The sequence below is a fragment of the Nicotiana sylvestris genome, chromosome 2, assembly GCF_000393655.2.
Source record: "Nicotiana sylvestris chromosome 2, ASM39365v2, whole genome shotgun sequence".
Lineage (NCBI taxonomy): Eukaryota > Viridiplantae > Streptophyta > Magnoliopsida > Solanales > Solanaceae > Nicotiana > Nicotiana sylvestris.
In genome coordinates, this window is record NC_091058.1 from 142,717,915 (window position 1) to 142,790,003 (window position 72,089).

The following is a 72,089-nucleotide window of genomic DNA, read 5'->3' on the forward strand; positions in this document are numbered from 1 at the left end:
AATTTCGCCTAAGTATTCTCTACCGATCATGAGCACTCTTATTACCGTAAATCTCTCCCGAGTAATCACGACAATTTACTAGACGCACTCTCCCGAGCTACGCTAGCTGGCTTTTGATACAGCTCACTTCAGATCGCACCCAAGGCTTCGTTATCCCTAATCCCGCCTTTAAACCCTCGGTTATTGATCCCTCATATACTCTGGGAGTGGTGTTGTTCAACAATTACCTAAATATGCACTCTCTCCCGAGTTATGCACACTAAATAGGCACAGCTAATTGAAAGCTCTTCAATTAACTACAATAAGAACGTAGTTGAACAAATAGAGATTATATTACGGCTCAATTATATAAAAACATAACAAGAATTTATCCTACAAAAGGTTCTATCAAAACTCTAGATAACAAATTAGCTATTCATAATACTAAAAGTCATAACTAACAATGAAAAACAGGAAGAGGAAGGAAAAAACTCGTGGAAGAATTCCCAAGCCTTGCTCCTATTGTGTCTCTGCCTCCTTAGGTCAAATTTATGTCAAAAATATGTCCTCTCCTATTCTTGGTCGGCTTCCTTGGTTTAATATAGGGTTTAGGGCTTAAAATCCCGTGTTTTGCACTTTGGTCCCTGAAATTTACGCATCCTTCCGCGGTTCCACCGCGGTCGCGCCGGAATCGCGGCCAAACACCCTCTCAGATTCTTCAGTTGTCCGCGACTGCCCTCTGCCGCGGTTCTGCCGCGATCGCGGTTTTTGACCCTGTTCCGTTTGGAATTTGGAAAAACGTAAAACATGAAAGTTGTAGCCCTTTGAATTATATTTCCAACCATATATTGTGGAGCTCAAATGGAATTCTGATTAAAAAGTTATGTCTATTTTACTAGACAGTGCGCAATATGCCTCTTCGAGTTTTCGTTTTGTTGTTTTATCATCCGTTGATCTCCGAACACGATCCCGGCTTAATTCTTTGAGCTCTTACTCAGACTTCAAAGCTCCAAACCACTTAAATTCATTCCATAATATCTATATAGCTCGAAATCACACCTACAAGGCATAAAATACACAATTAGTGCAAAACACTAGCGATTAAAGCGCAAACTCAACTAAAGTGCAGTAAATTAGAGTGTAATAATCGACTAAAATACGTAATTATAGCCTATCATCAAACACAAAAAATGAAGAAGATTTTAGAAGAAATAGTAGTACATTACATTTTATACACAGGTACTCCTTTTAGAAAAAGTGTGAATTCTTTTATACAATGCTACAACTCATGTTCATGGTACAATTTTCAAATTCTGCATGGATGAGTATGAAACGACAGAATGAAATTACACATACTGTACACAAGCATTACAATTTTCAAACATTTCGTCATTTGCTAGATCTGGCATGGACGAGTTTGAAATAGCAAACGACTTTATAAATATTACTACAAGTTTAATAATAATAGGTATATTGGCAAGGTTTTTCTATGGATGTGCACAAGATTGTGAAAGCGGATCTCAAATTTCCTGCCAAACCAATTATATTGTCTCAGCAGCTGCCAAGGACCTCATTAGTTTGATTTTTCTCTAATCCATTGAGATACTTTAAAATACAGCAGCACGTAATCTCGGGGCTAATTTTTTCTTTTTTATTCATGTTTGTGTGATTTAGATGCTTGTAAGGTTCTACTCTGTGTCTGCCCCTGAAAAATGTACTTGAGAATCCTTGGATTGTGCAGAATGCATATCCTTCAGGTGTTCACTTATTCCTTCTTTGTTTCATTTTGTAAGATAGTTTGTTATTGGCAAGTTGGAAGTGGGATTCTTCCCACATCGGAAGAAAAAAGTTCTGTGCCTGTCATGTGAAACACTTTCGGGACAGACCTTACTCGTACCGTGCTTGTTAGCCTCAGAACTGATCATTATGAAATAACACACAACAGGCACGAGATTGACTCAACAGGCACGAGATTGTCTCAACAGGCACGAGATTGTCTCAACAGGCACGAGACTGACTCAACAGGCACGAGACTGACTCAACAGGCACGAGATCCTAGAGTTAATTATTTTTAACAGAAAAATCAAATTTATTTGAATTTTAAATTCAAAATTCGAATAAATAGTCGTGTCTGTTTGTGAAACAAGACATCTTTTCTGAAAGGGTCTGTTGGTTGCCTATAAATACACAAGAATTCCAACGAAGTGGATATAGAAAATCACAAGTGTTATTGCAGGCTTTGTTGTATCCTGAAGAGAATCGTTTTGTATTTTCCCTAAATTAGTATACAGGCGATAACTCTTTAAGGACAGTCGATTTTCACGCCTCAAAGCCAATTTTGATTATTATTTTCTAACAATCTTAAAGAGTTATACTGCTATGGAGAAATTGATGTCTGTTGTTGAGAATCCGAAGGAGTTCATCAAACTTGATCGCTTTGATGGAACGAACTTTACCCGTTGGAGAGACAAGATGATATTCTTGTTGTCCGCTCTCAATATCTACTATGTTCTTGATTCTGCCTTGCCTCCGATGCCTGAGCCCACAGCAGAAGATTCTGACGTAGTCAAGGAAGAAAGGAAGAAACGAGAACATGATGAACTGTTGTGTCGCGGCCATATTCTGAATACTTTGACAGATCGACTCTATGATCTTTACTGCAATCTGAAGTCGCCAAGAGAGATTTGGACTGCTCTACAAACTGCATACCAGAATGAAAAACGAGGTATTGACAAATTCCTGGCTCTGCAGTACTTTGAATTTAAAATATTTGATACTAGGCCTATAATGGATCAGATTCATGAACTGCAAATCTTAGTATCAAAACTAAGTGATCTTGAAGTTAAAATTCCTGATGCACTTCAAATAGGTGTTATTCTTTCGAAATTGCCTTCCTCTTGGAATGACTATAGAAAGAAAATCCTACATTCTATGGATAAAATGACTGTGGAACAATTTCGTACTCACATTCAAATTGAAAGTGAGACTCGTGCTCGTGATGTTATTAGTCAGCCTTCGAGTTCTGCAGTCAATTTTGTCAGTCAAAATGGTTCAGAAAGTGGGAACAAACATCTGAAAGTTTCCAAAAAGTCTTCTTTCAAAAAGAGAAAGAACTTTAGTTGTCATCATTGTGGAAAGAAAGGCCATATGATTCGGGACTGCAGATATAGAAAGGCAGGAATAAATTTCAATGCAGGCAATACCGAAAAGTCTGGAAAGATTAAAAAAATTGGAAATTCTGAAAAGGCAAATATAGTGGAAAATTCTGCCCAAGGACTGGTTGCCATGGTTTCCGCAATGCAAATTGGTATGGTCACAGAGTTGAATGTGGCTACCGCTGCTACAAATACTCAAGACTGGTGGCTAGATTCGGGTGCTACTATTCATGTCTGTTATGACAAGAAGATGTTCAAGACATATGCAGAAGTGCAGGATTCTGAACAAGTCTTGATGGGAAACCATGTTGCGGCAGATGTTGCTGGAAAAGGAAGTATTGAGATTAACTTCACATCTGGCCAGAAGTTGACGTTACTGAATGTGTATCATGTTCCTGATATGAAGAAAAACTTAATGTCCGCTGCTTTGCTATCAAAGAAAGGCTTCAAGATAGTTATTGAGTCTGATCATGTAATAGTGTCTAAGAATGGTGTTTTTGTTGGAAAAGGCTATAACTGTAACGGCATGTTCAAATTGAGTATTAATGAAATAAATTATGTTTCTGCTTACATCGTTGAGTCTGATTCTTGTTTATGGCATGCTAGACTAGGACATTTAAATTTTGGCTCCTTGAATTATATGTCCAAAAATGGTTATATCTCATGTAAAACTCAACATATAAAATGTGAAATTTGCATACAAGCAAAGATGACTAAGAAACCATTTTGTAAAGTTGAAAGATCCACAGAACTATTAGATTTAATACATTCAGACTTGTGTGAATTAAATGGAGAATTAACTAGAGGAGGCAAAAGATATTTTATTACTTTTATAGACGACTTCTCTAGATTTACATATGTTTACCTACTTAGAACTAAGGACGAAGCTTTTCAAAAGTTTAAAGAATACAAGTCTGTTGTGGAAAATCAAAGGAGTAGGAAAATTAAAATTATTCGAAGTGATAGAGGCGGAGAATATTTTCCTAACGAATTTAATAAGTTCTGTGAAGAGCATGGCCTAATACATCAAATGAGTGCCCCTTATACTCCTCAACAAAATGGGTTAGCGGAAAGAAAAAATAGAACTTTGGTGGATATGGTTAATGCTATGTTACTTAATGCACATTTGCCACATAATTTATGGGGTGAAGCACTACTAACTGCATGTTATATTTTAAATAGAGTGCCTTCAAAGAGTATGCATATTTCGCCTTATGAGCTTTGGAATGGTAGAAAACCAAATTTAAATTATTTTAAAGTGTGGGGGTGTATATCCTATTATAGAGTACTTGACCATCAAAGAACAAAATTGGGTCCTAGAGGAATTAAAAGTATTTTTGTAGGATATGCACAACACTCCAAAGCTTATAGACTGCTAGATCTAGAATCTAATGTCATTATAGAATCTATACATGTTGAATTTATTGAAAATAGATTTATAAATGACAATGTTGATGAAATGACTGAAATAAATGGAAAACGTATCGATGCTAATAAATTGTCGCTTTCTGAAATTATTAAAACTAAGGAAAGAAGTGATGATATGCAGATAGAACCAAGGAAAAGCCAAAGAATAAGAAAAGAAAAACATCTTGGTTCTGATTTTATTTCTTCACAATCTATAGTATTTCTTGTTGAAGGAGATAGGACAAACGGTTTGTAATCAAATTCCTATTGTATTAAATGTTGAAGAAGACCCAAAGACGTTTCAAGAAGCAATGTCTTCTAGAGACGCTGCCTTTTGGAAAGAGGCCATTAATGATGAAATGGACTCAATTATATCCAACAACACTTGGGTTTTGGTTGATCTTCCTCTTGGATCAAAACCTATAGGTTGTAAGTGGGTCTTTAGGAGAAAGTACAATACAGATGGTTCTGTCCAAACCTTCAAAGCAAGATTAGTTGCAAAAGGTTTCACTCAAAAGGAAGGCATAGACTATTTTGATACATATGCTCCTGTTGCAAGAATAACATCCATTAGAGTCCTTTTATCCTTGGCCTCTATCTATGATCTTTACGTACATCAAATGGATGTTAAAACAGCCTTTTTAAATGGGAACCTTAGTGAAGAAATATATATGCAACAACCTGAAGGATTTGTTCTTCCGGGAAACGAGAAGAAAGTTTGTAAATTGATAAAGTCTCTTTATGGTCTTAAACAAGCGCCTAAACAGTGGCATGAAAGATTTGATAGTGTAATACTATCAACCGGATTCGTACATAATAATGCAGACAAGTGCATTTACTCTAAATTTACAAAAGAATATGGAGTAATAATTTGTTTATATGTCGATGACATGCTGATTTTTGGTACGAATCTACAAGGAATTACCGAGACCAAGAAGTATCTAACCTCAGTTTTTAAAATGAAGGATTTAAATGAAGTTGATACTATTTTGGGAATCAAGGTCAAAAGAGATAACAAGCAAGTGACTTTGTCACAAGCACATTATATAGATAAAATCCTTACTAAATTCAGTCATTTAGGAATAAAGGGGTATAATACTCCTTATGATTCTAGTGTTAAGCTAACTGCAAATACTGGAAGAGCAGTAGCACAGTTGGAGTATGCAAGTGCGATAGGTAGTATGATGTATGCAATGCATTGCACTAGACCCGACATTGCATTTGTTGTTTGTAAACTTTCAAGGTTTACCAGTAATCCAGGTAATGATCATTGGAAAGCAATAAGTAGAGTACTTGGATATTTAAAATATACAAAGCACTTAGGCATTTGCTATAATGGTTTTCCTAATGTATTAGAGGGATATTCTGATGCAAGTTGGATTACAAGTGTTAATGATAATAAATCCACATCAGGATGGATATTTACTCTAGGCGGTGGAGCCATTAGTTGGGCATCCAAGAAACAAACATGTATTTCCCATTCTACTATGGAATCTGAATTTATTGCATTAGCAGCTGCTGGAAAAGAAGCAGAATGGCTGAGGAATATGTTACTTGATATAAAGTTGTGGCCACAACCTATGCCAGCCATTTCCATATTCTGTGATAGTGAGACTACAATGTGTGTTGCTCACAATAAAATATATAATGGGAAATCGAGACATATAAGCTGGAGACATGCTTATATAAGAGAATTAATTACAAATGGAGCTATAGCTATAATATATGTGAGATCAAATAAGAATTTGGCTGATCCACTTACGAAGCCATTAGGTAGAGATGTAGTACAACAAACTTGTGGAGGGATGGGGCTGAGACCCTTAAATTAAATACAAGGAATAGGAACCCCACTTTGAGTTAGTATACACTCTAACAATATAAGTTCAATGGGTAATAACAAGTTACTTGTATTGTTTAAGCACTGATCTCCTCTTTAGGAGCCCTAATTCTATTGTACTACTTACTGTTATATGAGGAGTTAAGGAGTTGTTAAATGCTTGTTATAACAGGGGCATAAAGACAAACTCCAAAGTGCATACTGTTACATGAAGAGGTTGATTAATCTTAATGGAATTATTAATGTCTGGAGTAACAGGGACATAGTAACTAATTCCACCTATATGAATATTGAAGTGGTGTCGCTTCTAGCAAGATTTAAAGGGTTGATCTTGTAAATATTCATGAATTCAGGAGGAGCACATGACCGTAAACGTGCTAAAGCGAATACTGGATTTTCTAAACTACTAGATAACGTTGTGTGTGTGGTATTTTCAGTTTTGGCTCAAGGATTTGCGGTTCAAATCTTAAGATACCATTATTATCCTGTTGTGGGAACTGGAAAGAAGGATTAAGATCAGAATATGCTGGATTTGTTGTTTCCAAACTTTCACTTCCATTAGTTTACCATAAATTGCATAGAGTAAGGAAGGTTTAATTAGATTATCAAGATTCGAACTTGCACATATATAGTTGAATTATGGTTTTTGTATCATTAAACTTTCTCTTAACAATTGTTGCTTCCATTGACATAAGTAATTGGCAACACTGTTGTGGTCAACATATAGGTATCAAAAGTTGATCGAATTGCATGTATATATACTGGGCTTCTATTATGGTTTGCTTCAAGATTGTTGCTCTTTGTAAAGTAGCAGTATGTACCTACTTTGAGATGATTATTTTGTAGGTATCAAGTGGAAATTTGGGTTGGAAAGCAAAAAATGATGGACTACGTGGTGTGACAATTTACTTTTGGGAGAATGAAATTCTTCTATGTCCTCCATTTTTTCAAAAGTTTTTTCCTCTTTTCTTGTTTTGATTCTTGTATCTTATTTGATAAGTTTAATTACTCAAATTGAAATAAACATTCTGGACTAAGCCTTGACTTGCAGCAGATTACATGCTAATTTGACAGTCATTTCCTAATTTTCATATAATGTTATCTCAATAACACATTAGATATTGACAATTTTCTTTAGGATACATTTCCCATGCTTATGTGTTTTCAGTAATATCGGAACTTTACTATGAACTCAGCTTCTTTTCTTTTCTTTTTTTGTTTTCAGCAGGCCACATCACTACTTGAATCTTGAGAGTACTGCTCCAGAATTCAACAAGTGTTTGAAACATCAGACAATATGGGAACCATAGTCATTCTGCATTAACTTTTGTATATCTTGTCTATTATGTGATAATTTTTAAGTGGTCTTGGTGTTTCGATTTGGCTAAGTTAACGTTGTGTGTTTGAAAATAGAGATTTTTACATACATATACGCTATTGGAAACTTTATTACCCTCCCTACTCAAGTTTTACTTTAATTACCTCCTATATACAAAATTACCAATTATGTACATTTTTAGGATTTAAGGATAATTAATCAATTCCTACAATCACTCCCACTCCCCCACGTTTCTCTCTTTATATTCCACTCCCCCCCACGTTTCTCTCTCCATATCACCCCCCCCCCTCCCACATGTATCTTGCACAAGAGAGCAGCAATTCTACCATTAATAGCCATTAAAAAGCTTTGAAGCTTTGAATTCGAATTTGGGTTTTCAAAAAATATTACTTGTTTGAATTGGGTGTTGTTGCAAACAATTGAGAATTCTCTCTACGTCTCTCAATCCCGAATTCCAGTAATGTAAAGCAAAGAAAAAGAGAGCAGCAATTCTACCATTGACAGCCATTAAAAAACTTTGAAACTTTGAATTCGAATTTGGGTTTTCAAAAATCATTATTTATTTGGATTCGGTGTTGTTGCAAACAATTGGGAATATGGTTTGAAGTTTATGTCTCAATTTTGAGGGTGTTTTGGTAAAGAGTAGACTTAATTTTGGCTAAATTTCATATTGAAACTCGAAGAAGAAGAAGACATGACATACATTATTCTGCAGAAATTGTAGGAAAATTGTAGAAAAATTGTGTGTGTGTGTGTGTGTGTGTATATATATATTTAATTTAAGTATTGTATGAAAGTTGAACAATATTGTATAAAAATTGTATTTAAGTTGTATGATATTGTAGTTGTATATAATTGAAAGTTGTAGATAATTTATAGATAAGTTGTATAATATATAATTAGTTGTATGAAATTTATTTTTACTATGTATAAATCAGATACAAAATATACAAAAGACATATTGTATAAAAATTGTATTTAAGTTGTATGATATTTTAAATGTCTTTTAATGAGGAAAAACAATGTATGAAAGTTGTAGATAAATTGTAAATAAGTTGTATACTATATAATTAATTGTATAAAATTTATTTTTAGTTTATATATATATTATTATAAATATAAAACTTTATCAAATTTGTATCCTATCGGCTCCGATGGCTTTCCCCTCAAGTGGAGCATGGTGCATTCACTTCTGAAGAGGATGAAACCATCATAACTCTACTCTTAGACGTAAGTGTTGTTCCTTTGAAAAGATTGTCTAGTGTAGGTCCTAGTACCAACTTTTCTTCTGGTATGAATTCGAGTAGTCCATCCGGATCCGACTTGAGAGATTCGAGTCTTTTCCATTTTTTCCTAACCTCTTGTTTATGGCAATGGACCTATCCCCCGAATCAGCGGGATTTTCCCTCTTCCTCCTCCAATTCAACATATCAAAAATTGCTCCATTTGTACCTGACCCACCCACCCACTTCTCTTTGCCTTTTGCTACCTCGGATCTGGAACCCATGAAACCTCGACTCATACTGCACAACCAATCCAGCAAACTCAGCCCCCTCAGTCGCCGCTATTAAATTTCAGACACTAATAATGGATTGTATATAATTTGTAAGTAATTTTTGTTTATGGCTAGTAATATATAAAACTAGGACAATTTTGATAAATAAGTTTCAAATATTGTATATGAATGAAAAAATCCTTTGAAAATATATCAGCTATATATATATTACAAAAATAGTGTTAATGCTAAAGAATGCAATACACACTTTGTAGTTGCTCCATTTGTTGATTAAATTTCACACTCATATATAATATTCAAGGAATTATCAGTTGGTGAACGTGTAACAAAATAATATAATTTTATTTATGTTGGGCTCAATTACTGAATTCTTATAAAATAATGGAATTTGTACACAAATAATCTGTCATATTTACTGTTTATTTTTTGGTAGCTATATATATATATATATATACAATTAGATTTCCACCAGTTATTTTTAGTTTAACCAGTTGGGGCTGCTATATTACTGAATCTTTATAATTATAGAGAATTTTTCAGAAACCACTATGTTGTAGTGATTATTAGCTTGCTATAGCTACCATTTACTAAATTACTTCCTATAGCTATGTTTTAACTTGTTATAGAGTATATTCGATGTATTTAAGCTAATGTATTAATGAATACAATAGGAAAAGTCGGCGGAAAAAAAGGAATTACAGCTAACGTATAGACTGTATTCATATGTATTTGCAAGTTGTATTCGTGAATACAGTAACGGAATTTGCGGGAAAAAAAAAGGTCTTCAGTTGTTTAAAAACGGTAAGTGAATCAATTAACGTGATAGACTCCTAATATAACTCAACAAACTCAATTATAACACACAAAATTTGTATTTCCAGCTATAGAAAAGATTCTCAACCGAAAAACACCCCAAAAATAGAGCAATCTTCAGAGATTCAATCCATCCTTTCTTTTTTTAGTGGTATCTTTACAAATAGATAATATATTGAAATTATATAATTACATTGAATACAGTTAACTACATAAAAATACATTGAATACATGAAGCATAGCAGGTTATCTATAGTGCAAAAACATATAAATACATACTGCGGATACGTTTGGATACATATATACATCTGAATACATAAATTATATTAATTAAAAAAAATGAATACATTTTACAATACATTGAATATATATTGCTGAATATATACAACTGGACAAAACAGTGAAACAACGTGAAGCTTTGAAATTATATAATTACATTGAATACAATTAAATATAGTGAATATATTGAAAAAGTAGAAAAAACTAAAGACATTGAATACAATAAAATACATGAAATACAGCGTGATACATTGAAATACAATGAAAAAAAAGGTAACTGACTCTTCAAGTTCCTTGGCCCCAAACTCCGTCCCCAATCCACCGATATTCAGCCCGCCTCATGTGGGGCGTCGCCGCCGGTACCGGCGCCCTCTGAGTCGTCCAGGTAGTGAATCTCTCATTTTTGCTTGGAAAATTTTGAGATCTGCACTTGTATTTCTCCACATCTTTGTTTCTCCTTTATTATTTTTTTCCCCGGATCTTTGTTTCTACTTACCACAACTCTTTGGAGCAAAAAAAAGTTGAAAATTGAGAGAGACAATGGAGATGAATCAATGAAGAATCATTGATAGAGAGAATGGCGTGACGTAGAGAAATTGGAGACAGATCCTGGAGAGAGAAGTTTACTTCCTATACGGTAATTTTGTGAGAGGAAAAAAAAAGGAGAGAGAAAAATAATACACAACGTATTTAATGGCTTAAAGGTAGGAAGTAGCTATAAATAGATATTTTGCTATAAGAATTAAAAGGTAGCTATAGGAAATAATTTTTTAAAAGGGTATTTATTTATAATAAATAAGGTATCAACATTTGCTATAATAAGTAAAATTTCCAATAATATAACTTTATTCATGTTGGACCGGGCTTTCTACTAGTAGGAAAAGAAGGTGGGTGGGGAGAGGGGTAGCAAAAAAAAGAGTTAGCGTGGGCCCTGGGGCATGGGATTCATTCTAAAGTAATAAAATAAAGAGAAATTTTCATAAAGCACTATCTTTTGGTAGTAATTAGCCATCTATAGATACCATTTGCTATATTACGGAATATAGATACCTTTTATGTGGTTATAAGATGTATTTGATGTATTTAAGCTATTGTATTCATGAATACAGTAGCAAAAATAAGCGTGAATCAGGGAAGTTCAGCTAATCAGTTGTTGTATTCGACTGTATTCATGGAGTAAAATATGAGATTACAGCTGGACAAATTATTGTATTCGACTGTATTCACGGCGTGAAATAGGGGATTACATTGTTTTTAAAACGGAAAGTGAATCAATTAACATAATAGACTCCTAATATAACTCAACAAACTCAATTATAACAAATTTTGTATTTTTTAGTTATAAAAAAGATTCTCAACCGCAAAATACCCCAAAAACATAGCAATCTTCAGAGAAATTATATAATACATCTGAATACATAAATTATATTAATTAAAAAAACATATGAATACATTCATGGCATATAGCGAGACAATGAATACAATGAAATAGATAGAATACAGAGGGATACATTGAAATACAATGAGAAAAAATGACACTGAATACAATGAAATACATGGAATACAACGAGATACATTGAATTACAATGAAAAAAAAAATAGTGAATACAATGAAATACATAAAAATACAGCGAAATACATTGAAATGTTCTACTCAACAGAGCAAAATCATAACAAATCTTATTGAACGTTGTAGCTAATTGTCAATACATTATTGACCCAAAAATTTCAGAAAGCATCAGAAGAATTAGCCAATCTCTGTTGCCAAAGCTATATCATCGTTAATTGTTAAAACATTATATTGACCCTATTTTTTCACAAAAAAAAAAAAAAAAAAAAAAATCATAAGAATTAGCCTATGTAGTATGCCCATGTTCCAGGGCCAACAGTGAGAAGATATCGAACTGCTACTCATCTTGCATCAATAAATCAAATTCAAAATCAACATCAGCAGGATTATTTTTGTTCCCAAATAGCCCATTGGAGCAAGGCTGTTCAATTGGACAAAGTTCAAGTTGTTGCAGTCGTCAGATGCGGGAGCCGGAGTAATTTCTGAAGTGGGCTTTGCACAAATCCGGTGGAAGGAGGAGGAGATCGGAAATTTTAATGGGATTGGGGAAGAGAATGGGATGTATCAAAGTAGAGAGAGAAAGAAAATAGTGAAACTGATTAGCGTATTTAGTGGCTTAGGGCTAGGAGGTAACCAAAATTAAAATTTTGCTATAAACCTTAAAAGGTATCTATAGAATATACTTTTTTTAAATGGTATTTATTTAAAATAAATAAGGTGTTAATCTTTGCTATAGGAGGTAAAAATTCCTAAAATAAATCAAAGTGAAATAATAAAAGGAATTTTGATCATTAAAAATGTAAATTTCTTATATTTAATTTTATGAAACTTTTAAGGAGAATAAACCCTTTTTGGGGTCAGTTGTGAAAATATTAGATTTGACTTCTGCTTACTCAATGTTACTACAACATTTTCCTTCTTTATGAAAGTAGTAAAAAAAAACTATTTGAAGTATTAAAATTTTAATACAATTTCAAATCACTTCAAATGAAAAATGTTTACAAGGTTGATAAAACTTACTTATAAATATAAATATCCATTAGAAAATGCATTCATCAGAAATGTTTAATTGTGACAAGTACAGAATTAATTGTGAAAAGTACAGATTATGTATACAATATACCAATTACTAACGCAATACGCAATATTTTTGTTTCCGTACAATGTCCCTAAATTTGTTACTATCTTTTTAGAAGTTTAAGAAATTTATTTAAGACAAAAACAATTTCTAATTTTAAAATTTACACTTTCCTCTAAGTTTACAAATTCTCTGGAGTATTCACCTTGTTTTGATTTTTCTATGATGAAAAGCTTAAAATAAATGGCAAAAATCACGCAATGTCCTTGTCTCTCCCGTGATTGTCACCATTTTATTGACGTCAAAACCTATAATTTGTTGCTAGGTATTTCTTCTCAAACTGTATAGAACTTTAGTATTGTGACCATTAGCAATTTAAAAACTTCAAAAAAACAAAGACAAAAACAGTATAATGGTTTGCCCATTTGGGAGTTCAGAGAGTGCTGAAATTAAATGAAACTATGTACTAATCACCAATGGCTCATGTCATATGACAGATGAGTTCACCAGGGTGAAACAGTGACATCATTGTAAATGGCAATTATAGCCATCTCACATCTGTAATTGCAAGTAAAGCCACAAGATACCTACAATGCAAAATGCCCCATTCTATCATCCAGTTGTTACATTCAACGAAAATAAGTAGTCAGTTTCAGTGCCTTGTACAAGTCAATAAGGTTACACTAGCTGAAACTAATAAGAATGTAGACACACCACAGTACATACGTTACAAGAAGGAATCACTACCTAAGTTGAAAATGTATAGCATTTTACAACAAGTCTGGACACCTAAGATCTCCACTCACTAGAATTTTACATTTATGGTCATAGCCATTGGTACCACCTTCTCTGCCTAGCGGTTGTTTCTTTCTTTGGAGCTAGAGTAATCCTATCTGCGTGAGCAACGGCCCATTTGCTAAAATCTGGGGAAGAAACAAGCTCTTCCATAGCCTTCTTTGTGGTGTCTCTAGTTAACTTATTCCACTCATCTTTTGAAAGTTTCTTCCGTTCAGGAGTGTTGTGGAATGTGGAATAGAATGTATCTGTTTCTGATAACAAGCTTGAAGGCTTGATAGGAGAACCTGCAGGAAAAACACGTAAGAGAAGCTCCACCTTTAACTTTTCAGTTCATCTACTAATAAGTAATAGCTAATTTAGGCTAACCTCGGGTGATTGTGTCATTCCGATTTCTCTGGGAAATCCTGGAACCATATGACCCTTTTATTGGTGATGTGTATGAATCCTGAGATTCCCAGAGATAACTCGTGTCTATTTGTGATAAATTCCTGCTTTTCATGAAAACCGGAATGTGAAAATATGAAGAAACTGCAGAAGAATTGGGTGAAAGAATGCATAAGAAATGGAAAAAAGAAACTGGGAAGACTCACTTGCAAAAGCGTAGAACGTATTTGGGCCGGATTAATTTTCTCAAGATTCGGGAAATCAACACTCCACATATCCATGCCTCCGCAGCCAATAAAGGATCCAGAGAACTCTGAAGAAAAAGTAAAGCTATGTAACTGTCCAATTAAACTCCAGTAAGGGCTATAGACCAAAAAGTGTGAGAACTTTGGAGGACCCACTGGATCTGTAGTAATAAAAAAAAAGGACCTGAAGAATCAAGGCAGAAGCAAAAACTCGAATGGACCAACCGACAAACTGAGATACTCCGATGTCAATGGATCCGTCTTCTGCAAGTACAAGTTTGTGAACAACCCAAAACCCCAACCAAGCTCCAGCAATTACGAGGAAAAGCAGCAGAAATATTGCCAACTGCAACAAAAGATCAGTCCATGACATCCAAAGCAGAATTCTCAGTGCAGAAACCAAAAGCAGATTGCACTAATGAAAAGTCAAATATTTTATCGTGAAACAACAGTAGGAGTTTGCAACATATGCTTTTCTGACATTAATTTCGGACATTTAACTAATAGACGCACTCAATATCAAGTGATGTGAGGATTTTCATGGGCATGAGAACCCTTAGCAAAAGGTTTTCCTAAAAGGTACCCAATATTGAACAAAATGAGGGGACAAACCCTAACATTCCAAAGAGTAAGTCAACTAATAGAACCAACAATAAGAACTTACATACAGGGTTGTACATGTCTTCACCAATACCAATCTCGTTAAGTATTGAACGCAACAATTGAGGCACATAGCGTAGAAAGAAAGATCCTACACCAAGCTGAACAAAGAAAATAGCAACATTTAATTATAAAATTTAAAAAGAATCGTATAAAGAATAAATGTTAAGAGTATACTTATACTAGGGAAAGATACCCACAATGGATGAATACAGGAATATTGCTAGTGAGCTCTTCCTACCAGTCGGAAGAAGCTTCATCCCCTGTCATCAGAAGTACCAAACTGTCAATCAGAAAATTTAAACATAGAACCATGATATGCACCTAGGTGCATACATCTACACATGTTCATACATGGTATATAGCTGCTATGCACATCGCTCAAATAAAAAATATTGAACATGTACTTTTAATTTATTATGATTAGTTAACATTGCTGAGGATGACATACATCATTTGATTCATTTGTTAGTTGGAATAATGTTTCTACTGGTAGTGTTCAAAATTGTGAATCGGGCACCCTCAATTTCTTGACTCGCTCCAAGATCGAAACATTTTAAAAAAAATATGCTAAACAAATTTAAGACATGAAACTCTCTGAGCGGACTTTCCTTTGTAAGGTGATATCATGAAATTTGCTAAAATTAGCACTTTTGCTAGCTTTCTTCTTCTTCTTTAAGTTTTCCAGCCAACATTTGGGTGGACTTTTGCAAGTTCTAGATCCATCTTCTATTCACACATGATTAATTGTATGAGCATTACTGTGAAACTTCTATGGTGCTACTCTGCAATTTTTCGTTGCAAAACATTTCTCATCAAGAAAACTAACAAAGTAGTTTAGATTCTGAAATCAACTATAACAGTTTGCTTTGTAGATTTGAACTACATGTCAAGATTTGAAACTGAAGTAACAATTCCAACAAGACCTTCAATGCTTCTTTAATATAAAAAACAGAGAGAAGCAGCAACCTAGCGCAGGGCTACTCTTTGCAAACTCAGAAAAAGGGATATTTATATAAAAGTATGTATCCTTCTTTGAGAATGCAAGGGTACGAAGTTACCTGGAAAAGAACCATCAGTACCACAAGAAAAACCCCTATTGCCATAGCACCACCATAGTAAAATACTAGAGACTTGCTAAGGAAGGATGCCAGAGTAATTAACAGTATTCCCAGTACCAGAAAAATGACACGATACCAAAAAATATCTGCAGAAAAGGATATTAAAGTCACTTAATAGAGCTAATGCTAAAGGAAAAAGAAAACAAAAAAGAAGTCAATTTCAGATTGAAACAGGGAGAACAAACCTTCATGCAGCGAGACCTGAAGAGTTTGCTTAGACGAGCTTGTCATTCTAATATCCAAGAACTTTTCATCGAAAGGCGACATAGATCTCACCCATGAACCCTTGGTTAGTTTCATCCATTGGCCTGGCGGACACATCCCAATTTCAAGGGATTGATTCCTGCAAAGTTGAAAAGGGCCCTCAATAACTTATAAACATACACATTATTTTAAGACATTAAAGATGAACTGGACCACCTATACCTATCAGACCTTCAAAAGGTATTTACCACTTTAGCTGTCTTTTACAATCAGATGCTATTTCAGTTGGAGAGGTTTGATTTTTAGGCAAGAAGCATAAACTTTGAAGCAAAAGCAACTATCATTAGACAGGTCATACCAGTAATTTTTTCTTTTTGGGCGATAAGCGGCTGATACTAGTAATTACTCACCAGTATTAGACATCAATATTAGCTTAGACATTGTACTACACAGCAGAAAGGACGGTCATAGGTTTAATTCCTGAGAGAAGTGTCCCTTCAACCATAAAGATCTTGCCTGTAATATAACCAGATTCTTAAATATGTATCAGACCATTAAATATTTTATAAGGCAAACGGACACAACTTTAACAAGTAACAACAAGTATACAGAAGGTGGGAGATTAATTAACATACGATGTGATTTAAAACAAAAATTAATCACGTATTTGTGTAAAGAGCTGGGTAGGATATATATATATATAAGATGGGGTTGGATATAAAATAAAGTCTAGGATATAAATTATAGTCTAATATAAGATAGGGTATTAATCAGAGCCTTATTTAATTTTGTAATCTTGTTCTTAGATGGTAAGATTGATGATATGATAATATTAAAATTATCAAGATGCAGTTGTTTTCTATATATATCTGAACAAATACTACTATTTTGTTGTAGGTATATAAAATGTACAACTAAGTCTATTATCGAGTAAAATCCGGTTTCTACGTCTAATTTAAACTCTTCTAGACTTGAGGTAAGGCTTCTAGCAAATATTTCTGGATTACTATAGTTATTACGATTAATAGACATTAACAATAAAAATATTTTTTGTGATTAAACTCTTATGTTGTAAAAATCTTACTCGGTACTCTCTCTCTCATTCTATAGACCTGTATTGTTACAGTATTATCTAAATTATGAACTGAAATTACCCCTTTTACTTCACTCTGTTCGTCTCTTCTTCCCAACCTTTTAAAGAAATAAATCTATTCTTAACTCTTTTTTTTCTTTAACCTCACCCTGACCACGGTTAAACACATATATACCCATTCTTGGTTATTTTCGGGTTTTACTTAACCGGTTTCTCCTAGGAATTTGCAGGTTACTCCATCAAAATTGTTAAGAAATTGGGAGGATAACCATATACTAAGAGTGATGTCTGGTTATTATCAAACTAGTAATTGAGGAATAATAAACATAAAGCTATACAAAATAACATAAAGCTGTAAAAAACAGGGGTAATATCTAGAAACATAATTTAGATAAAAATAAGTAACTTACATGTTTACAGGAGAGAGATTTCCCTTTCGGGGAAACCCGAAAGAGCTACTGGACTTTGGAATTAAAAACGAACACACGTAAGCGTAGGGATTTATTTATTTTACAGGCTTGAAGGAGGAACTACTAAGGCATACATAAGGAAATATTTTATAAAGGTATATTACAAGGTGTTTGGAGAATGGTGGGGGATTAAGAAGGGTGTTTGGATGGTTTTCTTCGACTTGTATCTTACTTCTCTTCTTCTCCTTTTTATAGCCAAGTTTTTGAAACGGATTTGAAAAATGGACTTCAAACATTTCCAAAAATCTTTCTTGTCCCGCCTTGTAGGGTACTTCATTGGGCCCCATCTTTACATGGCTTGAGCAGAGATTCCCTTAGTGCTTGTAACTTTTTCTTCCACTCAAAAATTCAGCTTGTCTTGTAGCACCACTAGCACTACCTTTTGTCACATCTTCTTTCCTTTATTTCTTTATGTCACGTCTTCTTTTCTTTAATTGTCTTTCGCATTGGCACGCCTAGTGGGATACCAGCATTATTGTTTTGACTGAGACCTTGCTTCCTTTTACGTGTCTAAATTATGTAGAGCTATTGAATCAAAACTCATTCCTGAATCATTTTCGTATGGATCTTGATAATTTAGGTGGTTTTCATCTTCGTAATTATCATCTTCCCCTGAGCTTTGAGACCTTTCTGGACTTGGATTACGACTTGGACTGGGATTTTTAATCATATGTTTGTCTTGTTCTTGAAAGAAATTTTCTAATGCCTGTTTAATTATGTTTTCTATTTTCTCATTTTAGAAATTATACTCTTCTTTTTTAATGTTTCTGCATGTGTTAATGTTCTAGGTAGTCTTCGTCTTGATGAACCTTCATCTTCACTTTTTGGCAAAGTGATGACAGCCATAAACGGATTTGATGTGTCTTTACCGATCACCGTTTGAACCGGACTAGCTGTCTCATTATCCGATACAGTAGATTTTGCTGCATTCATTGGGGAATGCACACCCTTCTCAGCCATTTTTTCTTGAGATGGAGAACTCTGTTTTGGACTACTCATCTTCGTGTCTTGTTGAGAAATAACTTGAGTCTGGGATTGTGTCAATTCAAATCTTAATGCATGTACTCTCTGTTCTAGTACCTTTACTTGCTCCATAAGTTTGGTTTTTCCTGGGCCAGGATTTCATTCTTCGGGTTTATTCGTTTGAAGGCTTCTGTCATTGATGAGCAATGTATTATCTTATCATTGTCTTTTTGGATGTTATATTGGGGGACTTTCTGAGTGCTGGGGAGATATAGTAGTTTGGTCCTAGTATTCCTCTTGCATAGTCTAATGCTTCAGTAAAATCATTAAAACTTTTGAAAAGCGGTTTTTCTAAATCTTTAATAGAGTTTAGTACTTCTAACCATGTCTGAAAAATACTATTTGTCTTACCATGTATAACTACATAGTATTTAAATCTTTTATCTTGGTTTTTGTCTGTAAAATATTGTCCTAAGGCATTAAGAGCCGCTATAAAATATTTAGAGTCTTTTTTATTGTATGCTATCCATAAGTTATCAATTAAACATCTTTGAGGTCTATCTATGACACATTCTGGTAAAACTCTAAATGATATGTTTGATGGAGGAAAGAATATTAAATTATGCTTTCCAAAACTTATCCTTTCCATATTAGTTTGTTCTGCAAAAGGTTGTGGCTTAAAATGAAGATTACCTAATACTGTCTGCAAGTATTTGTCTGAGGGTGAGGCTTGAATGTCCTTTCCCTTGCTTCAGTCTTGGGAACTATTGGTCTCATGTTGTACATGTAAAATACTTTTATTAACTGACAGTAATTTTAAGCCTACTTAACTGATCTGCTAGATTATTATCTTTTCCTTTAATATGTTCAAAAACCAAATTATATATTGATATAATATCAATAAAATTTAACCACCTTTTTCTACTACTATTCTTTGCGTTTATCTTTTGGTGAAACTTAACTATAGCTTCGCAGTCAGTTTTAACTGTTACTTCTTGTTTATTCAATATATATAATTTAAAACTATTTAATCCGTAAATTACAGCTAATATTTCTGCATCTATACTACTCATATTTCCTTTTTCTCTATATTTACCACAAAAGTAAGCACATATTTTTTCTGTATTCTTATCACTATATTTATTTGGTTTTGCCTTCTAAACTGCTCCCTGTCCTTCAAAGCTACCGTCTGTTTCTATAATTAAGTTGTTGTTTCTAATGGCCTATTTAAATCAGGAATATTTTTTATTTTTTTCTTTAATTTTTTGTACAAATTTAATGTCCTCTGTGTTGAAATGTTTTTGTCCTGTAAAGCATGTCTTAGCATATAGTTGTCCTGCTATTTTTCCTAAGTCTTTTATAAAATTTCTTGCATAATTTACTATTCCTAGAAACTTTTGTAGTTCTTTAGTATTGTCCAATTTATCTGGCATTTCTAGAGCCTTTTTGCCTATATGGGGTTGTAACTTAATTTTTCCATCCCCTAAAATTACTCCTAGAATATTTATATAATTTTTACATAGTTCCATTTTCTTTTTACTGATTATTATTCCATTGTCTACAAATAACCTAAATACTGTCTGTAGATATCCTAAATGTTCTTTAATATCCTTACTAAATACTAATATATCATCTACATATACTAAAACAAATCTCTTATATTCTCCAAATATACCATCCATTTTTCGTTGAAAAACTGGTGGAGCTGTTTTTAGTCAAAACGATATTAGTCCAAACGGCATTACCAACCATTCGAAATGTCCTTTTGGACAAGTAAATGTTGTCCATTCAATGCTTTCTTCATGCATTTTTACTTGTCAATACCCTGATTTACAGTCAAACTTACTGAATATCCGTTTTCCTTGTATTCTATTTATCAGTTCTGTTTTATCAGGTAACTTGTATCCGTCTGTTCTAGTGTTATCATTAAGTCTTTTGTAGTTTATTACCATTCCTGTTTTTCCTCTTACTATCTCACTATGATTTCTAACCATGAAGGTTGTTGACCTGTGTTTAGAAGTAGATCTCCTTATTACACCTAAATTCATGAGTTCTTTAATTTGAATTTTGAAGTCTTCTAAATCTTGATTTGTAGCTTCTATTGAAACTGTTTTAATTATATATTCTGGATTAATTATATCTAACTTACATAAAACTTTATTATTTTCCCAATGTTTTAAAGGTTTTTCTCCTATTATTTCTATTTCATCTAATATTTTTATTATATTATCTAGATCCTTTTCGTTTTTTATTATTCCTATCTTTTGTATTCCTGTTTTAAAATTATATAATTCTGTTTCGATATCTATTAGAGTATAGTCTTTTTCTAATATATCTTTGTCTTCATTTTCTTCTAGTATTAAGGTTTTAGATTCTTCTTTAATCTTACAGCATGTATTTTTATCTTTACATTCTTTACAACATTCTTTCTGATTTTCTTGCAGGTTTTTCTGGTTTGCGTTCAATCGTGTCCTTATCCTGGTTGCAGTTTCTATTGTTTGTACTGGTGTCTGTGTAATATTTTTAAAAAATATTACTCCATCTCTACTGAGTAGGCAGCTACCATTATTATGTAATATAAAACTTAATCCTAATACAAAGTCTACATTTATATTTAAGTCTCTTACCCAAATTTTGTTTACCTTGTAGCTAGGTTTATAGAAATCTAAACATGTATTTATAAAGCTGATCTGTGATTTATCTACGTAATGTTTGTATATATTGTGGGTTCCATCCATCTGCATAGCCGCAACTGGCTTATCTAAAGTTTTGATTAAATTTGAGGGAACTATCTTTTTATTTATTATACATCTTGTGCATCCGGAATCTACTAAAGCTAACGTTTCTATTTCGTAATCTTCTATTTTGATTCTTGCTAAAAAATTTATTGTACTTATCTTTTATCTTCATTATATATCAGCGTGTCATAGTTTTCTATACTCATTAGTTCTTCATCTACTTCTGTTATATTTTCTCTGATGTCTTCTAATTTATGTTTTCCCTTTTCCATTTTTTGTATTCTTTTTTCTAATTCATTTATTCTGGCTTCCAATGTTATTATTCTCAAATTCATAGTAGAATCATTTATCTCTTGGTATTTTTTTTCCTTATTTATTTTGGTTTCAAATATACATGAAATACACCCCTCTAGATAGCATAGTTTACATTTAGCCCTTTTATCTTTACTAAGGTACCATTTGCATATAAAACATTGATTACTATCTAATCCTTTATTTCTTTCAAAGTTATGGGTACATTCTTCCGATATGTTTACAAAAGTATTTGCTTGTATTTCTTCTAAATCTAATTTTTCTAATCCTATCTCATTTATTAATTCTTCTTCTTTTGATTCTGAGGTATCTATTTGAGTTTTTTCTTCTATATCTACACTTACTATAGAGTATATACTTTCATTATCTGACATATATTCGTCTACATTTATTAAAGTTTTTTGTTAATGCTCTATTAACTGTGAATTTCTTGTTTTATTATTAATTCTTTTTGGGCACGTATTTGCTAAGTGTTCTGCACTACCACAAGTAAAACATTCTAATTTATTTTTATAGTTTCTGTATGTTCTATACTTTCTAACATGTCTATTTTTATCTAGGTATGGTTTTCTAGCTGATGATTTTCTAAGATAATAATTTCTTCTATTATATCCCTTATTATATTGAGGTTCTATATGACTTTCTATATTTTCTCTTTTTATATTCATTTTTGTCATAACTTTGTGTTGTATACACAGTTGATCTGTAGAAACTCATATTATTCTGTTTTAGTTGTTTTTGTATCTGTATATGGGTACATTTTTCTTGTAGTATTTCCATTATATGTTGTACTTTGTGTCCTATAGACCATTTTGCATTTGGATTTTGTATTACTCCCTCTCTTTTATACCATCGTTCTTCTATTTCTCTTCCTAAAACTCCTGGTAATTTATTAAATAATTTTTTACCTAGATCTTGATCAAAAGCATTTCTACTAATAGCACAATAATAAAAATAATCATTTAAAAAAAAATTATATGAAACCAACTGCTTATACTTAATTGTTCTAATTTTATTAAAGCGTTCTTTTGTAATACTACTAATCCACTATTTGGATCTTCGCCTGTAATTAAGCTATGTATTTTATTTGTAAAATTATAAGGATTGCTATTAAGGTTTGAAAGTCTTGTGGAAATTCTGACTTATAGGCTTCCCATAAGCCCTTTGTTGATTCTCCTAAGAAAGTCTCCATATATTTATACATTGTTTCTGCGTCTGTGTCATTATAAGTTTTTATAAAGTCTGCCACTACTATTCCTTTCCATAGGTCTATTACCGAGTTCCAGATTTTATGGGTCATGAGCTGTTATATTTAGTATTTTACCCTTACTTCCTCCTTCTTGTAACCTTATAGGTTCTTCTATAGGCATCTTTTTCCTGATGGTTTTACATTTTCTGTTTCTATTTCTTGTCCTAGTCTATATACTCTTCTTCTAGGTACATTTCTCAAGCCAGTATCTACTGTACTTTGATGAGTTGTTCTCTGAGATAGACTTGGACTAGAACTAGTTGATTCCATTAATTCTTTTAGACTTATTAAAGATTATGTTTCTGTTTCTTCATAACTATCTTGCATCTCTTCAAAAAATTGATCAAATTTATCTGATTTTTTCTGTGAAATATTTTCCTTTCTATATCCCCAATTATATGTTCTTAATTCACATTTCTTAAAATGTTCTTCTGTTTTGCTTAAGGTTAATCTTCCAAGTTTACATCCTTTACATTGGAAAGTCTTATTTTTATTTTCTTTAACTAGTCTTCTTGCTTTTTCTAAGGTTATGTCTACTTCAAATTCGTCTTGTATTATTTCAATATTCATACATTCAGTATCACTATCTTCTACCGTACTTTCAGTTCAATCGTCTATTTCTTTATGGGTAGAATAGTTATAATCAGTAAACCTAATTGAGGTTTCTCCCTTTGAGTTTGTGTACATCATATGAGATTCTGGTTTAAATATTTTTGGCTTTGCGAAATATTCTAGATTTCATTCTAATCCAACATATTCTTCTGGGTTTATCTTAATAGGTTTTATTAATTTTATCCCTTTATTTCCCACTACTTCGACTACATCCTCTACCTTAATTTTAAATTTTGTATTACTATTAGTTGCCATTTTTCCTATGAAACCTACACATATCAATAGATTATTTCCATTATTCATTTCTTCATATCCTTTAGTCTATATTCCTATTTTAATATTTTTTTTTGAATTCTACCAAATTTATCATGAAGTCTGGGCTAATATAAAATATTCCTCCATTGTTGGTCATGTCTACTTCTGTCAAATCTATTATAGATTTCTTTTGATCTGACCATCATCATATACTATGACTAGTACTTTAATTCCTAAATTCTTTCTAGTTAGTCCTTTTAATCCGATTACTATTAATCTCATATGCATTAAATTCTTTTTATAATATTTTATTTGTCTTACTGATTCTGGGTTGATTAAATTTAATGTTGCAACTTTATTCCCTATGGTTGATAATTGTTCTTCTCTGTAATGCCTATACAATTGAGAATTATTTGAAAAATATCCTATATTATATAATATTTCGGGTTAAGTAACCTTAATTGATTTTGTTGAAAACTTTGTATGTCTTTGTCTATATCTATTATTTCGTTTAATTTCTGATTTTCTTCTTGTCTTTTCTTAGTTAAAATTCTTGCTAACATATTATTACCTATTCTATTATCTGAAAAACTTATTCTGGATCTTTCTTCGTTTTGTTCTTGACCCACCTGGAAAAAGTTCCATTTTGGGGGTTTTCTTAATTTAAGTCTGTCTTTTTGCGGTGTTATTTCACTCTTTTTAATTGTTCTATTAAATCGTCTACTTTTGGAATTTCAGTCTTTACCTCTTTTTCTTTAATAATTTTATCTAGTTTTTTATTAATTTCTAACAGTAATACTATTAAAGTATTATTCTGTTTTATTATTGTTTGATTCGCTTTTCCTTGAGGAGTATAGCTGGTAAGTCCTTCTGGATTGGGCTGAAGTCTTTCTGTAAATTTTAATGTGTTATCATATACTAGATCTACTTCTAGTTGTAAATCATTCATGAGAGAGTGATTTCTTTTATTATGTCTATCTTTTCTTTTAAGGTGCTTATCTTACTTTTTAATACTTCTACTTGATGTGTTATTTTTTCTACTAATCTGGTTGTTTGTATTTCTAGTTCTTTAGGTTTTTCTGTAATAGTTTTAATTAATTTTTCTATTTCGTTTTTTGTAGGTATTTTTTCTAGGTTAAACTTATTGTTCAGGAATTGTATTTTTCTGTCAATTTCTAGTTCTTGTGATTTTAAAAAATCAAAATTTTGTTCTAATTTTTCTAAGTCTTTCTTTGTTTAATTTGTAATGCTTCTACTGTTTCTAGTGTTCTTATTATGTTTTTATTATTTTCTTGAGTTTTCTCGCCAAGGTTGATTATTAGATCTACCAAAGTATTATATTGTTTATCGTCAGTGTGTAATATATGTTCTCCACTACTGAAATTGCACTTAATCACCGAATTATCTTTTAATATTCTATACTTCTTTTCTGGGTATATTTTTAAATCTAAATATTCTAAGTTCTTTAATTTATCTATTTTGTTTAACCTAATGGTATCCAAATTTTTTGGCTCTTAAAGAATTTTATTCTTTGATTTTCTAAATATATTTCTCCTTCTATATATTGTATTTCTCACTCTAAAGCTTATATGGTTTCTGTACTAATATTACGCTTTACTATACAACTTGGTTCTCTATTTATTTTTAGATCTGATTTTTCTATTTGTTTAGCTAATTCTAAAGTTGATATTAATAAAATCTTGACTTTCTATAGTATTTTCTTTAATTCTTCTTTTCTCTGTATTTTTCTATTTAAAATCCAATAGTTAAAAGCTATTCGTTTAGCTAAAGGATGTTGTCTTAACATATATTTTATCCTAATGGGATATATTTTATCTTATTTATGATTGTTCTGATATAATCTTTTTCTTGTTATATTTCAATATTAGTTCTTTCTATTTCAAAGAGAAGGAAATTCTTAAAATTTTCAGTATTTAAAATACCTAGTTTTGGTTTTCAAGAAGGCTCTGTAGTAATTCTAATGTTTCTCTATATTCTATGTTATTTCTAATGTTGTCTAAACTAATAAATATTATGTGGTGATGGAAACTTATGTATTTAGTAAAAATATGTTGTTTCATAAACTTATTGGTCCAAAAATCTTCTCGCTCTGATAATAGTATGTCACCCTGGCCACGGTTAATTTTTATTCTAGTTCTTGCAATGTTAATAAAAGTATTTTACATGTACAGCATGAGACCAACAGTTCCCAAGACTGAAGACAAGGGAAAGGGCATTCAAGTCTCACCCTCAGACAAATACTTACAGACATTATTAGGTAATCTTCATTTTAAGCCACAACCTTTTGCAGAACAAACTAATATGGAAAGGATAAGTTTTGGAAAGCATAATTTAATATTTTTTCCTCATCAAACATATCATTTAGAGTTTTACCAGAATGTGTCATAGATAGACCTCAAAGATGTTTAATTGATAACTTATGGATAGCATACAATAAAAAAGACTCTAAATATTTTATAGCGGCTCTTAATGCCTTAGGACAATATTTTACAGACAAAAACCAAGATAAAAGATTTAAATACTATGTAGTCATAGATAGACCTCAAAGATGTTTAATTGATAACTTATGGATAGCATAAAGACTCTAAATATTTTATAGCGGCTCTTAATGCCTTAGGACAATATTTTACAGACAAAAACCAAGATAAAAGATTTAAATACTATGTAGTTATACATGGTAAGACAAATGGTATTTTTCAGACATGGTTAGAAGTACTAGACTCTATTAAAGATTTAGAAAAACCGCTTTTCAAAGGTTTTAATGACTTCACTGAAGCATTAGACTATGCAAGAGGAATACTAGGACCAAACTACTATATCTCCCCATCACTCACACAAAACCTAGAAAAAACCCCCCAATATAACATCCAAAAAGACAACGATAAGGAGGGTGTTTGGCTAAGCTTATAAGCTGGACAAACTGGCTTATAAGCACTTTTGGCTTATGTACGCGTTTGGTAAAATTAAAAGTGCTTATAAGTTAAGTGCTTATAAGCCAAAAATAAGCCATAAGTTGGTCTCTCCCAACTTATCAAATTTCAACTTATAAGCACTTTAGGTTTGACCAAAATATTTATTATTCTATCCCTAAAATAATTCTTTTTAAACAAAACTCTTCGTATACCCAGTTCTTCAGCTGCTTATTATTAATTTCAGCACTTTTATCCAAACACGTAACTGCTTAATTTTTAAATCAGCTTCAGCACTTAAAAGTGCTTTTCAGCACCTAATGTTTATCAGCTACTCTAAATCAGCTAAGCCAAACGGGCTCAAGATAATATTCTGTGATCATTGTTCATCAATGACAGAAGCCTTCAAACGAATAAACCAGAAGAATGAAATCCTGGCCTAGGAAAAAACCAAACTTATGGAGCAAGTAAAGGTACTAGAACAGAGAGTACATGCATTAAGATTTGAATTGACACAATCTCAGACTCAAGTTATTTCTCAACAAGACACGGAGATGAGCAGTCCAAAACAGAGTTCTCCCTCTCAAGAAAAAATGGCTGAGAAGGGTGTGCATTCCCCAATGAATGCAGCAAAATCTACTGTATCGGATAATGATACAGCTAGTCCGGTTCAAACGGTGATCGGTAAAGACACATCAAATCCGTTTATGGCTGTCACTTTGCCAAAAAGTGAAGATGAAGGTTCATCAAGACGAAGACTACCTAGAACATTAACACAGGCAGAAGCATTAAAAAGAAGGGTATAATTTCTAAAATGAGAAAATAGAAAACATAATTAAACAGGCATTAGAAAATTTCTTTCAAGAACAAGACAAACATATGATTAAAAATCCCAGTCCAAGTCGTAATCCAAGTCCAGAAAGGTCTCAAAGCTCAGGGGAAGATGATAATTACGAAGATGAAAACCACCTAAATTATCAAGATGCTCAAGATCCATACGAAGATGATTCAGGAATGAGTTTTGATTCAATTGCTCTACATAATTTAGACACGTAAAAGGAAGCAAGGTTTCAGTCAAAAGCAATTAAGAGCAGCAAAGACAAAGAAAGAGCAATAATGCTGGTATCCCACTAGGCGTGCCAATGAGAAAGACAATTAAAGAAAAGAAGACGTGACATAAAGAAATAAAGGAAAGAAGATGTGCCAAAAGGCAGTGCTAGTGGTGCTACAAGACAAGCTGAATTTTTTAGTGGAAGAAAAAGTTACAAGCACTAAGGGAATCTCTGCTCAAGCCATGTGAAGATGGGGCCCAATGAAGTACCCTACAAGGGGGGACAAGAAAGATTTCTGGAAATGTTTGAAGTCCATTTTTCAAATTCGTTTCAAAAACTTGGCTATAAAAAGGAGAAGAAAGAAGAAGAGAAGTAAGATACAAGTCGAAGAAAGAACACTCTCAAGAAAACCATCCAAACACCCTCCTTCATCACCCACCATTCTCCAAACACCTTGTAATATACCTTTATAAAATATTTCCTTATGTATGCCTTAGTAGTTCCTCCTTCAAGCCTGTAAAATAAATAAATCCCTACGCTTATGTGTGTTCGTTTTTAATTCCAAAGTCCAGTAAGCTCTTTCGGGTTTTCCGAAAGGGAAATTTCTCTCCTGTAAACATGTAAGTTACTTATTTTTATCTAAATTATGTTTCTAGATATCTCCCCTATTTTTTACAGCTTTATGTTATTTTGTATAGCTATATGTTTATTATTCCTCAATTACTAGTTTGATAATAACCAGACATCACTCTTAGTATATGGTTATCCTCTCAATTTTGATGGAGTAACATGTAAATTCCTAGGAGAAAAAGGTTAAGTAAAACCCAAAAAATAACCAAGAATGGGTATATATGTGTTTAACCGTGGCCAGGGTGAGGTTAAAGAAAAAAAAGAGTTAAGAATAGATTTATTTCTTTAAAAGGTTGGGAAGAAGAGATGAACAGAGTGAAGTAAAAGAAAAAAGTAAAAGGGGTAATTTTAGTTCATAATTTAGATAATATTGTAACAATACATGTCTATAGAATAAGAGAGAGAGAGAGAGTACAGAGTAGTATTTTTACAACATAAGAGTTTAATCACAAGAAATATTTTTATTGTTAATGTCTATTAATCATAATAACTATAGTAATCCAGAAATATTTGCTAGAAGTGTTACCTCAAGTCTAGAAGAGTTTAAATTAGACGTAGAAATCGAATTTTACTCGATAATAGACTTAGCTGTACATTTTATATACCTACAACAAAATAGTAGTATTTGTTCATATATATATAGAAAACAACTGCATCTGATAATTTTAATATTATCATATCATCAATCTTACCATCTAAGAACAAGATTACAAAATTAAATAAGGCTCTGATAAATACCCCATCTTATATTAGACTATAATTATTAAAGTCTTTTATAATCTTGTTCTTAGATGGTAAGATTGATGATATGATAATATTAAAATTATCAGATGTAGTTGTTTTAAATATATATCTAAACAAATACTACTATTTTGTTGTAGGTATATAAAATGTACAACTAAGTCTATTATCGAGTAAAATCCGGTTTCTACGTCTAATTTAAACTCTTCTAGACTTGAGGTAAGGCTTCTAGAAAATATTTCTGGATTACTATAATTATTACGATTAATAGACATTAACAATAAAAATATTTTTTGTGATTAAACTCTTATGTTGTAAAAATCTTACTCGGTACTCTCTCTTATTCTATAGACCTGTATTGTTACAGTATTATCTAAATTATGAACTGAAATTACCCCTAAAAATATAGAGAGAGAGAGATTATTGACAGAATCTTAATGCAATTATTGAAATTCTCTGATCTATAGAAAAACAATGATTCACCAATAACAAAAGCAGCCATGAAGAAAATATATCAAGCTGCCAGCAACTTATCCATTATGATTTTTCACAATCAAAAAAGTCATTATGTTGAAACTACTGATCAACAGAAAGAATGAAATAGACAACAAGAAGCATCCGTCGAAATTTCATTAGTACTCAGAATTTAAATAACAGAGAAACAAAGTGTTAGTGGCTCACCTATGGAAACAGACCTCAACTTTAGGTTGACGTCCACTTGGATTGATATATGATACATTCACCTTCACTGAATGGGCATACTTTTTCAGATTCTTTAGCCTTGATAAGCCGTGGATTTGAACTCTCTCGCAAAGGACTTTAGTTCCTGGCTTAGATCCAGGAGAGTTTTCCACCACTATTCCTGGAGATATCTCAAGAGTGGTAGATTGAGATACAACTGCTGGATACAAAAAAGAAGGAAATTATAATAGGTTAATCCAGCATCTAATAATTGAAAGAAAAATCTACCATTACATGGTATAAACATGTTATAATGCCTTTTAGGAGCACATGCTTGGCTCTATGCTGTACTAACAGCTCGTCAAAAGGGAATGCCAAAAACATCATGCAACTCTTTTTCACCAAAGGATCATTCTTAGTCTCTTACCCCAAAAAAAGACAACCTCTTACCAATCAGCATCATATCCTAAGTATTGGACTTATGCAGGGGAACTACCCACTGTAAAGGAGGTGCTATCAGAAAAAACTACCAATTCTCGCTGGGTAAGCTTTCTCTCGATATCAAAATCGAGATTGAGACATCCAAGTGAACTCAACAAAAAGAGATAGGACACGATGTGCAAGTACATAACTTTAATAATAACATAAACAAAGAACAAAATAACGAGCTAGTACTAATTCACGAAGTTAGTGCATCCCGAATCAGTACTACAGATATTTGAGCACTAATAATAACAATTGAACTAAAAAGTGAGACAGAAGTTATTAGAGAAAAACCAGTCCATCTAGCTTGGAGCTCAGGAACCTCTTTCTTATTCCATATACAATGTACCGGTGTCGATAAACAGCCTAAAATTAATCAAAAAACGTATCTTTTCAATGTCCCAGTTTTGACAAGCAACAAGAAAGCCTACAAGTAATCAAAAGATGTATCTTTTTCAAAGTCCCATTTTGATAAGCGACAAAGAATCCTAAATATTAACCGAAAATGTATCTTTACCTACTTTATCTCATCGGAACTAGGGAAGACAAAATGACACTAGGTGATTTCTTCTCATCTGCCCAAACCGTGGTGGGCAAAGTTACTCGGTACCTTTGATGGTGGAAGGTAGCATATAGCCGGTAGAATTAATTGATGTGTGTGCAAGCAAGCCCGGACACCATATCTTTTTCTACTTCATCTCATCAGAAAGAATCTTCTCGAAATTCAAAAACAGTTTCAAATTGACTGTCAAACTCTAGCAACTTCAACGTCAAAACCAATAAGCCCTTATTCAAATTATTTATGCAAATAAGTGCACGCAGATTTATGTTACAAAAACTAAAATCCTAGAGCAAGAACCTTAACTCCTTAAGTGCCAAACACTCATAATCTTAAAAACTTCAAAAAAAATCCTAGCAAGTTGCTTGTGGGCGAGAAAGTAATGGAAAAAGAAAAAGAGAAAGAATGTTTTCAGAACCCTAGAATTTAAGAGAATGTTACCTAAAGACAGTTCATCGGCGTGGACTATGGAGGTCGAAGTGCGACATAATGCGAAGAGGAACCATAGAATAAGAGCAAATACTCCACGCGAAGAATTTGCTACACCCATTGCTTTTGCGATTGGGGTAAGGAACACACAACGTTTTCTTTTATGGAGGAGCAAACTGAAAATACGAAGTCATTATTTTCCGGTTTATATGAAAAGAAAATTTTGGATTGGGCTTGTCCGTGTTTTAGCGGTACGGTCTACTTAGAGGAACCTTTGGGCCATCGACAAGAGGCCCAATCTATGGCCTCATTATACTTGGACTGATGTACTAGCAGGTATAATTGGGGCATTTGCATCTATATCCGCTTTTTGTGTCACGTTTTAACTTGTGCCCGCTTTGCAGAAAAAATTACAAGCGTACCCGCTTTTTCGCATAACTTCAGCATACGGGGCTGAAGTAGCAAAGGCAATCTCGCAAAACTTTAGCATTCTAGTAGACGGGCCTGAAGTTCAGCTCTAGAGCTGAAGTTTTTGTTTTTGTAACTGGCGAAGTTTTTGTTTTGTAACTCGTGAACTTCAGCTCTAGAGTTGAAGTTTTTATTTTTGTAACTCGTGAACTTCAGCTCTAGAGCTGAAGTTTTTGTTTTGTAACTGGCGAACTTCTGCTCTAGAGCTGAAGTTTTTGTTTTGCCTTAGCTATTAATTAATAATATAGGCTGCAAACAACAGCGAACTCCAGAAATTTAACTACTAAAGGAAGCATATTCCAAACCATTGGCTTCACAGTATGTGCAGTTCAAGATAGTAGACGATTTGCGTGAAGAAAGGACGTGAAAATGAACCAACTTGCAAAAATGCAAATACACGGTTCCACTATTATCATCTAACAAATCTATCTATGCACAATCCAATCCAAAGCAGATAAAATAGGGAAAATTTCACATAAGAACAACGGAGCTCCCTACTTTTCAATTTTATAGCCTATATTTATGGCAATCATCCCATGAACTGAAGTTCCATAGCAGCACCAACAACAGTAGAAGAAAGAAGAAGAAGAAGAAGAAGAAGAAGAAGAAGAAGAAGAAGAAGAAGAAGGAGAAGGAGGGGGGGAAAGGGGGCTGAAGTTATTTAAAAAGTGAGTACAAGTTAAAAGTTTTTAAAAAAATGGGTATCGTTTAAATAGGGGCGACCAGATAGGGCGCCCCGTGCAATTTTCACTCTTCCCTTCTTCTTTTGGGAAATTACCGTAAAAATTGTGTGGGGTGGCCACTTTTTAAAGTGGTGTTTACTTTTTATCCAGCATTTTTAATGCTTAGCAATAGTAGCCACCAGTCTATTAAAATTAATATGAAAAGATTGTGTTACCCTTTCTTCTATCTCTTTCATGTTAGGGAGAAGAACTGTACCGGAAGGATTTTCTTCTTTAGTGTTTCTTGGTGCACCATTTAACGAGATGATTGCTCTTCGAGGGCTAATTCCTCTTTACTTAACTATAAATCAAAGGCTACCATTTTTTGATAACACATTAGATTGATTCATACGATGAGGTTTCTTGATGGTTGGATTGATTTTATGTTGTTGGATTTTGTGTTGTATGATTTTGATAGAGTTTTGAGGCCTCGTGGGCTTTTATGGATTGATAGCTTTTTTTGTTTGAAGGAATAATTGAATGATTATTTAGAAGCATTCAAGATTAAGAGATATAAGCAACAAAAGTGGCTTGTTGTTCCTAAACTGGATAAAGATGATCGTGAAGTATTCTTTTCTGCAATCCTAGAACAGAAAACTTTAGAAAACAAACTTTCTGAGTTTTATTATTTTTCTTTTTCTTTTGGTTGGTTAGGTTCTGTAGTTTGTTATTTTTTTAGTTGTTTCTTTTTGTTATTAGCTTTCTGTTGTGTAATTTGACATCAATCTTATATGTAAATTGTAATTATTATTATTATTATTATTATTATTATTATTATTATTATTATTATTATTATTATTATTGTGAAAAGATATAAATAATGTTTGATTTTCTGCTACGTTATGGATCCTGAACTTACAGTTCCAAGTTCAAAAGTTAAGGACATTTGGTCCTGAACTTCGAGTTCCAAGTTCAAAAGTTTTCAAGTTCAAAAGTTAAGGACACTTGATCTTGAACTTAGACTAACAAGCTCAAAAGTTAAGGATAATAGGTCCTGAACTTACAGTTACAAGTTCAAAAGTTAAGGACAATAGGTCCTGAAGTCCTGAACTTAGACTAACACTAACAAGCTCAAAAGTTAAGGACAATAGGTCCTGAACTTAGGCTAAGAAGCCAAAAAGTTAAGGACAATAGGCCCTGAACTTACAGTTACAAGTTCAAAAGTTAAGGACAGTAGGTCCTGAAGTCCTGAACTTAGACTAACAATCTCAAAAGTTAAGGACAATAGGTCCTGAACTTAGGCTAAGAAGCCCAAAAGTTAAGGAGAATATGTCCTGAACTTAGATTAACAAGCTCAAAAGTTAAAGACACGTGGTCCTAAACTCACAGTTATAAGTTCAAAAGTTAAGGACATGTAGTCCTAAAGTCTTAGAGTTAAGTTCAAAAGCTAAGAACATGTAGTCATGAAGTCCTGAAGTTAAGTTCAAAAGTTAAGGACATGAGCAGAAGGGTATTTTCGTCTGGGCAGTTAAAATTTATTAAAGCAGTGGCTAAAGACTAAAGACATTTTAAACAGTGGCTTGAAAGTACATACATATGTTATTAGTGGTTAACCGTGCACTTCTCCCGAAATTACCAGTTATGTCTGCCCATAAGTAACTTATTATAAAAATTGGCCAATTTATAAAATATTACTAATATTAACCAAATGCTATCAATATTAGCCAATTAGCTATTTGTAGTAAAAAAAAAAGGTCAATTTTTTGTTTCTTTTGAGTGGGTGTTGTTAAAATAGATTGGATACATTAAAGCGTTTGAATATCCGTTTTGGGATGATTTGGTGGAGTGTTGAGGTGGTTTGAATTGAAAATTCGAAGTAGAAGACAAACATGAAAAAAGATTATATGTGTATCACACTGAGTGTCATTTGTGTATCATATCTTATGTGTATCACACGTTTATCCATATATATTAGTGTGTGAGATACATGCGTCGTAGAAGAAATTATAACTCGATTTTAACTATAAATTTTGATACTAAACTAGTTCAAATAACCTCCAATCTTGCTCAAATTTTATATAGTACGTCATTTATATGTTTTTAACGAATTTCAACCATAGCCATTATAAAAAAATTCCTTTTTGTCAATTTTTTTGAATATTATATATCATTGGTAATGAATTTTGACTCCAAACTAATCTAACTCACCTTCAAACTTCGTCAAATTTTGTATATTGTTTCAGCTACGTGTTTTCAACGAATCGCAACAATACACATTGAAAAAAATCTTTTTTCAACTACTTATTGATAGATTCATTCATTATCACCCGAAATATGCAAGAGATAGCCCATACAATTTAGAAGGGCGACTAGGGTATAGAATTCAAACAGCGTTGGCAACTCAAAAGATAATTAGATGTATAAATACAGAGTTTTTGGCCAATATTGTCCTATATCTTTGAGCGTAAGTCTATTTTGGTCCCTCAAATATAACACTGAGCATATTTAGTCCCTTAAATATGCTAAAGTAGAGCATCTTTAGTTCCTTATTTTTGAGGGTATGTCTATTTTTAGTCCCTCAAATATAACCATGAACATATTTAGTCCCTTAAGTATGCTAAGATGGAGCACATTTAGTCTTACTGACAAAATGTATTCAAAAACTAACGGTGTTAACCAACTCTAATTCATGAAGCAAATTTTCAGCTCTGGAGCAAAACGTTTCCTTTCCTTTTATTGGATAACGCAAATTATCACTTTAATTCCTCATTTTAGATAACTTCTTCTAAAATTTTGACCTTGAAAATGTATAAAATTTGTGTATTATTTTATATATATATATATATATATATATATATATATATATATATATCATATGTAAATAATTTATGGCGTGGGCTAAAAGTGAGAATACAATCTGGTTATTCGTTTGTTTCAATATATGCCTAGAAGTGATCTTGACAACTCTATTTTTTCAAATTTTAACTTTTCTTTTTGGAAAAATCAACTAAAATTATTAAAAGTAAAAGTTTCAATGTTGAAATCTTAAATTTATCAACTCTGTACTATTAGTGGGTGTTGGTTTATAAAATATTTTTGATAAATAAATTAAAAAGACGGTGAGTGCTGAAACCAACTCAGTAATTGATCTTGGACAGATTCTGTCAGTGAGACTAAAGGTGCTCCACTTTAGCATATTTAACGGACTAAATATGCTCAGAGTTGTATTTAAGGGATCAAAATAGAACTACCCTAAAAAATAAGGGACTAAAGGTGGTCCATTTTATCCTACTTAAAGGACTAAATATACTTAGGGTTATGATTGAGGGACAAAAATAGACCTACCCTCAAAGATAAGGGATAATATTGATCAAAAACTCTATAAATACAAGAAGAAGGTTAAAAAGAAACAGTCAAATTGACAAACAAAAAAATATATATCACAACAGCCGACCTTTATTCTTTCAACCATCTGTGACAAATGGGCTACAAAATTCTTAGGAATGCAAGAATTAAAAAAAGTAACAGAAATGGGAAATAAGGGAGAGATGGGAAAGAATTATTTAGAAAAGAAAAGAGGAGACGAGAGGAAAAAGAGAAGAGGACATTCAATTTAGAGAAGAAAATACTTTTCATTCTATCTGTCATGGGCGGCTTTCCAGCCATGTCTCATGATCTCTTGGACGCGCCCCATGGCGTCCTAACAAGCCTCCCAATGCCTAGCACCACGGACGACCCTGTGGTTTTGGTTACGTTAAGTGACAAGTGCGTATGTACCTCTGTCGCCCCACCGATATCCCTCGCCAGCGCCTAACCGCAGGCAGATGTCAACAGCGCCGCGCGCAGACAACACCGCGCACGCAAACCATGAAGCCAAAAACAATGCTGCTGACAACGGGTCCGTTTCTGCCTCGTAGAAAACTAAGTAATTTTTATTGTAAATATAGAAGAATGTGTGGGCATTATCAAAATACTAAGCTCAATTTTATGTAAACGAAAAAAGGATCTAATTTACATACACTATATAATACAGTAAATAATGTTCATATTATGTGAATTTTAATCTTTGGTAGCAAATTTACGTAGGTTATATTCATGTAATAATTTCACTTATTATGAACTTGTATACCATCAAAATCGGGTTTGCCCGATTTTGCTAATTAATCGACACTAGGGGATCACATCAAGGGTCAGTCTCGTAATGGATCGGGCTATAGCACGAAGACGAGGTATCGAGTTCAAGAATCGAGGTGTCCGTGGAGACCGAGGCTAGCAGCAAATCGAGACTAAGTATGACTGACTTCGAGTGAAATGCAATAACGAAAATGCGAGATATCCGTAACCGGTTCACGGCGGGAATCTCGGAACATATCAAATCAAGGGCGGTTATTTGTACCAATCTTGGGATTTACTTCCATAGTTAGAATTGTACTATAATTAGGATTCCTTTAGTATATAAAGAGGGGTCCCCATCATTGGTAAACACCTTACGTTCACGAATATCAAAGCAATATAATTTTTCTGTCTTTGCTCATCAACTTGCTACTCTTTAACTGTTCTTACTTTGCCAAGCTCGAGGGTTCATTAGCTCGAAGATATTGATCAAACACTGATTTGTTTTGTATTATTGTCAACTTACATCATTTATCTTTACATAACAATTTGAAATTAAACTAAAAAAAAAAGTGCAACAGCGAGTATTTTAGATTAAAAAAGCAAAATCCATTTGAAGTATATAACTAATTGGATATACAGTCCAGTTTTGAAACTCTATGTTGTGCGTTTAAAATAAAAATTAATTTATTCTTCAAATTATGCTCCAATCAAACAAACTTGAAAGAGTAGTTGGCGTTTTTCGACTCTGTCGTCGTTGAATATGTTAGAACAGACATCTTTTTGGGTTTTTAATTTGCATTACACTTTTATTTTGTGAGTAATCATTGTATGACAAATTATTAGTATCTTCTTTGGAAACGAACAAAAGAGAATTCTCGTCAGATCTAGGCCAAGACAGGAACTAAGGGAAAAGCCAAAGAAGGATCAAGGTGGTCTCATGTGCTAGAAATTCCGGTAATTTCGAGACTGAACAACCCAAATAAGACAGAAATAAATTATTTTTAAATTTTAAAAAGTGTTATAAATAGTATTTTATCTATGGTGAATGTTTATATTTTAGAGAGATTTTAGGGTTTATTACTTAGTGACTAAGTTATTTTTTTCCTATAACTAGAGGGGTTCTATTCTATTGTAATTCAGCCCAACTCAATAAAAATTCTCGCTCCCTGCTTTTCTCTGCAATACTCTTCTTCTTCTCTTATTGTTTTATAACACGTTATCAACACGAGACTCCAACCAATTGAGCAAAAGCTTTGGGATACGTGCATGGTGCTAGTTGTACATAATATTGATCATAACGATTGCCAATTGTTCCATGATTCCTTCAAGAATAAATTCTGGATTCAAGGTAAGTATTTTACCTTATTTTTCTCTTTTAAATTTTTGAAATTCTATAATTTGATTTTAAATACAAGCAAAGACAATAAATTTTGATTATAACTCTAATAGAGTTTGTAAGAAATTATAACCACCCGAAGTGGTAAAAATTCTATATCTTGCCATGATTAAACTCAAGTATGACTCTAAGCATAAGAAGTGGAAACCCGTCCTATTGAATTTGCTTCATTCTCGTTACCTTAAGAGAATGTGATAACAATATGTAATAAGTTTGAAAGAAGACAAAATTATTACTGTGAAGGTATCAATGGATGTGGAAGTGGCAATTTACGAAATTATAATCGTCATTATTGTGGTATTAGAATAATAAGGATTCTAAAAATAATCCTTCAATCTGTGAAAGTAATGTTTGTCATCGATTTGACATGAAATTTTGCAAAGAACATATAGCTGATTGTGGTCCATTAATGATGTGAATGTGACAACATCTGATTTATGAATACATATTCATTCTTGGAAGAATATGAACGTGCTAGTGGTAATGAATATACTGCACTCACTTCTAGAAGGAGGTTTGAGATGAAATAAGAAAAAAATTTCATTATTATGGCATAAATGGTCACTGATCATGTGCCTGCTGTAATTGTGCCAAAATATTATGACAATGTGATTATTAAACGACAACAGTAATGCAAGAAACATATCTTGCATATAATTTGACCATGACCATAATGGTATAACTTTCTCTTTGAGAGAGATATTCACCATATGAATATTAATGAATATATGGTAGTACAAATTAATTAAGAGCTCTGAAAGAGCCAATTGTTACTATTTTGGAGAAATAAATTGATTATCAATAAGGTATCATGTTGTAGTAAGTCTCAAAGAAACTTATCGAGTTTCTAAAGTATTCGCGAAAGCGAATGGTTATATTGAGACTATAAATAAAGGAAAGATTTAATATCTTCTATTACTACAACTTGTAGAGGGGTAATATGTATATGAAAACCTACCCGCATTATTCTCCAGTTTGTACTACACAAACAAAAGAATGTGTAACGACCCGATCGGTCGTTTTGATTTCTAGATCCCCATTCTCCTAAATAAAAATCCCCATATATGCTTTTACTATTTTATGACTTATGGGGATGGTTAATTCGGGATTTGAAAGGGTTCGGGTTGAAATCAAAACACTTGGTTCCTTAGTTTGGTTCTAAAAGGCTAAGTTTGACTTCGGTCAACGTTTTGAGTAAACGACCTTGGAATCAATATTTGACGGTCCCAATAGGTTCGTATGATGATTTCAGACTTGTGCGTACATTCGGATCGAGTTTTGGATAACCGGGGATCGTTTCGGCGCCTAATAGTGAAAATTGGCTCATGGAAGATTTTAAAGTTCTTTAAATTTGGTTTGGAGTATGTTTTGGTGTTATCGAGGTTCGTTTGGGATTCCGAGCCTAGGAATAGTTTTGTATAATGATTTAAGACTTGCACGCAAAATTTAGTGTCATTCCGAGTAGTTTAAGTATGTTTCGGCGCGTTCAAAGTAAGTTGAAAGAACTTGAAGTTCATAAGTTGATTCAATTTGGTATGGGGTATGATTCTTAATTTGTTGTTTTATGGGTTCCGACGGTGCGAGCAAGTCCGTTTTATGATTTCGAATTTGTTGTATGTTTGGACAGGGCCTCGGGGGCCCCGGATACCATTCGGACGATGTGCAGAGGCCTTTTTTGGCTTTGGCTAATAAGCTAAAGCTCTCAGCTTTTGGTGCAATCGCACCTGCGGAGGGTCAGCCAGGTGTGAGCTCGCATAAGCGAGAAAAGGACCACATGAGCGACCCAATGTAGGCTTCCCAGTGACTACAGGAGCGGTCTCGCAGGTGCAATGCACACACCGCAGAAGCGTTCTCGCAGAAGCGAGGGAGCCAGCTGAGGGGAGGACCGCATCTGCGAGGCCCTTTCCGCAGATGCGGCTATGGGGTCGCAGAAGCGAAAATCGCTGGAGGCAGAATGGTTTATTTAATGCGGGACTTAGGCTATTTGGCTCATTTTCATTCATCTCTTGGGCGATTTTGGAGCTCTTGGAATGGGGTTTTCACCTAGCACTTTGAGATAAGTAATTTCTATACAATATGCGTTTAAAACATATATTATGGTAGATTTTAACATGTGAAATGGTGAAAATCATGAGTTTAGATGAAAAATATAGGTTTTGATAAAAATAGAATTTAACCACCAAAATGGTTATGAAATTTAGTGAAAATTATATATTTGAGTTTATGAGGTTATGGGTAACAACTTTCTTCGAAATTTTCGGAATCCAGGCACATGGGCCCGATAGTAAATTAGAAATCCTTCAATTTGGGTTGGGTAATCACTCTAATAGCTAGAATATGATTGATTATTTTATATAATATTTGGCTAGTTATGGATCGTTCGGCACCAAGTGGGGTTCCTTAGAGTGAATTTGTGGTCGGAAAGTGAGCTTTGAGACGAGGTAAGTTTCTTTTCTAACATTGTAAGAGGAAACTCATCTCCTTAGGTGTGTTTTGTTGTAATTTACTTGTGTGGGGAGTAAAGTATGCACAAGGTGACGAGAGTCCGTGCGTAGCTATATTCCATATAATTTACATCATGCTTTGTTGACACCGTTATTTGATAATGCTTATTAATTGACTTGAACAGAGTTGAGATTGAGGATTTCAAGATTTAAAGTTTCTAGTTTGGACTCCTTATTTTTGGAAAGAATTGAAGGATTATATAATAACTTTGAGAAATCTATGTTCACTCACGTCGCAAGTATTTCTGCGAGCGAGGTAAATTCTGCTACTCTCATAGGAGCGGGCCGTTCGGCTCGGCAGATTAATAGATGCATCTATGATTCGTGTCGTTCGACCCTCGACAGTGCACACAATTTATGTATATGTATTTTGGATTGGACCGTACGACCTCGGCATAATTCGTGCGTAATAATACTTGGAGCCCCATTTATACTTGATATCATTCCATGGGCTTGAGAGGTTAAATTGTTAAATAATGGAAATTAATTTGGGATTTACTATCAGTGAAAGACTTGTTTATTCATTGCTTACCATTGAGTTTTTATTATCATTTATATAGCCCATGCTTATTTAGAATTTCGGTATTTTATTTTTAGCCCATAGTAAGTGTCGAAGTCGACCACTCGTTACTACTTATTCGAGGTTAGACTAGATACTTACTGGGTACATGTTATTTATGTACCCACGCTACAGTTCTGCACTAACTGTGTAGGATCTGAGGCAGGTGCATCTGGTTATCATCCCGGCGCACACTCCTAATTCTCCGAAACTTTGTGGTGAGCTGCCTTCCGAGTCCGTTTTGCAGCACCTGAAGTCTTTTTTTGCATTTACTTTCTGTCTTCTTCATTTCAGACAGTAGTTTAGTATTTTTGTATATTCTACTAGTAGCTCATACACTTGTGACACCAGGTCTTGGAAATTATGCTAGTAGACACTTGATGATTTTTGATTAATTACTTCATCTTATTGCTTTTAAAATTTTCTATTTCTCATTTTATTTAAATATCGCTTCACATCTATTTAATAACTAAAAATCAGCTATTTCTAAACTGTTAAAAGAAACAATCACATGGATAGTTCACTATTGGCTTGCCTAGCGGTAACGTTGGGTGCCATCACGGCCTATAGGTGAAATTGGGTCGTGACAGAATGCCCCAATAAAGTAGAAGTTTATTGATATAAAAACTCATATCATAATAAACTTGGAGTTTATTTATAATTTCACACGTCATGGTGTAAACCTAAAGTTTATCAATATTGATAATTTATCCAGTTGGCATAATTGGTTTAAACATATTAATTTAAGTATGATGTGCAAAAATAAAAAAGAATTCACATGGGTAAATATTAAAGAACAAGAAAATTCTTTATGAATTCTCTTATGTTACTTGTTCTCATTAATTAATATGCCAACTAAAAGTGGTATTGAATCCCATGAATACTGAAAATATCAAAGGTGAATATGGGCTCATTCACCTGTCATGTATACCACATAAGATGCATATATGAGATGGTTACATGTGCGATTATTATTAACTCGCAACCTGATATTTGCGAGGTAACTTGCTCAATAATTTAATTCGGAGCATAATTTTCAGATTTTCTATTCAAGACAATTTGTCTTGATAAGTTGGTTTACATCATAGTTGAGTTAGCAAAATAATCTATTGAGTGCCTCCACTTAATAGTTAAGTTGTTTCTTATGAGAACACAATTATCTATATCTGTTTGATATAGGTTATATACCAAAGTATATTTCATTCTCCCCTCACAAGTGGTTAAGAGTCAAGAATCAAATAATTTTATCTTGTTATTATTGATGTGCGATGTACATTTTGATTAACACCATAACGCAGAAAGGTAGATTTTCCAAGTTGAGGAATCAAGTTAGTTATTCTAACATTAGGGGGAGAAAGAATAAAGAATTGAGAAAAAGTTACGTTTAATTAATTATCATTTATACATCTAGATCCTCGAATAAAATAATATGAACTTGAAGTTCATAAAAAGATAATTCATCTGCAATATATTGCGAAGCATGCCGGCCGCATTTGCTGACCCAAAGAAAGTAATTATATTATCATTGCAAATACTCCTATTAGAATAAGTCCTAGAAGGACAAAGTCTATGGTATGCTTAAAGCGTATAGACAAATCAATTTCAAATAAAATTCTTGATAAAGAAGATGAGAAAATGATCATAATAAGGAGGCACGTGATCTAGAATATCACATGACATAATACTTCATAAAATCTCAGGAGAGGTTCAGGTACCTGAAAATATAAAGGAAGAGATCTCTATGTTATGTCTTTATGAAAAAATATTGGAACCGATATAAAATGTTCGTCGACGATATCTATGATAACCTAAGTATAGATGGGGATCTTAAGTCTGTCGAATACAGACACAAAAATATTGGTCAAATGAAGGAGACACAATTTGAATAGAATTTGTTTCATATGAAAGACATATAGTTTTGAACATGTAGTTCAAACACTTGAAAGTATAAAGTCAATGGTGTGTGCAATCACTTTTATCTATCTTAGATGTCTAGCATGACATGAAAACTGGATATGCATCTAAAGTCTATTTAAATGGCTTATATGACTTAACTTATATGAAAATCTCTGAAGGATTCAAAATCGCTTAAAACATATACAATTGTTTGTTTTGAAGTACCATATCCTAAGTGCAATATATGCACATATGTATATTGCTATAACTATAAGCATGATAATGTGATGGCGAGAATACCTCTATGGAGACACTGAAAAGGTTATTCCATGACATTATATAAAGACATTACATATATACAATGATGATTTCAAGGTGTAACATATCCATTCAAGTGATAATAGGGCAGATTTGTTCATCAAATCTCTACCGATGTCAACCTTTAAGAAGCTAGTGTACAAGATTGGGATGCGGAGGCTTAACGCTGTGAATTGATGCTTTCATTAGGGGGAGTTAATATGCGTTGTACTCTTTTTTCCTTATAAGGTTTTATCCTACTGAGTTTTTCTTGCAAGGATTTTAACGAAGCAACCAAAAGGCGTATTTCTAAACATGTGTACTTTTTTTCCTTCACTAGAATTTTTTCCCACTGGGTTTTATTTTATTTAAGGTTTTAACGAGGCACATTATCTGATAAATAGACATTCAAGGGGGAGTGTTATAAATAGTATTTTATTTATGGTGAATGTCTATATTTTAGAGAGATTTTAGGGTTTGTTACTTGGTGGCTAAGTTACTTTTTTCCTATAAATAGAGAGGTTCTATTCCATTGTTATTCATCCTAAATCAATAAGAATTCTTTCTCCCTAATTTTCTCTGTAATATTCTTCTTTTTCTCTTATTGTTTTATAACAAAAACTACGTTTTTGTTATTCCAATCTATGTCTAACCTCTTGAGCAGATAGTGAATTAACCTTTTCTTTTTGAAGAGCAGGAAGAGTACATCATAAAGTGTCAATTAAAATTTAGTAAGAATATGAATTAGAATCTTGTACCTGTTACGCAACGGATTAAAATCACAATCCAGAAAAATTGCCCCTAAGTCGAACTTTGATTCTCTTGGAAAACAAAGTTTAATTTCACAAACTAAATGTCTTTCTTTTTAGTGTGTTTTGCAAAAGAAAGAAGAGAAATCTTCTCTATTAAGGAAGAAAAAGATTGATGAGAAAGGTAGAGCAAATCCTTTCTTTCTGTTCGCTCATGCCACACTTAATAGGAAGACCAAAATAAGTTATTGTAGAGAAAGAATTAACTTATATGGGAAAAACTGCTCTCAACTACACCCAAACATGTAGTAACTTCTACAAAGAAGTTATTTTATTCCCAAAACTCTATCTCTTCCTAAATGAGTTGAGTCAGCCTATATAAAGCGACCCGATATCTGAATTCATTACCAACATCTCCCACTTCGCTCATGATGGGCTGGAACTCAAACTAGTATCTTGAATAAATAACACACTTAATTCATACAGACAAGTAATTTGTGCGACCAGCGAGCATCAAGAGCTATAATATATTCCAAACCTATTAAGGTTATTTTAAAGCTCTATGTAGAAATCAAATCACATTCGAAAAGGATTCACTACTAACATGAGGATCTTATTACTCGCTATACCCCAAACATCACCCGCTACTCCAGTAGCTAGTAATTCAATCCCCTATTCTCAAAAGAGGTGAACTCGAGTTCATATTTAACTTTATATTCATAATTACATTTGATGCCCTCATGGTAAGTGTAATGGTCGACCTATGAATACAAGTTAAATTACTAAATTTTTAGTTGTCTTCCCTTTCTACTCGAATCTTTCAATTCCAAATCAACTGCTTTCCTAGACATGCACTGCATTGCCGAATCACTCATGATTATTAGTACATGCTAAAGTAGCAACACTGATTGGCACTTCAAAAGACAGTAAAATATCAAAGGGTATTCCAATAAAAGTTAATATAACTTCTTTGGGATCTCACACAATGGAGAAGCAGAGATTCATTCTTCCATTCTCTCAGTGGTAGTTAGCGCATGTGGTATGAAACACATGTTATGGTGTTCTCACCTTATATTGGCGCGTGTGTCCCATTCTTTTAATTATTCAACACCATATAGATCTTGGTCTAGACACCTTCAACTGTCTAACCCGAGTTTCTCACTTCAATAATCCTCAAATCCAACCTTTTTAAGAAACTCACATCTGGCATACAAAACAAGTCATACTTAAATGATAAAATTCGTAAGTCTGACTAGTTGTCAAGACCGACCTTTACAAGTAAATATAACCTTACATTATCCAAAGTTCTATAAGTCTCATTTCTTTATGATTCTAAACATAAGAGGTGATTACTCGTGTGAGAGAGACAATTTCGTGACTTGTTTAACACACTTTATCAACAAAAAATCATCACATGCATACGAGATATAAGCATAAATTCAAGAGTAAAATATTGATGAGTATATTATAATATTAAACTCATTTTACAATACATAAATATGTTCATATCCTTCACAGACCTAGATCCATAACATGTTTATCAAATAGGTCTCTAGATATCGCCTTTGTAAAAGGATCAGCTATCATGCTTCGTGTAGGAATGTACTATAAATTTATCTCTCCACTTGCTACCATGTCTCTCATAAAGTTATATTTGATGTCAATGTGTTTGGTCTTGTTGTAATACTTAGGATCTTTTGTGTATGCAATAGCTGCTTGACTATCACAATATAGAGTCATGGGACCCTGAGAGTTCTTTGTAATATTCAAATGCTCAAAGAATCTCTTCAACCAAAAAACTTCTTGTACTGCAGACGCATAAGCCACAAACTCAACTTCCATCATTAAAAGGATTGTACAAGTTTGTTTCTTACTTTTCCATGATATAGCCCCACCATTAAGTAAGAAAGCATAACTGGACGTTAATTTTCTATCATTCCGGTCACCAGCCCAATCAGCATCTGTATATCCTCTCAAGTATAAATCATTTCCATTATAACATAGTGACTAATCTACAGTTCCCTTCAAGTATCTGAAAATTCTCTTCACAACTTTTGTGACGACCCGACCAGTCGTTTCATGAGTTACCGCTCTGTTTCCCCCATTTCTGCTTTTTATTGTTTTGTCTATCGTTTCTATATGTGATCGGGTTGGCTGGCTTGGGTTCGGAAAGGATTTGGTAAGGTTTGAGACACTTAGTCTCTTTTGAGGAAGCTTAAGTTGGAAAAGTCAACCAGATATTGACTTACGTGTTAGAGGGCTCGGATGTGAGTTCTGATGGTTCGGTTAGCTTCGGGAGGTGATTTGGGACTTAGGAGCGTGATCGTAATAAGTTTTGGAGGTCCGAAGTAGATTTAGGCTTGAATTAGCAAAGTTGGTATTTTGGCGATTTCCGGTTGATAGGTGAGATTTTGATATAGGGGTCGGAATGGAATTTCGAGAGTTGCAATAGTTCTATTGTGTCATTTGGGATGTGTGTGCAAAATTTCAGGTCATTCATACATGGTTTGGTTGGGTTTTTGATCAAAAGCGTAATTTAGAAGATTTTGAAAACTTAGGCTTGAATTCGATGAGTTTTGGTTGATTCGATGTTGTTTGAGGCATTTTGAATATTGGTATAAGTTTGAATAAGGTTTTGGGATATGTTGGTGCTTTTGGTTGAGGGGCCTTGGGGTAATTTCGGATGGTTGACAGAGAGTTTGAGATTTTGATGAGGTTGCAGATATTTCTGCTTCTGGTATTTCCGTACCTGCAGATTGGGGACCGCAGGTGCGATTCCGCAGATGCGAGGAAGGGAGTCATAAAAGCGAAAAGGAGCTTGGGAGGCAGAAACCGCAGAAGCGGTTAGGAGGACCGCACCTGCGATGGCGCAGGTGCGGATATTGTATCGCAGATGAAAAAAATGGGAACTTAAGTGAGGACCGCAGATGCGGTGGTCTTGACCACAAATGTAGTACCGCAGAAGCGGAAATTGGCCGCAGCTGTGAAAATTCCTGGGCCAGAAGGTATAAACAGTTTCCTTTGCGATTTTTGAGCTATTTCACCATTTCTAAGTCAGCTTTGGAGCTTTTTGGACGATTTTGAAGAGGGAATTCAAGGAGACTTCATTGAGGTAAGAATTTTGGACCTAAAAATCGTTCCCATGGTATTATTTCACTGGTTTGAGCTATAATTAATGGAAATTTAGGGTTAAAATCGAGGAAATTAGGGCTTGGTATTGGAGACCTAGACTTGAGGATTTGAGAGACCATTTGTGGTCGGATTTTGATACTTTTGATATGTATGAACTCGTGGGGAGATAAGGAATCTATTGATGTAAAAATTATCGAATTTCGAGATGTGGGCCCAGGGGTTGGGTCTTGGTAATTTCGGGATTTGTGTTTTATATTGATTATTTTCGCTTGGGCTTTATTCCCTTAGCATATTTTAACGCCGTGATTCTGATTTTGGATAGATTCGACGCGAGTGGAGGTCGATTAGAGGGACAAAGGCATTGCGGCCTAGAGTTTGGAGCAGATTGAGGTGAGTAATGACTGTTAATGATGTCTTGAGGGTATGAAACCCTGGATTGCATATCGTAGTGCCATATTAAGGTGACACACATGCTAGATGACGAGCGTGGGGTCGTGCACTATTGGGATTGTAACTTAATCCATCCCGAATGACCGTTTTACCGCGTATTTGACTGAAAACTATTTGCTATCATCATGTTTTGGGCTGAATGCCATATTTGGACTTTGTGCCAACTATTTGAACCCTTAGGGGATTTTTATTGATATTTCCTCACTGTTTTGACTTTATACTTGAACTCAGTATTGCTATATTCTACTGTTTTTATAACTCAGCCATGTTTACTCTGCTTTAACACTTAAATGATATTTTGGACTGAGCACTATGTTTTACTATTGCCTGAGTGGCTATGAGATTCTAACTAAGTAAGGTCGAGGGCCTATGTTGTGAGGAAACACTGATTTTGATTATGAGGCCAAGGGCTTGAGATGTGTACACCACGAGGTGGCTTGTTGATATGAGGCCGAGAGCCTAGTGATGATGCCACGAGATGGCTTGATATTGCGCTTGGGCCGTAAGGGACCCCTTTAGGAGTCTGCACACCCCTAGTGAGCGCGAGTACCCATTTTGATATGAGAGATAACCCGAGGGGATGGTATTGTTAACATTGTGCCCGAAGGGCAATTCTTTATGTGCTTATCTGTCTTATTTGTCTGTCATTTACCTGTTTAATTGTTAATTAGGCATTTCATGAAGTTTAAACTGAACTTAGATGATTTTACACATCTTTATTGAATCACTATTCTTACCTGTTTTTCCTGCTTCATTATAGCCTGTAATGTGTCTTACGTGTTTTCATATCTCTCATTCGTTTATTTATGATTATTACTCATTGAGTTGGAGTACTCACTTTACTCCCTACACTCTGTGTGCAAATTCAGGTGCATCAGGTCCCGCTAACGAGTGTTGATCTTTCCAGCTCAGGCGGATTCAAAGATTCTCTAGGTAGTTGCCGGCATTCGCAGCCCAGAACTTCTTCCTTTATCTTATCTTCCTCTGTTTTAGACTTGTATTAGACTATGTAGAACTTTTTTGTATCATCCATATTGTAGATGCTCATGACTAGTGACACCCCGATATCGGGCTGTGTTGGTTTTTACTTCCATATTATACTATTTACTGCTTACTTTGGGATTATTTATTACGTTTTAGACTTAATTCTTATCGTTTAATTGCTTAAAACTGAAATGGGAAAGTGTCGTTTGACCTTGTCTTCATGAGAGGCGCCATCACGATCGGGTCTGGGTTTAGGATCGTGACAAGTTGGTATCAGAGCCTAGGTTACATAGGTCTCACGAGTCATGAGCAGGTTTAGTAGAGTCTCGCGGATCGGTACAGAGATGTCTGTATTTATCCTTGAGAGGCTGCAGAACCTTTAGGAAATAGTTTATATTCTTGAGATTCTTGTCGTGCGAATTTGTTGATCCGAGTACTAAACCTCTATCATTCTAGATGGTGAGGACACGTGTTACCAGTCAGGATGGAGGACCACCAGTACCACCAGCTGTGGCCACTAGAGGCCAAGGACATGGTCGCGGTAGGGGCATAGGTGTGGCCCGCACAGCCGTTAGGGCAGCACCTACAGATCCACCAGCCGCCCCAGTTCTTGATCAGGTCCCAGTTGTGGACGCTCCAACATCACCAGCTCAGGCACCAGTTGTGCCCATTGTGATTCCGGGTCTTTAGGAGGCCATTGCTTAGATTCTATCAGTTTACACTGGCCTAGCTCAAGCGGTCTCAGCTACTACAGCCGCAACTACTTCTCAGGCCGGGGAGGCAATCAGACTCTCGCCGCTCGCACACCTGAGCAGGTCGTCCAAGGACTTCAGACACCGGGGGCGCATCCAGCCCAGCCGGTTGCAGCTGCTCAAGACTATGTAGTTCCTGTCATGCCAGAGGACGAGTAGCGTAGGTTGGAAAGGTTTGGTAGACTTTAGCCTTCGACTTCAGTGGTGTAGAGGGCGAGGATGCCTAGGGTTTCTTGGATAAGTGTCAGAGGATCCTTCGTACAACGAGTATTCTGGAGACCAGCGGGGTCGCTTTCACTACTTATCAGTTTTCTGGAGCTGCCTTCACTTGGTGGGAGACTTTTGAGAGGCGTAGACCTGTTGGTGCAGCACCCCTTACCTGGCAGCAGTTCTACGTTCTCTTTCTGGAGAAGTATATGCCGTAGTCTCGCAGAGAGGAGTTGCGTAGAGAGTTTGAGTGGTTACGTCACTGAGAGATGATTGTGACCCAGTATGAGATGAGGTTCTCCAAGTTAGCTCGTCATGCTATTTGGTTGGTTCCGACAAATAGAGAGAGGATTAGGAGGTTTGTTGATGGCCTCACTTATCAACTTCATATTCTCATGACCAGGGAGAGGGTGACTGGTGCTACCTTCGAGTAGGTTGTGGACATTGCTCGTGAGATTAAGTCTATTCGTTGCCAGGAGCGAGAGGAGAGGAAGGCCAAGAGGCCTCGAGGATCTGGTAGTTATAGTGGTGCTCCTTCAAGAGGTCAGTTTTAGCACGACAGAGGCCGTCCATTCAGGCACGCTCAACCATCTCGCCCAGATTATTGTGGGGTGTCATCAGATCATGGTTCTCACAATTCTCATCAGGGCCAGTCATCACTTAGTTCCCTTCCAACTCAGAGTTCATCCCGTACTCCTTCAGTTCAGGGCTCTTCTATGCCATGTGCATCTGCTAGTCACTCTAGTGTGAGGGGTTCCCTTCAGTACCCTTCTCCAACACTTGGGAGTTGTTATGAGTATGGAGAGATGGGTCATATGTGGAGGCAGTTCCCCCATCGTCTTGCGAGTTCACCTCAGCAGAGGAATCAACCATCGGCTTCAGTGCCAGTTACTTCACCACCACCCGCCCAGCCACCTAGGGGTGGAGGTTAGTAAGCTAGGGGTTGCCCTAGAGGGGGAGGTCGATCAGGTGGCGGTCAGGACTATTTCGATGCATTTCCAGCTAGACCTGATACTATTGCTTCCGATGCTGTTATTACAGGTATTGTTTCAGTCTGCCACAGAGATGCCTCTATATTATTTGATCCCGGTTCCACCTTTTATTATGTGTCATCATACTTTGCTCGTTATTTGGGTATGCCCCATGAGTCTTTTGCTTCACATGTTCATGTATCTACCCCGGTGGGCGATACTATTGTTGTAGACCGTGTGTACCTGTCGTGTGTGGTGACTATTGGGGGTCTGGAGACCCGTGTGGATCTTTTATTATTATGTATGGTGGATTTTGATGTCATCTTGGGCATGGATTGGCTATCTCCGTGTCGTGCTATTCTGGACTGTCATGCCAAGACAATTATATTGGCTATACTGGGTGTGCCACGAATTGAGTGGCGAGGTGTGACTAATTATGTTCCCGGTAGAGTGATCTCATTCTTGAAGTATGGTTGGGAAGGGTTGTCTTTCGTATCTAGCCTTTGTGAGGGATGCCGGTGCTGAGACTCCAGTATTGATTCTATTCCAATTGTCAGGGATTTTCCCGATGTGTTTCCTGCAGACTTGCCGGGCATGCTACCGGATAGGGATATTGATTTTGGTATTGACCTGGTGCTGGGCTCTTAGCCCATTTCTATTCCGCCGTATCGTATGGCACCAGCAGAGTTGAAAGAGTTAAAGGATCAGCTTTAGGAGCTCCTTGATAAGGGGTTATTCGGCCTAGTATGTTGCCATAGGGTGCGCCAGTTCTATTTGTGAAGAAGAAGGATGACACTAAGAGGATGTGCATTGATTATAGGCAATTGAACAAAGTAACAGTTAAGAACAAGTATCCTTTGCCTCACATTGATGATTTATTTGACCAGCTTCACGGAGTGAGAGTGTTCTCCATGATTGATCTCCGTTTGGGTTATCACCAGTTGAAAATCAGGGACTCTGATATTCTTAAGACGGCTTTCAGGACCCGATATGGTCATTATGAGTTCTTGGTGATGTCTTTTGGGCTGACCAATGCTCCAGCAATGTTCATGCATTTGATGAACAGCCTGTTCCGACCTTATCTCAACTTGTTTATCATAGTCTTCATTGATGATATTCTGGTGTATTCGCGTAGTCAGGAGGAGCACGCAGAGCATTTGAGAGTTGTGTTGCAGAGATTGAGGGAGGAGAAGCTTTATGCAAAATTCTCCAAGTGTGAGTTTTGGCTTAGTTCAGTGGCTTTCTTGGGGCACGTGGTGTCCAGCGAGGGTATTCAGGTTGATCCAAAGAAGATAGAGGCGGTTCAGAGTTGGCCTAGACCGTCCTCAACCACAGAGATTCGCAGCTTTCTTGGTTTGGCAAGTTATTATCGCCGGTTTGTTCAGGGATTTCATCCATCACATCGCCCTTGACCAAGTTGACTCAGAAGGGTGATTCATTTGTATGGTCAGACGAGTGTGAGGAGAGCTTTCAGAAGCTCAAGACAGCTTTGACCACAACTCCAGTGTTAGTTTTCCCATCAGCTTCAGGTTTATATACCATGTATTGTGATGCTTCGAGAGTTGGTATTGGTTATGTATTGATGCAAAGGGTAGAGTTATTGCTTATGCTTCTCGTCAGTTGAAGCCCCATGAGAATAACTACCACGTTCATGATTTGGAGTTGGCTGCCATAGTTCACGCGTTGAAGATTTGAAGGCATTACTTATATGGTGTGTCTTGTGAGGTGTTTACTGATCATCGTATCCTCCAACACTTGTTCAAGCAGAAGGATCTTAATTTGAGGCAGCGGAGATGGTTGGAGTTGCTAAAGGATTATGATATCACTATATTGTACCATCCGAGAAAGGCTAATGCGGTGGCCGATGATTTAAGCCGAAAGGCAGTGAGTATGGGGAGTTTGGTGTATATTCTAGTTGGGGAGACACATCTTGCAGTTGATGTTCAGGCCTTGGCCAATCGGTTTGTGAGGTTAGATATTTCGGAGCCCAGTCAGGTATTGGCTTGTGTGGTTTCTCGATCTTCCTTATATGATCGCATCAGAGAGCGCCAGTATGATGATCCGCATTTGCTTGTCCTTAAGGACAGAGTTCAGCACAATGATGCCAGAGATGTGACTATTGGTGATGATAGGGGTGTTGAGGATGCAGGGCCGGATATGTGTGCCTAATGTGGATGGGCTTCAGGAGTTGATCCTGGAGGAGGCCCATAGCTCGCGGTATTCCATTCATCCGGGTGTCGCGAAGATGTATCAGGATTTGAGGCAACATTATTGGTGGAGGAGGATGAAGAAAGACATTATAGGATTCGTAGCTCGATGTCTCAATTGTCAGCAGGTGAAATATGAGCATCAAAGACCGGGTGGCTTGCTTCAGCGGAATGGATATTCCCGAGTGGAAGTGGGAGCGAATCACTATGGACTTTGTAGTTGGACTTCCACGGACTTTGAAGAAGTTCGATGCTATTTGGGTGATTGTGGATCGGCTGACCAAGTCCGCGCACTTCATTCTTGTGTGTACTACCTATTCTTCAGAGCGGTTGGCAGAGATCTATATCTGAGAGATTTTTCGTTTGCATGGTGTCCCAGTTTCCATCATTTCAGATAGGGGCACTCAGTTACTTCGCAGTTTTGGAGGTTTGTGCAGCGAGAGTTGAGTACTCAAGTTGAGTTGAGCACAACATTTCACCCTTAGACGGACGGGCAATCCGAGCGCACTATTTAGATATTGGAGGACATGTTGCGCGCTTGTGTCATTGATTTCGGAGGTTCATGGGACCAGTTTCTATCGCTTCCAGAGTTTGCTTATAACAACAGCTAGTAGTCAATTATTCAGATGGCTCCATATGAGGCTTTGTATGGGAGGGGGTGTAGATCTCCAGTTGGTTGGTTTGAGCCGAGTGAGGCTAGGCTATTGGGGACAGACTTGGTGCAGGATGCTTTGAAAAGGTAAAGGTGATTCAGGAGAGGCTTCGTACAGCGCAGTCGAGACAAAAGAGTTATGCTGATAGGAAGGTTCGAGATGTGTCCTACATGGTTAGTGAGAAGGTTCTGTTGAAGGTTTCGCCCATGAAGGGTGTCATGAGATTTGGGAAGAAAGGTAAATTGAGCCCTCGGTTCATTGGGCCTTTTGAGGTGCTTAGGAAGATTGGGGAGGTGGCTTATGAGCTTGCTTTTCCCCCCAGCTTGTCGAGTGTGCATTCAGTATTTCATGTTTCTATGCTCCAGAAGTATATTGGAGATCCATCTCATGTTTTGGATTTGAGCACGGTTCAGTTGGATGGTAATTTGACTTATGATGTGGAGCCAGCAACTATTTTAGAGCGTCAGGTTTCGGCCCATGGAGGAGGCTACCTGGGAGACCGAGCGGGAGATGTAGAGTAGATATCCTCACCTATTTGAGGCTTCAAGTATGTTTCTTGACTCGTTCGAGGATGAACATTTGTTTAAGTCGGGGAGGATATGACAACCCGGCCAGTCGTCTCATGAGTTACCGCTCCGTTTCCCCCATTTCTGCTTCTTATTGCTTTGTCTATCAGTTCTATATGTGATCGAGTTGGTTGGCTCGGGTTCAGAAAGAATTTGGTAAGGTTTGAGACACTTAGTCTCTTTTGAGGAAGCTTAAGTTGGAAAAGTCAACCGAATGTTGACTTATGTGTTAGAGGGCTCGGATGTGAGTTCCGATGGTTCGGTTAGATTGGGGAGGTGATTTGGGACATATGAGCGTGATCAGAATGAGTTTTGGAGGTCCGGAGTAGATTTAGGCTTGAATTGGCAAAGTTGGTATTTTGGCGATTTCCGGTTGATCAGTGAGATTTTGATATAGGGGTCAGAATGGAATTCCCAGAGTTGCAGTAGTTCCGTTTTGTCATTTGGGATGTGTGTGCAACATTTCAGGTCATTCGGACGTGGTTTGGTTGGGTTTTTGATCAAAAGCATAATTTAGAAGATTTTGGAATCTTACGGCTTGAATCCGATGAGTTTTGGTTGATTCGATGTTGTTTGGGGCGTTTTGAAGATTGGTATAAGTTTGAATAAGGTTTTGGGATGTGTTGGTGCTTTTGGTTGTGGTCCCAGGGGCTTCGGGTGATTTTGGATAGTTGACGGAGAGCTTGAGATTTTGACGAGGCTGCAGTTTTTTCTGCTTCTGGTATTTCCGTACCTGCGGATTGGAGACCGCAAGCGCGATGCCGTAGATATGAGGAAGGGAGTCGCAGAAGCGGAAAGGAGCTTAGGAGGCAGAAACCGCAGAAGCAGTTAGGAGGACCACACCTGCGATGGTGCAAGTACGTATATTGTATCGCAGATGCGAAAAATGGGAGCTTAAGTGAGGACCGCAGATGCAGTGGTCTTGACCGCAACTGCGGTACCGCAGAAGCGGAAATTGGCCGCAGATGTGAAAATGCCTGGGCCAGAAGGTATAAATTGTTTCCTTCGCGATTTTTGAGCTATTTCACCATTTCTTAGTTGGCTTTGGAGCTTTTTGGACGATTTTGAAGAGAGAATTCAAGGAGCTAAAACTCGTTCCCATGGAATTATTTCACAGATTTGACCTATAATTAGTGGAAATTTAGGGTTAAAATTGGGGATACCAGGACTTGGTATTGGAGACCTAGACTTGAGGATTTGAGGGACCATTTGTGATCGGCTTTTGGTACTTTTAATATGTATGAACTCGTGTGGAGATAAGGAATCTATTGATGTAAAAATTATCGAATTCTGAGACGTGGGCCCGGGGGTCGGATTTTGGTAATTTCGGGATTTGTGTTGTATATTGTATATTTTTTTGCTTGGGCTTCGTTCCTTTAGCATATTTTGATGTCGTGATTCTGATTTTGGATAGATTCGACGTGAGTGGAGGCCGATTCGAGGGGCAAAGGCATCGCGTGCTAGAGTTTGGACCAAATTAAGGTGAGTAATGATTGTAAATGATGTCCTAAGGGTATGAAACCCCGGATTGCACATCATGGTGCCATATTGAGGTGACGCACACGCTAGATGACGAGCGTGAGGTCTTGCCCTATTAGGAATTGTGACTTAATCCATCCTGAATGGCTGTTTTACCGCGTATTTTACCGCGTATTTGACTGAAAACTATTTGCTATCGTCATGTTTTGGGCTGAATACCATATTTGGGCTTCATGCAAACTATTTGAACCCTTAGTGGATTTTTATTGATATTTCCTTACTATTTTGACTTTATACTTGAACTCAGTCATGCTATATTCTACTATATTCATAACTCAGCCATGTTTACTCTGCTTTAACACTTAAATGATATTTTTAAATGATATTTTGGACTGAGCACTATGTTTTACTGTTGCCCGGGTGGCTGTGAGATTCTGACTAAGTAAGGCTGAGGGCCTATTTTGTGAGGAAACACTGATTATGATTATGAGACCGAGGGCCTAAGATATGTACGCCACGAGGTGGCTTGTTGATATGAGGTCGAGAGCCTAGTAATGATGCCACGAGATGGCTTGATATTGTGCTTGGGCTGTAAGGGGCCCCTCCAGGAGTCTGCACACCCCCAGTGAGCGCGGATACCTATTGTGATGTGAGAGATAGCCCGAGGGGCTGGTATTATTGACTTTGTGCCCGAGGGGCAATCCTTTATGTGCTTATATGTCTTATTTGTCTTTCATTTACCTGTTTAATTATTAATTAGGCATTTTATGAAGTTTAAACTGAACTTAGATGATTTTACACATATTTATTGAATCATTATTCTTACCTATTTTTACTGCTTCATTATAGCCTGTAATGTGCCTTACGTGTTTTCATATCTCTCAGTCCTTTATTTATGATTATTATTCACTGAGTTGGAGTACTTACTTTACTCCCTGCACCCCGTGTGCAGATTCAGGCGCATCAGGTCCCGCTAGCGAATGTTGATCTTTCCAGCTTAGGCGGATTCGAAGATTCTCTAGGTAGCTGCCGGCGTTCGCAGCCCAGAGCTTCTTCCTTTATCTTATCTTCCTCTGTTTTAGACTTGTATTAGACTATGTAGACCTTTCTTGTATTATCCGGATTGTAGATGCTCATGACTAGTGACACCCCAGTATCGGGCTGTGTTGGTTTTTACTTCCACATTGTACTATTCACTGCTTACTTTGGGATTATTTATTATGTTTTAGACATAATTCTTATTGTTTAATTGCTTAAAACTGAAATGGGAAAGTGTCGGTTGTCCTTGTCTTCATGAGAGGCGCCATCACGACCGGGTCCGGATTTAGGATCGTGACAGCTTTCCAATGATATCTTCCAGGATTGGATTGATACCTACTAACCAGACTTACGACATAACAAATGTTTGGGTGAGTACACATCATAGCGTATATCAAGCTCCCGATAGCACTTGAATACAGAACTCGAGACATGTATTCCTTTTCATTTTCAGTCTTGGGAGACATTTCAAGACTTAAAGTTTCACCTCTCGCTATAGGAGTATCCATGGGTTTGTAACTATTCATGTGAAAATGCTCCAAAATTTTCTTTATATAAGTTTCTTGAGATAGACTCAATAACTTTTAGGAACGATTTCTTTGGATCTTAACTCCAAGGATATAATCTACCTCACCCATATCTTTTATGTCAAATGACTTTGAAAGCCATGACTTGATAGTTTTCAAATACTCCAAATTGTTTCCAGCCAACATAATATCATCCACGTAAAGAGAAAGAATTACAAACATCCCATTGGACTTCTTCACATAAATGCAATGGTCTTCATTGATCATAGTGAAATCATACGAGATCACCTCCTTGTGAAATCTTAAATACCATTGCCTTGAAGATTGCTTTAGGCCATAAATAGATCTTTTTAACTTATAGACCTTCTTTTCTTGGCCTTTAACGATGAAGCCTACAGGTTGTTCCATGTAGATTTCTTCATTTAGTTCTCCATTGTGAAAAGATGTCTTCACATCCATTTGAGGTAATTCCAAATCCAAACGTGCAACAATAGCCAAAAGTAAGCGAATTGAGGTAAACTTCACAACTGGTGAAAATGTTTTCTCATAATATATTCCAGCTTCTTGGGTAAATCATTTTGCCACCAATCGTGCCTTGTATCTTTTTATTGACCCATCCGCTCTGCGTTTAACTTTGAGAACCCATTTGTTCCCAATGGCTTTACGTCCAAGCGGAAGGTTAACTAGATCCCAGACTTTGTTAGTTTTCATGGACGCTAATTCTTATTTCATTCCTTTCATCCACTCAGCTTTTCCAGGCTCGATAAATCCTCAGTCACAGACTTTGGCTCATCCAGTTCTGTGGGAGATATGAAAATGTAATCTTCAATCTCATAAGTACGTTTAGGTATATTTTTTCTGGTACTCTTTCATAGTTGAAATTCAGATTCGTCAGAAGGATTTTGGGATTGAGAACTCCCACTCAGATCAAGAACAAGATTTTGATCGATTTGATTATCAACTGTGTCAGAAGACACTTGCTGACTATCTGAGTTCAAAATTTCATAAAGAAGCTCTCCATTCTTTACCTCGCCCTTCTTTGGAAAATCATTTCCAGAAAATGTGACATCTCACGTTTCAATCTCAGTAATACTTCCATCCTCTAATTCACCAATGAACACATACCCTTTGGAGTGTTTTGAATATTTTATAAAGATACATTTCTTGCCTTTTGGACCTAATTTACCAAACTTTCTAAAAGAATCTTTTATATATACAGAACAACCCCAAGGCCGTAAATCATTTAAGTTTGGTTTATGACCAGTCCAAAGCTCATAAGGAGTGGAAAAAACTGATTTAGAAGGCACTTTTTCAATATGTAGGATGCAGTCAATAACGCATCTCCTCAAAAGGAGATAGGTGAATTTGTCTGCGCCATCATGGACCTTAACATGTCCAATAGTGTTTTATTCCTCCTTTCCGCTATACCATTTTGCTGAGGTGTGTAAAGAATAGTTAATTGTCTGATGATGCCCTTTTCATTACATAATTCTTCAAATTATTTGGATAGATATTCATGCCCTCTACCAGTTCTTAGGGTCTTAATCCTTTTGTCTAATTGATTCTCAACTTCATTCAAATATTTCTTAAAGCATTCAAGTACTTCAGATTTATAGAATCAAATAGACATAACCAAAGCGCGTGAAATAGTCAATGAACGTAATGAAATATAAAGCACCAAACCTAGCCCTTACATTCATTTGACTACAGATATCAGAATGAATTAATTGCAATAGAAAATCAGCTCTCTTAGCCTTTCCAGATGGTTTACGTGTAATCTTTCCGGCAAGGCAATTGTTACAAGTTGGCATTTCAATTTTAGAGAAAGAACCTAAATGTCCTTCCTTAGCCAATCTATTCATTCGATCCTGCCCTATGTGACATAATCTTGCATGCCATGTAATAACATCAACACCATTATTACTAGAATAACACGCCATAACACAACAATCAACATAATAGTTATATGTAAAAGGATTACAATCTAACACAATAAAACCATCATAACAATGTCCAAAAATATAAAGAACATTGTCTAAAGTAATTCTAAGACAATTGCGACTGAAGTTCAAATTGAAATCTAAATCTAGAAGAACAGACATAGACATTAAGTTTCCTCGAATCTCTGGAACATATAGGACGTCATGCAACATCAAATATTGGCCACCATGCATAAGTGCCTATTCCTTTGACTTCAAACTTTACATTATTGCCTATATATACATGCTTTGATCCAGGTGGAACTCGACGAAACTCTATTAACGTTTCTCTAGCATGGCTCACAACCCATCCCTTTTTTCACTGGACCCTTCCTTTTACAATTAGTATTGTTTAGCACCTGAATTTGCTACATGGCTCATTTTAAACCGATTTATTTTTCACTCGACCCCATCCATTTACTTTTTTACCACCCGCCCCACCTTTTTCCCCAACTTCTTCTCTCCACTTAAAATGGGGTTGACTGATAGCAATTCTCTTCTTCTCTGTCTCTTTTCGTTCTTTATTTTCCCTATAATTTTTAATTTAAAAATTTTGTTTTGCCATTTTTGTTTTTCAAGGTTTTGCAATAGTTGGTTAGAGTAGCTAACAATTTTTATGTTATCTATGTAAGGGGAAAAAGAGGAACAATTTATTTCAGAAATGTAAGCTTCAAGAAAGCAAAAGGAATTGCAGTAATAATTGGAAAGAAGAAGAGCACGGAAGTAAACAACTTGCACATGAACTGCAAATTGGCACAAAACTGGTATAGATTTGGATAGAAAGCAGAGGTTGGTGAACATTCTCATCCTATTTTCCACTTACGTTGAAATTGCCAGTGTCCAACTATCAATATCTGTTAATTAACGCCACCAAAACAACGATTTCGTTAAAACTCCTTCTCAATCTCATCCACAATTGGTCCAAGCACACTGTCAAAATCTTCATCCAACATATTAAACCATCCAACGACACTAGCTTGATTTATGATTTTATCGAAGCACAATTGATATATTGTATCATACATGTCTATCATCCTTGAAGGAACCCAAGAGCCACGTTTCCTTCAATTCTTGGAACAATCCACTTTGAAATGCAGCAACATCTACTTCCTTTATCCTCTTAAAATATGCACAATGCCTTGATATAGCTCCTCCAACATTGTCTTTTCCTCTTTCAAGAACTGCACGAAAGACGAGCCTAGCCATATTCTCAACTGCGATATCTCCTAATAAAGCGAGGAATAATGACATGTTATCTAGTTGTAGATGTGCCTGTATAGATTTACAACCCAACTGTTCATTATATATATGCTCCTTAATTTCTTTCACCCTTAACACTAGCTTCACGGACTTGAAACATTCTTTAGCTATTACAAGTCTGTCCTCTGTGAAATTATATATTTTCGGCAGACTACCCATGAGTTTTACAACTTTTCCCTCTTGTTGTTTGTCTTTAAGAAGCTGCAAAGACAGAATTACTTTTGTAACGATCTAACCGGTCATTTTGAGAGTATGAGCCCTGATCCCCCTATTTACTGCTTCCTCTGTTTTATTTTATGCTTATGTGACTTGCCAGGAGGATTTGTTTTTGGTTTCAGAGTGAAATGGGACACTTAGTCCCTAAATGGAAGCTTAAGTTCTAGAAATTTGACCGTAGTTAGAACTATGTGAAGACAACTCTGGAATAGAGTTTTGTCAGTTCTGTTAGCTCCGTTGGGTGATTTTGAACTTAGTAGTAGGTCTGGATTGTGATTTGAATATCCGTAGTTGAATTAGCCTTGAAATGTCGAAAGTTGGATTTTTGAAAAGTTTGATCGGGAGTGAACTTTATGATATTGGGATTGGATTCCAATTCCGGAAGTTGGAATAGGTCTGTAATGTTAATTATGACTTGTGTGCAAAATTTGGGATAAATTGGACGTGATTTGATAGGCTTTGACATTAGTTGTAGAAGTTTGAAGTTTTAAAGTTCATTAAGCTTGAATTGGGGTAAGATTTGTGTTTTTAGAGTTGTTTGACATGATTTGAGGGCTTGACTAAGTGCATATTATGTTTTAGGATTGGTTGGTATATTTGGTTGAGGTCTCGGGGGCCTCGGGTAGATTCCTAATGGTTAACGAACTAAAAAATTAGACTTTTTCTATTGCTGAAGCTTCCAGCTTCTGGTGTCTTCGCACTTGCGATGGGGTTGGCCGCAGGTGCGGACTCGCACATGCGAGTGGAGGATCTCAGAAGCGGCCTAGGACAAGTTGGCCAATGTTTGAAGGTACGACGTGAATATCGCAGAAGCAGAGCCGCTTCTGCGGAGGGATGATCGCAGAAATGGAGAATGAGCTGGAAAGGGAAGTCCGCAGAAGCCGATAATGTCCACAGAAGGATTCTTGACTTGTTTTTGATTAATTTCTACTAATCTATCGTTAATTTCATCATCTAATTGAGGATTTGGGTTGAGAAATTGGGGGGAAAAAGTGGAAGATCCTTAGGTTGAATTTTTGGATTTTAATTGAGGTTTTGGTATGGGATTTGTGTAATTTTGGTATGGGTAAACTCGTGGTTGAATGGGTGTTCATATTTTGTGATTTTACCCAATTTCGAGACGTGGGTCCGGGTTGAATTTTGAGAGATTTTCTAATTTCTTGTTAAAGTCTTGATTTCGTTAATTAGATTAGTTTCTTATAGTTATATTTTTAGTATGAAATTGCTTTTGGGTAGATTTGGGCCATTCAGAGTCGGAAAGTTGAGGGAAAGGCATTCTTATGCCTGATTGAGCTTGGTTCGAGGTAAGTGACTTGCCTAACCTTGTGTGGGGGAAATCCCCTAAGGATTTGGTACTGTTGTAACAATTTGTGATATGTGAATGTTGTGTACGCGAGGTGACGAGTGCGTACACAGGATAATTATTAAAATTCAGTTTTTACTAAATAGTAACCTGTTATATCTTAATTGTGTTATTCCAGCATGTGTAGTTATCATGTTTAGCTTAATATCACATGTCTACGTGTCTTAAATGCTTATTTGAAATATGTGCAGCATGCTTAGTTGAATTTCATGTTTTTCCTAGATTTTTGTATTTAGTCTTTAACTGTATGATTTCTTACTGTGAATGCATTGTTCCATCGGTTTCGAGCTATGTATTTACTTTGGGACTACGAGGCAATAGTTTAGGAGTTTCCCCTATTGAATATTTACTTTTGGGACTACGAGGCGGTACCTCGGGAGTTTCCCCTATTGCATATTTACTTTTAGGACTACAAGGTGGTACCTCAGGAGCTCCCCTGTTGAGTATTTACTTTTGGGACTACGAGGCGGTACGTTGAGAGCACCCCTATTCTTTATCTCTATGTGCTGTGTTGTTACCTCTCTATAATTTCTCATTATTAAATTCTCTATCTTTTCATTATATTACTATATCTTCTATATTAATTATTATATTGCAGTAGGGCCCTGACTTGACCTCGTTACTAGTTTATCGAGGTTAGGCTTGGCAATTACTAGGTACAGTTGTGGTATACTCATGCTACTCTTCTGCACATGTATTGTGTGTAGACCTAGTACCTCCTACCAACCCTGCTATTAGTAGAGAGTCGTGCGGCTGCTACAGAGACTTCAAGGTATATCTGCCAATGCCGCAAACATCGGAGTCCCTCTCTATCCTTTTATGTTGTTCTTTTTTTATTTTTCCTAGATGCTGATGTATAGAGATAGTTAGAACAATTCCTTAGAGCTTATGACTACAGAGTTCTGGGGGTTGTCTACACTCGAGTTGTTGGTTTACTTGTATATACCGAGCGACAACTTTCCCATTTTATTTATATACATACCTGTTGTTGTTAAGGTTTAGCTGTTATTTCTATTATCATTTGAGTTATTCTGAAATTGTTAGGCTTACCTAGTCTTAGAGACTAGGTGCTGCCACAACATCTTACGGAGGCAGATTTGGGTCGTGACAAGTTGATATCATAGCTCTAGGTTAATAGGTGTTATGAGTCACAAGCAGGTTTAGTAGAGTCTCGCGGATTGGTATGAAGACGTCTGTACTTATCTTTGAGAGGCTATGGAACTGTTAGGAAAATTTTGCTTCTTTGATTCCTTGTCGTTCGAAATTGTTGACTTCGGAATTCTAAGCTTCTGTCTTCTATTCTCTCATAGATGTGAGGACACATACAGCCGGATCAGATGGCCAGACACTCGAGCTCCCTGCTGGAGCCGCGAGAGACCAAGGCCAGTGTAGAGGCCAAAGACGTCCACATGGTGCAGCTAGAGCACCAACACGAGCTGCTACAGAGGAGCCACCAGTAGGTCCAGTCGGAGCACAGGCACCTGAGATGCCTGTTACTATACAAGCTTTTTAGGAGACCCTTGCATAGTTTCTGAGCATGTTCGATACTTTGGCTCAGGCAGGGTTGATCCCACTTGCTCCTGCCATATCTTTGGATGGGGGAGGAGCATATAATCCTACCACTCGCACCCCAGAGCAGCGGGTTCAGGTCGATCAGGTTCTAGAGGTCATACTAGTACTGCCGATAGCCCCAGTCTAGCCCTAGGGTAGGATAGCAGCTTCTAAAGAGGAGCAGTGCAAGCTTGAGAGGTATAAGAAATACCACCCTCCTACTTTTAGTGGCTTGGCGTCAGAGGATGCCCAGGATTTTCTTGAGGAGTGCTACTGTATCCTCCGTACTATGGGTGTAGCGGAGTTGAATGGGGTTTTTTTCACTACGTTCCAACTTAGAGGAGCGACCTATCAGTGGTGGCATGCATATGTGTTGGGTAGTCTGGCCGAGGCAGCTTCACTCACATGGACTCAGTTCTCGGATATGTTCTTGAGGGAGTATATTCCCTAGAGTCTTAGAGATGCATGGCGTGTAGAGTTTGAGCAATTGCGCTAGTGTTCTATGACCATGTTAGAGTATGTAGTTTGGTTCATTGATTTGGCTAGGCATGAACCAGCCTTGGTTGCTACTATTAGAGAGCGGGTCCGTCGATTTATCGAGGGCCTCAGCCCCAGTATCAGGCTTAGCATGGCCTGAGAGTTGGAGATGGATATTGCATACCAGCAGGTTGTGGGGATTGCTAGGAGATTAAAGGGTATGCTGATCCGGGAGAGAGAGGTAAGGGAGGCCAAGAGCTCTCGAGATTCTAGCACTTATAGTGGTACTCGTGCCCCAGCTACAACTCATCCTATTCAGGGCTATGTGAGTCGCCCTGTTCATTCAACACTTCTAGCCGCCAGTGGTATTCCGGCCTCTCCTAGCCCCAGGCTCCTTATTATGCACTGCCCGTGTCTAGTGCACCTACTGCACGGGGTGCTTTCAGCAGTCAGGCCAGCCGATTAGGCCCAAGACAGTCACAACATCCACACCCTCTGAGAGCTTGTTTTGAGTGTGGTGACACTTTCCATGTGGTGGAGGATTTCCCTAGATTTGGGAGGGGTGCACCCTCACAAACTACACAGGCACCGCGTGCTCCACTGGGTCCTCAGGCTATGGTTACAGCACCAGCTACCACTCCACCTTTTCAGCCATCTCGAGGTGAAGGTCGGGCAGGTAAAGGTCGCCCTAGATGGGGAGGCCATGGCAGATATTATGCTCTTCTTGCTCGTACGGAGGCAGTTGCATCGGACTTTGTCATTACAAGTATTGTTCCGATTTGTTGTAGAGATGCATCGGTCTTATTTGATCTAGGCTCCACTTAATCCTATCTGTCATCTTGTTTTGCTCCGTATTTGGGTGTATTCCATGATTCCTTGAGTTCTCCTATCTATGTGTCTACACTTATGAGAGATTCTATTGTTGTTGACCGTGTGTATTGGCAGTGTTTGGTTGTTCTTAGTTGTTTTGAGATTAGAGCCGACTTATTATTGCTCAATATGGTAGACTTTGATATTATTTTGGACATGGATTGGTTGTTTCCCCATTATGCTTGTAGACATGTGATTTTTGATCCTCCCCAAGATCTTTTATATATTAGCGTAAAATATTTAATTTAGGCATAATATAGATATTTCAAGTAATTTTGACTCTTTTACTTTATTTTAGTACAAGAAAACAAAAACTACAAAAAATAAGTTCATTAATATTTTGTAGTCATTTTTAATCTAAAATATATATATAAAAATAGTATCGTATTTTTATTTTTAATATAATGTTTGAAAATACAAAAAAATAGATTTGTTTAATGGTTAGTTTTGTTTTAATAATTATTTTAATAGTAGGACTAATTAATAAATGGGCGCGTATTTTTAATCTCATTCGCGGCAAAAGAATAGAGCTTGGGCAACCCATCGTTAGGCCTAATTTTGGACCTAGTCCACAATTGCCAAGCCCATAATTCCTAGGCCCATACCCCTTAACCTATAACACTACCACTAACCTAGACCTAGGTATATAAAAACAAGCTAACACTAAAGAATAAAAGAGGGGGAGAAGGTAGAAACACAAAAAAGCTGCGCAGACAATACACGGACCCATCCCCCATCGGATCATCCTCAACACACCCCTCCCCATCTTCGTCTCCTTCACACACTCTGCCCCAAGTCACCAGACTCAACCCAACTCGCCAGAGTCCCTCCATAACCGCCATAACAGACCATACTCTTCAAAGAACAAACCATCTTCAACCTCAAAACACCCCCTGAACTTCTACTTCTTCACTCTTGAACATCCTTTTAAGTAGTCAAAGCCATCAGCAAAGAACTCCATCAACCTCATATCAGTAGCACTAAACACACACATAGTCACACACTGAAGCAACAGAGGCACAAAAGCAGCAAACAAAAATCGGGACTGAACAGTGAGGCGTCCCAAAGCATTTTACAACCTTTTTCCGGCGAGTCTCGAGTTCTTTGGTTGAGTTTTGATGACTGTTTCCATTGGTTCTTTGTCGAGGTTCCGTTCGAGGTCGACGGCATTGGTTTCGCATTCCATTCACTTCGTAGATGATTTGTTGTACAAACTTCCCTTATCAATATAATCGGAAGGTTTTTTGAGAAAGAAAGCTACCATCGTCATATGCTTTGGTTTGAGAGGAGCTGTTGATTTGGCACTCTCCTTATCGTTTAAAGTAAGTTGTTTTCTGCTAAGTTTGCAATTCATGTGGCTTCATGGATCATCTACTCTTGAAGTTTGGATACAAAATAATTTTTACTTAGGTTACTGACATGTCTCGAAATGATTTAGTATAAAATGTTTGTTGTTTTCATTTTGTTTCTTAGTATGATATGAGTCAGTAATGATTTTGAATATGGAAGACACCCAATACTTTCGCAGCTTTTGACCCTTTATAACCCCAAATTATAGGAAATAAATACACCGTAGCTTGCTTTAGGCGCGATTAATAATAAATATCGTGACTACGGGTACGGTTCCCGTGACATGGTCATGATACATAAACTCGGGTGTGCATTTATATGATCCAAATCCAACTCTCAACAATGTTAGATAAAATATGTTGGGGACCGCGGGTGCATTTATGTGACGTGGTTCAAGACGTATTTTAAATAATGTTGAAGTCTTCCTAAAAAAAATAATTAAATAAAAGTGGTTATAAAGTTAAAATTGCACCATAGGCTAAAACATGTACTAAAATCAAGTAAATAGGCCGATTATAATAGTTGAGCGACCGTGTTAGAACCACGAAATCTGGGAATGCCTAACACCTTCTCCCGGGTTAACAGAATTCCTTACCCGAATTTCTGTGTTCGCGGACTGTAATATAGAGTCAATCTTTTCCTCGATTCAGGATTTAAACCAGTGACTTGGGACACCATAAAATTATCCCAAGTGGCGACTCTGAATTTTTTTAAAATAAAATAATTCCGTTCGATTGTCACTTAAATTGGAAAAACTCCCTTATACCCTTGCGGGTGTAGGTAGTGAAAAATGAGGTGTGACAATGCTATTATTGATTGTCACGCCAAGTCCGTGATACTGGCTATGCTAGGATTACCGCGGTTAGAATGGAGAGGTTCTTTAGATTATGTCCTAGCAGATTTATTTCATTTCTTAAGGCTCAACGAATGGTTGAGAAGGGATGTGACACATATCTAGATTATGTAGGAGATGTTAGTGTTGATACCCCTACCGTTGAGTTAGTTCCAGTAGTGAAGGATTATCCAAATTTATTTCCAGCGGATCTTCCGGGCATGCAGCCCAATAGGGATATCGACTTTGGTATTGATTTGTTGTCGGGCACTCAACCCATATCTATTCCTCCATATCGTATGGTTAAAAGAGTTGAAGGAAGAGTTGTATGAATTGCTTGATAAGGGCTTCATTCGGCCTAGCGTGTCACCTTGGGGTGCTCCAATCTTGTTTGTAAAGAAGAAGGATGGTTCTATGCGCATGTGCATTGATTGCCGCAAGCTGAACAAAGTTACAGTAAAGAACAAGTATCCATTGCCTCATATTGATGACCTATTTCATCAATTACACAGTGCCGGAGTGTTTTCCAAGATTGACTTGCGTTTAGGATATCATCAGTTGAAGATTCGGGAGACAGTTATCCTGAAGACTGCTTTCAAGACTCGGTATGGTCACTACGAGTTCCTTGTGATGTCATTTAGGCTTATCAACGCCCCAGCAACATTCATGCACTTGATGTACAATGTATTTTGGCCCTATCTTGACTCATTCATCATTGTGTTTATTAACGGCATTCTGGTGTACTCTCAGAGTCGGGAGGATCATGAGCAACACCCGAGGACTGTTCTCCAGACCTTGAGAGAAAAGAATTTATATGTAAAATTTTCAAAGTGTGAGTTCTAGCTAGATTCAATGGCATTTTTGGGTCACATAGTGTCGAGTGAGGGGATCAAGGTGGATCTAAAGTAGGTTGAAGTAGTGCAGAGTTGGCGCAGATCGTCCTCAGCTACGGAGATTAGAGTTTCCATGGTTTGGCGGGGTATTACCGTCGATTTGTAGAGGGTTTCTCATCTATTGTAGCACCTATGACCCTGTTGACCCAGAAGGGTGCTCCATTTAGGTGGATAGAGGAGTGTGAGGAGAGCTTTCAAAAGCTCAAGACAGCTTTGACTACAGCCCCAATATTGGTATTGCCTACAGGTTTGGGGTCTTATACGGTATATTGTGATGCGTCGCATATTGATCTCGGTGATATAGGATGGTAGGGTGATTACCTACGCTTCTACACAGCTGAAGGTGCATGAGAAAAACTATCCTATCCACGACCTTGAGTTAGCAGCTATTGTTCGTGCCTTGAAGATTTGGCGGCACTATTTGTACGGTGTCCCTTTTAAGATCTACATCGATCACCAAAGTCTGTAGCATCTATTCAAACAAAAGGATCTTAACTTGCGTCAGCAGAGGTGGTTAGAGCTGCTTAAGGACTATGATATCACTATTCTATACTATCCCGAGAAGGCCAGTGTGGTGGCTGATGCCTTGAGTCGTAGGGCGGAGAGTTTGGGCAGCTCAGCATATCTACCAGCAGTAGAGAGGCCATTGGCATTGGATGTTCAGGCCTTGACCAACCAGTTTGTTAGACTAGATAGTTCTGAGTCGAGTCAAGTTTTTGCTTATGTGGTTTCTCATTCTTCTCTTTATGATCGTATCAGGGAGCATCAGTATGATGACCCTCAGCTGTTTGTCCTTAAGGACATGGTTCAGCACGGTGATGCTAAAGAGGTTACTATTGGAGATGACAAAACATTGAGGATGCAAGGAAGGCTATGTGTGCCCAATGTCGATGGTTTGCGTGAGTTGATCCTCCAGGAGGCTCATAGTTTGCGGTACTCCATTCATCCAGGTGTCGCGAAGATGTATTAGGACTTGAGGCATCATTATTGTTGGAGGAGAATAAAGAAGGACATAGTAGAGTATGTAGCTCAGTGCCTAAACTGCCAATAGGTGAAGCATGATCATCAACGACTAGGTGGATTGCTTCAGAAGCTAGAGATTCCAGAGTGGAAATGGGAGCAAATCACTATGGATTTGGTTGTTGGGCTCCCACGGACTTAGAGGAAGTTTGATGCTGTTTGGGCGATTGTGGATAGGTTGACCAAGTTGGCTCATTTCATTCTAATGATGACCACTTATTCTTCAGAGCAGCTGGCTTGAGTTTATATCCGCGAGATTGTCAGGCTTCATGGTGTGTCGGTATCTATCATTTCTAACTGGGGTACGAGGTTTACATCGCGGTTTTGGAGGGTCGTCAAACATGAGTTAGGTACTTAGGTTGATTTGAGCACAACATTTCACTCTCAAATGGATGGGCAGTCCGAGCGCACTATTCAGATACTGGAGGATATGCTCCGTGCATGTGTGATGGAGTTTGGGGGTTCTTGGGATCAGTTCTTGCCACTTGCAGAGTTTGCCTACAATAACATTTATCAGTCGAGCCCATATGAGGCTTTGTATGGTAGATGGTGTCGGTCTCCAATGGGTTGGTCCGAGTCGGGCGAGGCTATTGGGTAGAGACTTGGTTCAGGATGCTTTGGAAAAGGTTAAGGTGATTCAGGATCAACTTCGTATAGCCCAATCCCGATAGAAGAGTTATGCTAATCGAAAGGTTCGCGATATTGCATTCCTTGCTGGGGAGCGGGTCTTCTTCTGGGTTTCACCCATAAAGGGTGTTATGAGGATCGGGAAGAAGGGCAAGCTGAGCCCAAGGTTTATTGGCCCGTTCGAGGTGTTGAGGTGAGTTGGGGAGGTTGCTTATGAGCTTGCCTTGCCTCCTAGTCTAGCAGGAGTTCATCCAGTATTCCATATTTCTATGCTCCAGAAGTATCATGGCGATCGTCTCATGTGTTGAATTTCAGCTCAGTCTAGTTGTACAAGGATTTATCTTATGTTGAGGATCCGGTGGCCATCTTGGATAGGCAGGTTTGAAAGTTGAGGTCAAAGAACATTGCTTCAGTGCAGGTTCAGTGGAGGGGTCAGCCAGTCGAGAAGGCGACTTGGGAGACCAAGCATGATATGCGCAACAGTTATCCTCATCTTTTTATCACTTTAGGTATGTCTCTATACTCGTTCGAGAACGAACAATTGTTTCAAGAGGGGAGGATATAATGACCCACCGATCATTTTGAGAGTATGAGCCCCGATCCCCCTATTTATTGCTTCCTTTGTTTCATTTTATGCTTATGTGACTTGCCGGGAGGATTTGTTTTTGGTTTTGGAGTGAAATGGGACACTTAGTCCTTAAAATGGAAGCTTAAGTTCTAGGAATTTGACCGTAATTAGAATTGTATGAAGACAACTCCGGAATGGAGTTTTGTCAGTTCCGTTAGCTCCGTTGGGTGATATTGGACTTAGGAGCGTGTCCAGATTGTGATTTGAAGGTCCATAGTTGAATTAGGCTTGAAATGGCAAAAGTTGGATTTTTAAGAAGTTTGACCGGAAGTGGACTTTTTGATATCGGGATTAGATTCCAATTCTGGAAGTTGGATTAGGTCTGTAATGTCAATTATGACTTGTTTGCAAAATTTGGGGTCAATCGAATGTTATTTGATAGGTTTCGACATCGGTTGTAGAAGTTTAAAGTTTTAAAGTTCATTAAGCTTGAATTGGGATGCGATTTGTGTTTTTAGAGTTGTTTGACGTGATTTGAGGGCTCGACTAAGTGCGTATTGTGTTTTAGGACTGGTATCAATATTTGGTGGAGGTCCTCGGGTGGATTCCGAATGGTTAATGGACTAAAAAATTGGACTTGTGCTATTGTTGAAGCCTCCAGCTTCTGGTGTCTTCGCACCTGCGGTGGGGTTGGCCGCAGGTGCAGACTCATACGTGTGAGTGGAGGATCATAGAAGAGGTCTAGGATGAGTTGGCCAGTGGTCGTAGGTGCGACATGAATACCGCAGAAACGGACATGCTCCTGCGGAGGGATGATCGTAGAAACGGAGAATGAGCTGGAAAGGGAAGTCCGCAGAAGCGTACAATGTCCGCAGAAGTGCTTGCGCAGAAGCGCTGAGAGGTCCGTAGGTGAGAGCCTTCTGGGATTAATTGTGAACCGCACCTGCAATGGTATTTTCGTAGGTGCAGAGCCGCAGATGTGGCCAAGTACTCGCAGAAGCGAAATCTCTGGGCAGAAAAAAATGCTAAATCGACGGTTTGATCTCATTTTCGTTTTGGAACTTTGAGAGCTCGGATTGAGGTGAAATTTCGAGGGTTTTTCAGAGGAAATATTTGGCTAAGGATTCTTGACTTGTTTTTGATTATAATCCACTAATCCATCGTTAACTTCATCATCTAATTGAAGATTTGGGTTGAGAAATTTGGGGGAAAAGGTGGAAGATCCTTAGGCCGGATTTTAATTGAGGTTTTGGTATCAGATGTGTATAATTTTGGGATGGATGAACTCGTGGTTGAATGAGTATTCATATTTTATGACTTTTACCCGATTCCGAGGCATGGGCCAGGGCTGACTTTTTGGAGTGATTTTCTAATTTCTTGTCAAAGTATTGATTTCATTAATTAGTTTTTTATAGTTATATTTATAGTATGAAATTGCTTTTGGCTTTTTTTTGGGCCATTCAGAGTCGGAAAGTTGAGGAAAAGGCATTCTTATTGACTGATTGAGCTTGGTTCGAGGTAAGTGACTTGCCTAACCTTGTGTGGGGGAAATCCCCTTAGGATTTGGTACTGTTGTAACAATTTGTGATATATGAATGCCGTGCACGCAAGGTGACGAGTGTGTACATGGTCTAATTGTTGAAAATCCGGTTTTTACCGAATAATAACCTGTTATATCTTAATTGAGTTATTCCAGCATGTGTAGTTATCATGTTTATCCTAATATCTCATGTCTACGTATCTTAAATGCTTGTTTGAAATATGTGCAACATGCTTAGTTGAATTTTCTATTTTTTCCTGGATTTTTTGTGTTTAGTTTTTAACTATAGGATTTTTTACTGTGAATTCGTTGTTCCATCAGTTATGAGCTGTGTATTTACTATGGGAC

The 72,089-nt window shown here is 36.2% G+C and overlaps 1 protein-coding gene across 2 annotated transcripts; it reads right to left on the reverse strand.

Moving 5' to 3' along the window:
* Nucleotides 1–13,573: 13,573 nt before the first annotated feature.
* On the reverse strand, nucleotides 13,574–31,745 carry LOC104231999 (uncharacterized). 2 transcript variants are annotated; one of them, XM_009785092.2, is made up of 10 exons: nucleotides 31,595–31,745; nucleotides 30,112–30,328; nucleotides 16,367–16,524; nucleotides 16,122–16,267; nucleotides 15,261–15,323; nucleotides 15,069–15,161; nucleotides 14,585–14,746; nucleotides 14,362–14,468; nucleotides 14,138–14,259; nucleotides 13,574–14,055 (listed from the first exon to the last, which is right to left on the reverse strand). In XM_009785092.2, the coding sequence occupies exons 1-10, from the start codon at nucleotides 31,701–31,703 to the stop codon at nucleotides 13,799–13,801; spliced, it is 1,434 nt and encodes a 477-aa protein (XP_009783394.1). In that variant the 5' UTR covers nucleotides 31,704–31,745; the 3' UTR covers nucleotides 13,574–13,798. The 2 variants fall into 2 exon arrangements, with proteins under 2 accessions (XP_009783394.1, XP_009783393.1); XM_009785091.2 differs by having other exon boundaries at nucleotides 30,112–30,331.
* Nucleotides 31,746–72,089: the final 40,344 nt, after the last annotated feature.

Bases quoted from the DNA above. Each gene is read 5' to 3' on its own strand.
- LOC104231999 (XM_009785091.2), bottom strand. From the start codon at position 31,703: ATGGGTGTAGCAAATTCTTCGCGTGGAGTATTTGCTCTTATTCTATGG. The intron at 16,525-30,111 runs GTGAGCCACTAA...TCAACTTTGCAG, and splicing joins GTTGAGGTCTGTTTCCATAG to GAATCAATCCCTTGAAATTG. The intron at 14,056-14,137 runs GTTAGCCTAAAT...TTTTTCCTGCAG, and splicing joins GAATGACACAATCACCCGAG to GTTCTCCTATCAAGCCTTCA.